We start from the raw sequence: 72,089 nt of genomic DNA, 5'->3' as shown, positions 1-72,089 counted from the left end.
CTTTTACCAAAATGGAACTCTTTTTCCTTATTTCCAACTTATACATTTTTTTCCAATAATTATTATTCCAATAATAATAATAATAATAATCCAATAATTCCAATTACTTAATTAAATTAATAAATATAATATTAACTTAAATTAAATAATTATCTTATTATTATCGGGGTGTTACAACTCTCCCCCACTAAAAGAGTTTTCGTCCTCGAAAACATACCTCAAGCGAATAACTCGGGATAAGACTCCTTCATCTGACTCTCAAGTTCCCAAGTCACATTGCCACCTGCTGGTCCTCCCCAAGCTACCTTTACCAAAGCAATCTCTTTACCCCGCAACTGCTTCAACTCTCGATCCTCGATCCTCATAGGTGATGTTTCAACAGTCAGGTTATCTCTCACCTGTACATCATCTACTTGGACTACATGCGACGGATCATGAATGTACCTCCTCAACTGAGACACATGAAAAACCTCATGCAAATTCGCAAGCGACGGCGGTAAAGCGATACGATAGGCTACCTCCCCTATCCTCTCCAAAATCTGATAAGGACCAATAAATCGAGGTGTCAACTTCTTCGACTTCAAAGCTCGACCAACCCCAGTTATCGGAGTAACACGAAGAAACACATGATCTCCCTCTTGAAACTCAAGTGACTTCCTCCTCTTGTTGTGATAACTCTTCTGACGACTCTGAGCAATTCTCATCTTCTCCTGAATCATCTTAATCTTTTCCGTAGTTTGTTGAACAATCTCCGGTCCAACCACAACACTCTCACCGGACTCATACCAACATAAAGGCGTCCGACATCTCCTACCATACAAAGCTTCAAACGGTGCCATACCAATGCTCGAATGAAAACTATTGTTGTAGGTAAACTCAATCAAAGGTAAATAACAATCCCAAGCACCTCCCTTTTCCAAAACACAAGCTCTCAAAAGATCCTCTAATGACTGAATCGTCCTCTCAGTCTGACCATCAGTCTGCGGATGATATGCAGAACTCAATCTCAGCTTAGTTCCCAAAGCCCTCTGCAAACCTTCCCAAAACTTCGATGTAAATCTAGGATCTCTGTCCGAAACAATACTCGACGGAATACCATGCAAACTTACAATCTTCTCAATATACAATTCAGCTAATCTCTCTAACGGATAATCCATTCTGATCGGAATGAAATGAGCTGATTTTGTCAATCTGTCAACAATCACCCAAATAGCTTCAAAATTCTTAATTGTCCTCGGTAAACCAGAGACAAAATCCATACTGATACTATCCCACTTCCACTCTGGAATAGCCAACGGTCGCATTAGCCCAGACGGCTTCTGATGCTCAATCTTTGACTTCTGACAAGTCAAACAAGAATAAACAAAACTCGCAATTTCTCTTTTCATGCCCGGCCACCAAAATAACTTTTTCAAATCATGATACATCTTCGTAGCTCCAGGATGAATACTCAGGCCGCTACGATGTCCTTCTTCAAGAATACTCTTCTTAAGTTCGATAACATCCGGAATACACACCCGACTACCAACTTTCAAAACACCATTCTCATCAACTCTGAATTCACCACCTTGACCTTGATTCACTAGAGTCAACTTATCAACCAAAAGCACATCGGATTTCTGACTCTCTCTAATCTCATCCAGAATACCACTTGTTAACTTCAACATTCCCAATTTAACACTATTGTGAGTACTCTCACACACCAAACTCAAGTCTCTAAATTGCTCAATTAAATCCAATTCTTTAACCATTAACATAGACATATGCAATGATTTCCGACTCAACGCATCAGCCACTACGTTTGCTTTACCCGGATGGTAATTCAAACCAAAGTCATAATCCTTCAGAAACTCTAACCATCTCCTTTGTCTCATATTCAGCTCTTTCTGATCAAACAAATACTTTAAACTTTTATGGTCACTGAAAACCTCAAATCTTGACCCGTACAAGTAATGCCTCCATAACTTTAGAACAAATACCACAGCTGCCAACTCTAAATCGTGTGTCGGATAGTTCCTCTCATGAATCCTCAGCTGTCTCGAAGCATAAGCTATAACCTGCTTATTCTGCATCAACACACCACCCAAACCCAACAATGACGCATCACAGTAAACCTCAAATGATTCCGACGAACTCGGTAATATCAGAATAGGAGCAATAGTCAACCTTCTCTTCAACTCTTGGAAACCTTCTTCACATTTTGAGTCCCAAACAAACGCTTGCCCCTTTCTAGTCAACATCGTCAACGGTAACGCCAACTTAGAAAATCCCTCAATGAATTTCCTATAATAACCAGCCAAACCAAGAAAACTCCTTATCTCAGACACTGACTTCGGAGCTTCCCACCTAGATACCGCTTCTATCTTAGAAGGATCAACAGCAACGCCACCTCTTGAAATCACATGACCAAGGAAACTAACCTCTTCTAACCAAAATTCACACTTGGATAGTTTAGCAAATAACTTCTTTTCTCGTAGAACTTCTAAAACCACTCTCAAATGTTCAGCATGCTCTTCTTCAGATTTCGAATATACCAAAATATCGTCAATAAACACCACAACAAACTTATCTAGGTACGGATGGAAAATCCTATTCATATACTCCATAAATACCCCAGGCGCATTAGTCACACCAAAAGGCATTACAGAATACTCATAATGTCCATACCTTGTTCTGAAAGCAGTCTTCTGAATATCCTCAGTTTTCACACGTATCTGATGATACCCCGATCTCAAATCTATTTTGCTGAACACACTCGCACCAACCAACTGATCCATCAAATCATCAATCCTCGGCAAAGGATACCGATTCTTGATCGTCACTTTATTCAGTTGCCTGTAGTCCACACACAACCTCATCGTACCTTCTTTCTTCTTAACCAATAACACTGGTGCACCCCACGGTGACACACTCGGACGAATAAATTTCTTATCCAACAGATCTTCCAGCTGACTCTTCAATTCAGCTAACTCAACAGCCGACATACGGTACGGAGCCATCGACACCGGCCTAGTACCAGGTACCAAATCAATCGAGAACTCAACTTCACGTTCTGGCGGTAATTCATTCACTTCTTCCGGAAATACATCAGGAAAATCACACACCACAGCTAGATCGCAAATCACCAGTTTATCTTTAGCCTCCAAAGTCGCTAACAGCATAAACAACTCTGCCCCATCTGCTACTTCCTCATTCACCTGCCTTGCTGATAGAAGCAAACTCTTTCCTTCCTCAATCTCAGGAAAGATCACAGTCTTATCAAAACAGTTGATATAAACTCGGTTACACACCAACCAGTTCATACCCAGAATAACATCAATCTGTACTAGTGGAAGACACACAAGGTCCATTCCAAAGTCTCTACCAAAAATACTCAAAGGACAATTTAAACAAACTGAAGTAGTAGTCACTGAACCCTTCGCAGGAGTATCAATCACCATACTACCATGCATCTCAGATATCTCTAACTTAAGTTTCACAGCGCAATCCAAAGATATAAAGGAATGAGTCGCACCTGTGTCAATAATAGCTACAAGAGAAAAGCCATTAATATAACACGTACCTCGGATCAAACGATCGTCTGCAAAAGTCTCAGAACCTGATAAAGCAAAAACCTTGCCTCCCGACTGGTTCTCTTTCTTCGGCTTAGGACACTGTGGACTGATATGACCCACCTCTCCACAGTTGAAACAAGTCACAGTCTTCAACCGGCAATCTGCATCCAAATGACCACCTTTTCCACACTTGAAACACTTCTTCTCATTACTGGTACACTCATGGATACGATGTCCAGCCTTACCACATCTGAAACATTTAGCAGGGGCACTAGAGTCTCCCCCACTAGGCCTCTTCATCCCACTCTGTCTCTGGAAACCTTTGCCAACTGCATACGGCTTTCCACGATCATTCTGATTCTTGCCTTTCCTATCAACCCTCTGCTGATAGCTCTCCGCTCTGGCCTTGGTATCCTGTTCGAAAATCCTGCAACAGTCAACCAAATCAGAAAACACTCTAATCCGTTGATACCCAATAGCCTGCTTGATCTCGGGACGTAACCCGTTCTCAAACTTCACACATTTCGAAAATTCCCCAGTAGCCTCATCATAGGGAGTATAATACTTCGACAACTCTGTGAACTTAGCAGCATATTCCGTAACAGACCGATTGCCCTGCTTCAATTCTAAGAACTCTATCTCTTTCTTTCCTCTGACATCCTCTGGAAAATACTTCCTCAGGAATCTCTCTCTGAACACAGCCCAAGTGATCTCAGCATTCCCAGCAGATTCCAACTCAGTGCGGGCAGCAACCCACCAATCATCTGCTTCTTCTGATAGCATATGCGTACCGAACCTGACCTTCTGGTTATCGGCACACTCAGTTACTCGGAAGATTCTCTCGATCTCCTTCAACCACTTCTGAGCACCATCTGGATCGTATGCTCCCTTGAACACTGGAGGATTGTTCTTCGGGAACTCACTCAGTTGACGAGCAGCTCCCATTCCCACAACATTCGGATTCCCTCCAAGTACTCCAGCTAGCATACCCAGAGCCTCAGCAATCGCAGCATCGTCTCTACCTCTTCCAGCCATCTCTATTCTGAAAACCCAACAAGCTAAAACAATAAGTACTGATAGGGTCACACAACACCTATCCCGTACAGGGAAACAGAATAATTACGACTCGACTCGACTATGCTCTGATACCACTAATGTAACACCCTTCTAAAATACCCCAAATATTTAATTAAAATAACAATATATCAATCAGAGTAATTATGCAATTAAGGGTGTCACACAATCATTCCACACCATTCATCATAATAACTGTCATGCTCTTTTATTAAATTAAAACATAAGCATTTGCATAAAACGCAGCGGATAGAAATCTCATCAATCATGTAAAACATGTAACATATTACATGTAAAATTATTCAACAAGGTAAAACATCCCGTCCCGATGTTACATCTATCAGAGCATGACCCACTAAGGAGACTACACTAGACTCCAAGCACTAGCTTCTACTCAATCACTGCTCGTTACCTGAAAACATAGTTGTAAGGGTGAGTTCCTCAATCGATATAATAAGCATTATAAAATATCATGTCATGTTAAGTAATTTAACACATTAATCACCCTAATCACATCACACATTCAGTAACGGCACATCAATTCAAATATCAAACTCAACACCAATACAACTCATACTCATACTCAATATCAGCACAACACACGTATAATATTGGAATACATCCATTCATATTATACGCCATACACATATTATGCAATGAGACTCCATGCATGCGGTACCGACTATTTGTGAACATATAGTTCACCTCACCGTCCAAATCCAGGCACGGCTACCAAGCTCACTAGTCCCATTCATTTGAGACCTAGTGACTCACTCACTAATTCCTCACCATGGGAATTAGCTACCACCCCAAGGGCTATGCTATGCACGCTAATCACCTAACATGCAAACATCAACGACAATCAAAATGATTTACTCACTAATTCCTCACCATGGGAATTAGCTACCACCATAAAGGCCACAATATGCATGCTAAATCACCTAGAAATGCAATTCATCAACAACAATCCACAATGGACATATGCTCACACTCTAAGCCATACAACGGTCCATTCACAAATGCATACATAACTGATACATTCACAGCATCATGCATACCATCACACATCATCAACACATTTATCAAAACATCATATCATGTTAAATAATTAATCACAGTATTAGCACACTCTACTAATACCTATACTGCTCAAAATAACGGGAAATAATCCCTACTACATCATACGCCAACATAGGCCAAACATCAAATAGGTACACAATATTTGAATAACAATTTTCTCACTTTTCAACAGTGTTAACCGGTTAACGCCCTGGGTTAACCGGTTAACGCAGCATAAAACACGCTTTCTGGCAAAACACAACAGTGTTAACCGGTTAACGCCCTGGGTTAACCGGTTAATGCAAGCAAAACAGCAATATTTCCTTAATTCGCAACAGTGTTAACCGGTTAACACCCTGGGTTAACCGGTTAACGCAAGACAGAAAGCTGTTCCTGCGCTAACACAAAGCAGAATGCAGAATTCTCCGCATTTTCCGCCGTTGGAGGACTTCCGGACCTCCGATTCCAATTCCGTAAAAAGCTACACGTCCAGCAAATTACGACTCACACTACTATCGATTCAATTTCAGTTTTTATCATAACTCATCCATCACAATTTTCAGCATTCATAATCCGAATTAGGGTCAATTCAACGGCTTATCACTACCCATTACATGTTACCCCATAATACCCATTAATCGACGATAAACCCCCCTTACCTGAGTTAATCCGGCGAATCTTTAAGCTCCAAGCTTTTCTCTTCTCCAACCTTTTCCTCTTGCTCTGTCTCTTTGCCCTTTTCCTATTTCACAATCGCTTCTCTGCTTCACGTGAAAAACTCTTTTTACCAAAATGGAACTCTTTTTCCTCATTTCCAACTTATACATTTTTTTCCAATAATTATTATTCCAATAATAATAATAATAATAATCCAATAATTCCAATTACTTAATTAAATTAATAAATATAATATTAACTTAAATTAAATAATTATCTTATTATTATCGGGGTGTTACAGTTAACACCCTGGGTTAACCGGTTAACACAAGACAGAAAGTTGTTCCTGCGCTAACACGAAGCAGAATGCAGAATTCTCCGCATTTCCCGCTGTTGGAGGACTTCCGGACCTCCGATTCCAATTCCGTAAAAAGCTACACGTTCGGAAAATCACAACTCACCCAAATATAGATTCAATTACAGCTTTAACATAACTTATTCATCACAATTTTTCAGCACTCATCATCCCAATTAGGGTCAATTCAACGGCTTATTACTACCCATTACATGTTAACCCATAATACCCATTAAACGACGATAAACCCCCCTTACCTGAGTTAATCCGGCAATCCTTTAGCTTCAAGCTCTTCCTTCTTCAACCTTCTTCTCCTGCTCTTCCTTTTTGCCCTTTCTCCACTTTTCTGTCGCTTTTCCCTTTTCACGTGAAAAACCTTTCTTTACCAAATGGAACTCTCTATATATATATTCCAACTTTATTATTCCAATTTATATTCCAATTATTTAATTAAATTAATAAATATATTATTAAACTTAATTTAAATAATTATCATATTTTATCGGGGTGTTACACGTGACTTCTGAAGTTTGATTGATTTGAATTCCTAGGAAGAACTTTAGTTCTTACATTAAGCTCATTTCAATTTTTGTCTGCATTAGCTCAGAGAATTCTTGACATACAGAGGCGTTAGCTGAACCAAAAATGATATCATCAACATATATTTGGCATATCATGAGATCATTATTAATGTTTTTACAGAAGAGTGTGGAGTCAACTTTCCCTCTGATAAAATCATGTTCCAGAAGAAAATTACTTAATCTTTCATACCAAGCTCTGGGAGCTTGTTTAAGTCCATATAAAGATTTCTTAAGTTTAAAAACATGTTTTGGATAATTTGAGTTTTCAAAACCTGGAGGTTGGTTGACATACACTTCTTTTGATATATAACCATTAAGGAATGCGCTCTTGACATCCATTTGATACAATTTGATAGAATGATTTATAGCGAATGATACAAGTAAGCGAATAGATTCTGACCTGGCAACTGGAGCAAAGGTTTCATTGTAGCCAATACCTTCTTGTTGACTGTAACCTTGAGCCACCAGTCGGGCTTTGTTTCTGACAACTTCTCCTTTCTCATTCAGCTTGTTTCTGAACACCCATCTGGTTCCGATAATGTGAGTGCCTCTGGGCTTAGGAACAAGATCCCAGACATCGTTCTTTGTGAATTGATCTAGCTCTTCTTGCATGGCTAGAACCCAGTCGCTATCTTGAAGTGCCTCATCATAAGAAGTAGGCTCGATCAGAGATACTAGTCCCAGAGGAGTTTCTTCAGGAGTCTTGAAGGTAGACCTAGTTCGGATAGGTTCGTCCTTATTTCCCAGAATCAACTCTTCAGATATGTTGAGGCGACTTTTAGCTTTCTTTGGGATTGCTAGGGAGTTAGTTCCTTCTGAAGTTTGAATGGCAGTTGCTTCTGGAGCTTTAATCTTCTCGTCAGAACCTGCAAGAGTGATCTCCAGATCTGCAAGTTTCTCAACTAGCTTTGACTTTTCAGGGTCAAGCTTATCATCAAATCTGACATGAATTGATTCTTCCACAATTTTGGTTTCTGTATTGTATACTCTTTAGCCTTTAGAGCATTCTGAGTATCCTAACATAATACCTTTTTGTGCTTTGGAATCAAACTTGTTCAGATGTTCTTTAGTATTTAAAATAAAACAGGAACATCTAAAAGGATGAAAATAGGAAATGTTTGGTTTTCTTCCTTTACACAGTTCATAGGGAGTCTTCTCCCGAATAGGTCTTATGGAGATTCTATTCTGAATGTAACGCGTTGTATTTACAGCTTCGGCCCAAAAGTGCTTAGCCACATTTGTTTCATTGATCATGGTTCTGGCCATCTCTTGGAGTGTCCTATTCTTCCTCTCTACAACTCCATTTTATTATGGAGTTCTAGGGCAGGAGAAATCATGGGATATTCCATTAGAGTCAAATAATTCCTCAAAAAATTTATTTTCAAATTCCCCACCATGATCACTTCTGACTCTGATGATTTTAGAGTCAAATTCGTTTTGCACTTTGGAACAGAAGCTAGTGAATACAGAGTGAGACTCACTCTTGTGCTTTAAGAATTTTACCCATGTCCAGCGACTGAAATCATCAACAATGACTAGTCCATACTTCTTTCCATTGACTGATGCTGTTTTCACAGGACCAAATAAATCAATGTGAAGAAGTTCCAGAGGCTTAGAGGTAGAAACAATATTTTTCTTTTGAAAGATGATTTTGAAAATTTTCCTTTATGACATGCTTCACATAGAGCATCTGAAGAAAACTTCAGCTTAGGTAGACCTTTGACTAACTCGAGTTTATTTAGCTGAGATAATTTTCTCATGCTAATGTGGCCCAAGCGTCTATGCCATACCCATTGCTCTTCGTGAACAGACATCAGACATTTCATATTTTGTTCTTTTAAATCAGAAAGATTTATTTTATAAATATTATTTTTCCTCTTGCCAATGAATAGGACATAACCATTGTTTTGATTTATGGCTTTACATGTTTTTTTATTAAAGATTACATCATATCCGTTATCACTTAATTGGCTTATTGATAACAGATTATGCATTAATCCTTCTACATATAAAAGATCAGATATAGAGGGAAGAGTACCATTACCAATAGTTCAGGAGCCTCTGATCCTTCCTTTCTGATCTCCTCCGAAGCCTACGAATCCAGCATCTTTAAATTCCAGGCTTTGGAACATAGACTTTCTTCCCGTCATGTGTCGCGAGCATCCAGAGTCCAGGTACCATGACTGGTGTTTTAACTCTGCTGCATAGATATCTGCAACATAAACAATCTTATCCTTTGGTACCCAGAGTCTTTTGGGTCCTTTGTGATTAGTTTTCCCAGAGTTTCTTAACACTTTGGGTTTTCTAGCATTATTATATTGTTGCTCTTGTGTATGTGTATAGTGATATGAAAATGGAGATTTAGGTTGGTCATTAGTATAAGTTTTATCTTCACTAGGATCATACCCAATTCCTCTTCTATTGTTCTGACTGACTCCAGAAATCATGGATGCCATTATACTCCTCCCTATCCCATTTTTCAGAAACTTTTGAAAAGATTTTTCATATTTATAAATTATTGTGTTTGAAGTTTGTGGAGCTTGAGATAACGCTTCTTCAAGTTTTGAGCAATTTTTCTTTGTTGCATCTCTTTCTAATGTCAAAGTTCTGTTTTCATCTTTTAGTTCTAAAATTGTTATCTCAAGTTTGCCACATTCTTCTAATGTTTCTTCAAGAACGCCTTTTATAGCTTTAAATTTTTGTTTTAGTTTCTGAGATGAGATGAGTTTCAGACAGACATGATTCTAGGTCAGATCGAGAGAGTTCAGAAAATACCTCTTCTGATTCAAATTCTTCATCTGAAGTGTTCTTGGATGTGGTAGCCATGAGTGCCACATTAGCCTGTTCATCAGAGTCTGATTTTGATGAGTCAGATTCGCTGTCATCCCAGGTAGCCATCAGTCCCTTTTTGGTTCTGGGGGAATTTTTCTTGAAGTTCTCTTTTCTGGAAATGTCTTTCTTTAACTTGGGACATTCGTTTCTGTAGTGACCTATTTCTTTACATTCATAACAAGTAACATCTTTGTTAGTTTTACCTTTTGAGGTTGATTCTGATCAGTCCCCTCTAGGTCTTGGTCTCCTGAAGTTATTATTCCTCTTTCTCCAGAGTTGTTTTACTCTTCTGGTCAGGAGGGATAATTCTTCCTCATCATCAGAATCTTCCTGTTCAGAGTCATCAGCATCTTCTGTTTCGGCCTGGAAGGCTTTGTTTCTGTCAGACTTGCGCCTTTCAGATCTGGACTTTAATGCTACAGACTTGATCTTCTTCTGAGGCTCATCTTCCTCCAGTTCTATCTCATGACTTCTGAGTGAACTGACAAGCTCTTCAAGGTTGATGTTGTTCAGATCCTTTGATAGCTTTAAGGCTGTGACCATGGGTCTCCACTTCTTTGGCAAGCTTCTGACTATCTTTTTGACATGTTCTGCAGTTGTGTATCCTTTGTCTAGCACTTTGAGACCTGCAATAAGAGTTTGGAATCTAGAAAACATTACCTCTACAGCTTCATCATTCTCCATTTTGAAGGCTTCATATTTATGGATTAGAGCCAGAGCCTTTGTTTCTTTGACCTGAGAGTTTCCTTCATGAGTCATCCTTAGGGAGTCGAGTATGTCTTTAGATGTTTCTCTGTTGGTGATTTTTTCATACTCATTGTAGGATATGGCATTGAGAAGTATCGTTCTGGCTTTGTGATGATTTTTGAATTCGCGCTTCTGATCATCTGTCATTTTACTTTTGGGAACGGCAACTCCAGCATTTGTTACAGAAGGTTTGTATCCAACTGTGACAATGTCCCAGAGATCAGCATCATAGCCCAGAAAGAAACTTTCAATTCTATCTTTCCAGTAATCGAATTTCTCTCCACCAAAGACTGGAGGTTTAGCGTTGTAGCTGTCTCTTTCATTGGTGATGGCCATAGTTTTTCTCGTTCTGGATCTCCCTACACTGTTAAGTGTTTGATTAGAAAATCAATAACAGAGCCGAAGCTCTGATACCAACTGAAGGTGAGAAAAACAAGAAAGGGGGGGTTGAATTGTTTTAGAAAATAAAAGCTTTTTCAAAAGTAAGAACACACAGAATTTTATACTGGTTCGCTTATAACACAAAGCTACTCCAGTCCACCCGGCCAAGGTGATTTCGCCTTCAACAAGGACTTAATCCACTAATCTTGAAAGATTAATACAACCAAACGTCTAAGAGAGTGATCTCTTAGTCCTCCCAAGTATACAGACTACGCATAGTCACTTGAGGAACAAAAGCAATTTAGCAAAAATAGATTTGTAATCGAGGGTGCTTCTAAGAGTAAGCAAATATTACAGCAGAATAAGCAAGCAAGTGTTTTCACGTATGAGAGAAGCTCGTGAAAAACTAAGAGAGAATGTAAAGAATTTTCTATGCATTGTTGTGTGTCTCTCACTGAAGTATGTTGTCCTTTATATAGTGGTGAAGAGGACCGTTGGAGTGATGACAGAATATTGGCCTTTGATGAGCATTCAATGTCATTACTTCTGTGTTTCTTGTCATAACCAATTTGTCTCCCTGAATAACTTCTTTCTAAATATACTTTCTTTCCTTTTGAAGAAGTTCTTTCCGTTACTCTTTCTGGATTTGGAGAATCTTCATCAGAGTCTTTGTTGTCTTGGAGTTTCTGTGTCAACCGGAGATTGCGTTGAGGTTACATCAGAGCTTCTAAGAGTACTGGTCTTTTAGATCATCAGAACTGAGTCCAGCGGAAGTTTAGAGCTTCTGGTCTTTTTGCGTCTTGTTTTTCTCAGATGCTTCTGATCTTCTAGTACTTTGTATCTGATCAGAGTTTGTATCTGATAAAACGATCAGATTCCTTTGTTTCTGCTCAGAGTCCTGCACACTTAGAGAATTTTCGTTAGGTGTCATTTTTGGTTTCATCCTTTGTTATCATCAAAATCCTGGAATTATATTGTAGACTAATTTTGTTCTTACAATAACAATTCTTATTTTTCTGATAACGAAAGCGTTAAAAACATTGCACAATAAAATTGTGCAAAAACCTTAACAATTGAAGGTCGCCCATGTACCACAAGAAACATTTGTTTGTCAATTCGAAGGTGTAGTCAATCACATTGTTGCCAATACAAGTTTAGGAGTTAATGATGAAGAGCTTCCATTCGAGGAAGGAACCACAATAGACCAAAATTAGGTTAGAATTATGTGTGTCTTGTGAGGAAATTATGTGAGAGTTTTTTAAGAATTAGAGGAAAAACAAATTGAGTGGTGAGATGAGCTTGTGTGATTTAATGCACAAACTGTGTGAGATTGGTGTGTAGTGGTGATGAGTGAAAAGTTGTAAAAATATTATTTGTGAGATATTTTGTAACTATGATGATGGTGATGTATCATGTGGTTTGCAAAAGATTGTAAGACTTAATGTAATTTTTCTTGTACATGGAAATTCTTTTATGGCCATGTATGGTGTAATATTATGGTGGTGATGTAATGAAAAATCTATTGTAATTCTCTTTGTCTCTTGTTCTATTTTAGTGACTTTGTAAAGCAATAGAAAATGGATGTATATAGTGATGTTTGGTATGAGAATGTACATGAATGATGTAATTGAGTGAGGAAATATTTTTGGACTTTTTGTAGCTTTTGTTTTATGTGTAAAAGGAATAACTTTGTAACTTAATGAAAAAAGAAATATAAAATGGAATAATACATAATGCAATATGAATAAAATAAAAATCAAATACTTTTTTTGGAAATTTTCCTTTGACTTATGTTGACTTAGTAAAAAAATGGATAAAGAGATAACGTGATGATGCATATGGCTTAAAAATGGAATATTCTTTTTGTAGCTCTTTTTACTTGAAATTTTTTATAAAATAAAATGCCCAAAAAGATAAAAATAATAAATTTGATGTTCTAAATAATAAATTTGATGTTCTAAATAAAAAATGAAAAATGAAATGGTTCCGCAAAGTATTATGGACACAAAATTGTAAGTGTGGTTGATGATAAGATGAAATGGAAATATCCATACAAATTAGGGTACAACAGCGGGTCGTTTGTATGTTCTAACAATTTTCACATAGTATTATTCTTTGGTTAGCATTTGATAGCGGTCGTGGGTTTTTTTCGATTTTGGAGTTTCCATGTTAATCTCTTGTGTTGTTATTGTGTTCCTCTGTTTTTCTATGCATTTATTTTTTCTAACAATTGGTATCAAGAGTCTTGGTTTGATTGAGTATGATTTTTTTAATATGCTCTATGGTTGTAGTTTTGTATGATCTTCTACATCAAAAAAGAAATTTTATACTCGATATTGGTTTGCAAAATTTAATTTTTCTACAGCAAAGGTTTTGGTTGTAATGTAAAGTTTTTCAAATGTAATGAAGATTAACTTAGAGAAATTTGATGGAATAATCAATTTTGGTTTGTGGAAAATTCAAGTCAAAGATATTTTGATACAATTAAGATTACACAATGTGTTGAAAGAAAATATTTTCAACATGGACAATGAGAAGTGGAAGGAACTATATTTGGGAGCTTCGAGTACAATTTGTATGTCTTTAACTAAGAATATTCTTGCGAATGTTCTTGATACAAGGTCAACCAAAGAACTTTGGGAGAAACTTGAAGGGGTTTATCAAGGAAAGGATATATCAAATTGATTTTTGTTGAAGGAGCAGTTTCATAGCTTGTGGGTAGATAAAATGAAAGTATTTGATCATCTAAGTATTCTCAATGGTATTGTTTCTTAATTAGAAACTATTGGAGTCAAGATTGAGGATGAAGATAAAGCTTTGAGACTCATATGGTGTCTTATATCTTCCTGTGAGCATATTAAACATGTTTTGATATATGGGAAGGAAACTTTGAGTTTTGAAGAAGTTGCTAGTAAAATTATTTTTGAAGAAAAAAGATTAAAGGGTGGGATAATACTTGATCAAACTCAGTGTTGGTTGTTGGAGGAATGTCTTATGTGAAGAAAAACAATGAAACGGGTGTGAGGTGTTAAAAATGTAGAAAGATTGGGCATGTAAAGTACAAGTGTCTTGACGGGGATAGCGTCAAAGAAGGGGCTTTAAGTCAAATGCTAGCAATGTCTCCTCGTTGTGGAAGATGGTGATTTTTTTTTTAAATTGAGTGTGTCCTCGTGACAATTTTGCCATCATGAAAAAAGACGAGTTATTGCTAGCGGATTAACATATGAGCATCAATGGAAGGTGTGTTGTGAAATTATGTTGATGGTTGAAGAGCTTTCTACCAAGATTATAGTCACTCCATAAATTTTCAACCTGGTTTTTGACATGTGAAAATTCTTGAAGTGGTTTAACTTCAAGTGGAGTATACTCTTCTTTAGGTGGATTATGATAGTTTTTAAACTATGATTGTCGATGAAGATTGTGAAAATTTATGAGTGGTATAGCTTCAAGTGACTATATTCTTTATGGTAGAGTATGATTGTTAGTGAAGACAATGAAATTTGATGTATTATTTTTAATCAATGTGGAGATTGTTGTAGTTGGTTGAAAATATACATATCGAAAAAGTTTCACATCGCTTAGTTTTATAAAGAAAGGGGAAGTCCAAGGTTATACAAATGATTCAAGTTCTTCGTTATAAATTGCACCAATCAAAAGTACTTTAAGGTTGTATTTGATTTTTTATGTTTTTTTATACTCTTGTGTTAGAGTGTTGAAAAGGGTAATTAAATTTTTTTTTTGGAGAATGTATGTGTATTGAAGTCTTAGAGTGATTGAGGTTAATCTATGTGTTATAACAATTTTTAAAGTGTTATTCTCTAATTGTCATTTGATAACGATTGTGACTTTTCTCTAGTTTTAGAATTTTCTCAGTTAAATTTTTGTGTTTATTAGTGTGTTCTTCTTTTTCTCTTATGCATTTAATTTTCCATGTTATATTAAAGGTGTGTCGGAATTACACCATTTTGATGACATGACCCTCGTTTGAACCTATGATGTGTTTTTGTGGACATTTGATGTTATATTAAGGGTTTGCTTGGATAGTATTAATCGGAAGAGACAAAAGGGATTATTTTAAAAATTCATAGAATTTAAGAGAAACATATAAGCCACAGATGTAATGAAGAATTTCATATTTTATTACTTCAATTCCAAACTCATTGGCATGTATAATCACTTCACCAATTAGAAAAAGAAGGAAAAAAAACTCTCCTAAGCTTAAAGATAAAATTGCAAAACAATTGTTTTACATGTGAAAAGGCCTTGGCTTAAGAAAGAATACTCAACCTAATCGTGTAAATGTTACAACAGTTCCCAGATAAATGCTAGGATAACATGTTACACAGGCAATGCGAAAAGGCCTTGGCTGAAGAAAAAAATACTCTAAACCTAATCGTGTAAATGTTACAACAGTTCCCAGACAAATGCTGGGATAACACAGGCAAACAATCTCCGTAGTACAAGAAATATCAAACAAACAGCAACAACCTAGATGCACCATCATCACCAAAAACAATTACACATAATTACACGTGCGATCCTATTATCTAGTTCTACAAAAAGAGGTTTCTGAAAATTTTAGTGTCTGTGAGAATGTTTTCGGCTGCCATAAGTAACCTCTTTTGTTTCCCCGCTCCTTCTATGAATCATCCTTAGAGCAAACGAAATGCACCCAACAGCGGCCATAGCATAAAATGCTCTGTCCGGGGACAAAGCAAGACCAGAAAAATAAGACCAGTATCCAGCTATGAGATAGACAACGTATAGTCTAACATTACTGAAGGGTACCCCAGGGATAGACAATAAAAATGAATTGAACTCAGGCTTCGAATTGCAGATACCATGAAGTATGACACCAATGCAAAGGACTGAATCTAAGAGCCACGGGAGGCTCTCACCCATTGCCAGCCTCTGCAAAATTGATAATTAAAAAATATAAAAACAAGAGAATGCACTGCATGAAGGATAATCTAGATCAGAGATTTAGAGTATTAGAGTATTCGCATAGGTTTAGGAATGATAAGGTGAAAAGAATTGACATATCTTATACCTGCAACCAAGCTACAACAGAAGGGGCAAACATCAATGTTGCAAGAAGATGCAATACCAACAAACCATGGCGATGATGAAACACATCTAATTGTGCTTCACCAAAACTTTTTGATGAACCTGGACTGTTGGAGTTGTCTTCTGAAAGAAAAGTCTTGTTAAAACTACCATCAAAATTGTACTTCTGTCTTTCAGATACCTTGTATTCATCACTATTACAATCGACAGTTTCACTATTTTGTTCATGGCTGCGACATGATGCTGTCAGGAAACTGCTACAGAAACAAAAGGAAATTCAGTCACAGTAGTCATACACAAGTTCATGACATACTAAACGGAATTTCCACTAAACTCTGAACCCTAAACACTACTACAGTTAGCTTAGCAATTTCCTACAACATGCAAACTTAATTAAAAAAATTATATGTAAACTGATTAATCCATTCTTCATTCCTCAGATTAAAAATGGTATTAAAGCATTTTGAACTAATATTGCATTACAACAGAAGACGGTGGCATAGGAAACAGAAGGAAAAAAAAAAACACGCAGTAAGATACGTATTCTCTATGCCACCACCAACACAGAAAAAAAATTACAAGTATTCGCATACATGCATATTTAAGAACTATCAAAAGTGAGTACATCTGCACACTTTGCAGCAACAACTATAAATAAACGCGATAAATGTGGATTTACCTGCATAATGCATTGTGACAGCAGAAAAAATGAGCAACGAGAAGTATAAGGAGACCAAAGGATGGATGAACCAAACATGCCAGGGTCACTGCAGTAATCGCTGTAACAAGTACTGGATTTGTTCTTAGAACCCGAATCACCTGTTTAATGTAAGCATCCCATGTACAATGGTTAATGTGATGAACTTGAAGCACAAAATAAAACAAAGGGTGGACAGTGAGTCTTCTCTCATCTACTTTCAGCTTCCATTTAATTACCCCTTCTCTCAAAAAGATTGTGGAATGCTTATAGAAGTTAGTACTTTACCTTAAGAGAAAACAAGCTAGACGAACGATTAAAAAACCTTCGGAGAAATATATATCGAACATTTTGTTCCCACATTTGCCACCTACAAAATAAATATCCATGATATGTATCATTCAAAATGCAACAGCGTGACCCCGTATTTCTATGATTGATTGGCAAACTTATAAAACTCTCTAGAGTTAAGAGAAAAAATATGCACAGGAAATGTGATTTGCTAAACCAGATTGCTATTAAGATATAAACCCTGCTTGACTTTAGAAGATATGCATCAATAGCACAATTTAAAGAAGTAACCATCAGTCTGCTAACCTTGCCTTGATGAAAATATGTGTAACCGCGGCCACAAAGAGTACCAAGTGAGATATCAAAATTATAATGGCTATAAGCCCATTTGCTATGATATAACAAATTAGAGAGATGCTGGTGAAGCTAGCAAGTGAAGGAAATGGTTGAGACATCATGAAGGAAAGGAACAAGGCAAACAAAATAGGTAGAATGGCTAGGGGAAAGAAATGTGACATCAGTGTCAAATTGGATTCCACAGCAGTCAGCATTGACGGTATCCGTAGATTAAGATCCCAAGAATATGCTTGCTGCATTAGAGCAAAGAAAACAACAGCAATAGAGAAACCAACAATCTGCACAAACAACATTAAATTAACAAAATTAGTCAGCATGAATTGGCACAAATGTATAAGCATGGATATGGTATGGAGATATGAAGAAACAAGCAATTATTAAGAACATTTGGATCATATGTAAGAAAAATAGCTTACCTTCACAAATTACTCAAAAACACATTGCACAAAAATAAAAAAGAATAAAGAATTTTCAATGGAAATATAACAGTATATATTCTAGAACTGCATCAGAATATCAGAAGTAAAAATCATTGAATAAATTGCAAGATAAGCAATTGTGAAAATAAAGGTTATGGAAATACATTACCTTTGAACTATACAATAGCAGAAGCCTACTTGCAGCAGCACTGACAGAAATTGAAATGCTACTTTTATAAGAACAATGTGGGTCAACCTGTAGAATAGTAGTGAATAAATTCAACAAAAGTGAGTCTGGATGCTAATAATTTAAATTTGCTATGTTGTCCCTCTCCACTAAATGTGATGCTGTCCCTCCACTAACTGTGATGCATGACATGTCGCTTAGCTTTTTTTTGTTCAAGAATTAAAGGGGGAAAACTGTTCAGTTTAGTTCATTGGGTGATTCCTACCAGAAGAAGAACAATGGTTTTATCAGATTGCTGAGTGGAACTCCACTGTGCTGGTGAGGAATCAACAAATATTGTTTCACTGTTCAAATTTGGGTATATATGAAGTCCAGATATGTCATCCCAAGCAAGTGCAACAGGTGGAAAACAGCGCAATTTACAGAGCCCTGAAATACCAAGCTGTTAATAAATACTATGCAGAAAAACAATAATCACAAATAAATAATGCATTCAACTATAAGCAAAATTGTTATCGTAAAAAAAACTATAAGCGGGATTGTTGATCATGTTCAGCATAATAGCCAAATAATCCTAAGTATAGATGAAACCATTCAATACCATTATTTAAACTGTTGGAGATCATTGTAAAGTAGGAAGCAAACCCCTCATTCTTGATAACTTTGAACAACTTCCAAATTCTCCATAAAAGTCTAACAGAGCCTAGAAAGAGCTCTGGTAATAATTGATAGAAACCGGTAGGTATCGTAATACTGGAAAATGGGGAGGCATTCCTCTTGATTAAAGAACAATGACAGAGCTTTGAGGGTCAGCTCACTTCCCAATAGGTCCTAAATCACTTGAATGACTAGATGACCACTCTCTAATCCTACCTAACATTTACTAGAAACGGGGGAAGAATTCCTCTTGGCTACAGCACAATGATATACCCGCCTCCGAATGCTAAAAGGCCCTAAGTCACTCAAATGACAAGATGCCCACTCTCTATTCCATCCTACCTATTTATAGGCGACAAGCCTTCTTTGAAGAGGTTGCTAGCTATGAAGCACTGACTCTGTTAGGGCCTCTGCTGAAGTGATTGGACCGAGTGATTAGTTAGGGGGTTGCCTAATGCACCTTAAGTATTGTTTCCCCACCTTAGTGAAAAACCAAAACTACCTTTAGAATCCGGAAATGCATCTCCAGACACGCCCCAAATACATCAAATTCATACTAAATGAGTCACACCCTCCTTTTTGCCAAAAGAAATAGTTCGGAAATATACTTCCGGAATAAGTCCGGAAATCCGGAATAAATCCGGAAGTATACCTCCGGAAACATACTGATAGTCTTTCTAGCTGATTTAAGGGGCATTTAATGCCACATCTCTGTCACTTATTTAAACTCTCATTTTTTGGATTAACTTATTGGATTAACACTTATACAATAAGCACTTATCTCAAAAAATAGCCGCTTATGTTATCAGTGTCTAATTAATCTGTTTAGCCAAACAAGTAATCTATAATTTTCTAATTAAGTGTCTAGAAACTGAATGTTTGATGTGTTTGCAGAACACTTCTTCAATGGACAATCAGATTAGGCATCTTGTGTATCTTTTGGAAAATGCTATGCTTAATCTTCCACCGGGTCAAAAACAACTGGCTTGGTTGACAGACTTCACTGGGTGGTCAATAACCAACAATGTGCCCCTTAAATCAGCTAGAGAGACAATCAGTATGTTAAGTATACTTACAGATTTATTCCAGAAGAATACTTCCGGATTTATTCCAGAAGTACATTTCTGGACTATTTTTTTTTACAAAACGAGGGTGTGACTCATTTACGTATAGATTTAGTGAAAATGGGTATAAGGTGAATCCGGAAATGTATCTCTGGACTAAATTTTTAGAAAAAAAATGAGGTGAGTCTTACTTAGGACGTGTTTTGGTGTGAAAAGGATGCGTCCGGAAATGCACTTCCGGATTCTGAAGGGCATATTTGGATTCCTTGGAAAAGGATTCCTTCCCGTGTAGATTTCACTGGAGGAGGTGCAGTGTTAATCTCCACCCTTCAAACTAACACTTTTTGTTATTTATATTTTTTATATTTTATTGCATAGTCATGATTTCACTGCAGGGTAAATTGAATGGAGAGAATCCATTCCCGAATTTCTTAGAGTGTTTTTCCACCACTTATGGTGGGATAAGCAATTTCCTTAGTTAGTACATAATGAGCTGGCAGTTTCTAGAAGGAAGAGGATAATCATTTCTCTTGTGTTAGTTTGTAATAAAAGGAGTAGTGGGTCCGGGTAGTCCAGATATCTTGGTATATTCCAAAGTTTGTTAGAATGGAGAGCATACACACTCTGAAGGGGCTGAGCCCTGTGGCAGTAGAAAGACCTCCTTTCTCTGTAAATCCCTCATTTCCCTCTTATAATTGTGTTAGAGTTTCTAGTTCCTAAGAGACCCGACATGAACATCGAATAGGTTCCATGGATAGTTCAGTGATCCACTTCATTTGTACATTTTGAACAGGTTCATTGGATTTATTGCTTTACTAATTGTATTTGTATTTCTTTTTCCATCTTTGGTAGGTTGCAACCAATAGAATACACCAAAGCTCCAATTTAAGTAAATAATTAGGTCTAGTACTAGTGTGGTGTGCAACTAGCACGATGACAACCCTCGAATATAATAAGATTGGTGACCTTATGAATCTAATACCTTATCCCTAACAGTATAGTGTTAGACCCTTCAGTTTTGTAAGTGATATTAAATTATTAGGAGAGTTTGTGGGTAATCATTAGAATTATTATATTATTAATTAAGAGTGTTTAGGTTTAGAATAAATAAGGGAAGACATTGAGGGAGTGGATCATCTTGGAATTGGATAGGAAAAGGGACCATTTTGGCATTGGGAGGTGCAAGTCCTCGAAGTTCTGAGGTACTTTTGTGTAATTCAAAGGGATTTTTTCTATATTCTTTTATATATCAGTTGGTTTCGATCAACTGGTATCAGAGCAGTTCTGATCCAAGAAGTTTCTACCATTGTGCTGGAAATTTTGGCATGAATATGGCTGCAGATTTGATGGAAGGGAGGCCTATTGGTGGCAGCTGAGCAATATTTTGGGTCAAGAAGAATGAGTGAAGAGAAGAAGCTTGAGTGGGCTGTTGCATTTGCATTGAGAGGAGATGCTCTTGATTGGTAGATTTCTTAGAAGGAGAGTCATCCAAATATTTGTTGGTGGAATTTTGTAAAGACCATTCTTAAGAAATTTCAACCAGAAGTTTGGGATTGTCTACTGGAGTCTGAAAACGAAACACAGAAAATCCAAGGCAGCGATGAAATTCAAGAACCAGTAGCATCTCAACTGAAGAAAAGATTGGTGGTAAAGTTGAAGACTCACAAATCCAACAATACAGTGAAAAAGAAGTTTGTAAAGTGGATATCAAATCTAATTGTGTGGGCGACGAAGTAAAAAATACAGATTCATTGATGGCTGCCAGTGAAGCAGAGGTCCAGAGAAGTGACGGAGAGTCGGCTATTTCATCACAGGCAAAAGACTCGCTGTTGTCTGTGTTTGCTACTATTCCTAAGATAAAGTCTAGGAACAAGAAATATTCACCACCAGTGCCACTGTGGCCACAACAACTAGTCACGAAAGGATTGTCATTAGCAAGAAAATTTCCTATTTCATGTACAACTCAACCTTTATTTTACAAGTTATGGGATCCGGGAGGATACATTTTTCCTAATATTGTATTTCTTTCACCTTGAGGACAAGGTGAATCTTTAGGGGGGAGTATTGTTAGATCTTGAGTTTTGTAACTGATATTACATTATTAGGAGTTAGTGGGTAATTATTAGAATTATTATATTATTAATTAAGAGTGTTTAGGTTTAGAATAAATAGGGGAAGACATTGAGGGAGTGGATCATCTTGGAATTGGATAGTGGAATTGGATAGGAAAAGGGACCATTTTGACATTGGGAGGTGCAGGTACTCGAAGTTTTGTGGTACTTTTGTGTAATTCAAAGGGATTTTTCCTATATTCTTTTATATATCAGTTGATTTCTATCATATAGACGCATTATTGTATGATGAGCATTCAGACTTGTTAATTTGAAGAAAATAATATCAGTCTATTAAACTGGTTCATAAATAGATTGACTTGGCCTCATCAAAATGTTTTATACTAGCTAGAATTGGATTGAATAAAAATAATCCCTTCACACAACATGCATTTTCATGACCGGCAAAATGATTTTCTGCTGACTTTAGCATGCATATTGGAATGCTGTCCATATAGTAAAAAGAAATGAATGTCATAACTCTTGAGAACATGTACGCCAAAGATAATATCATCACAAAAAAAAATCTAAGAAATTGACCAACTGGAAGTGGATTAGAATTCTTACTACTACTTTCAAGGTCCCCAGCCTCTTCTTCTGGAAGTCCAGAGTTTCTAATTCCACAACTGACGGTATTCATAAACAAAGTAACAGGAAGAAGGCCCAAGCTAATGGAAAATGATAATTTAACAGCTAGAGGATGAGATTCCTCCAACAGCAATTCCTGCATAATATTCCAAATTTAAGCATTAGACAGTGAAAAAACATCACTAATTGTCACATCCAAACTTAAGCTTTAGACAGTGAAAAAACATAAGTAATTGAGATTTAGGAACGAATGTTAACATCATGACAACATTTCACTACTGTTGTAAATAAACATTTCATACTTATTTCTTTAATTTAACTGCTATAACTTAGTACGGCAAATGTAAGGAATATTTGGTTTGCCCAAATACCAGTACATTGTTGTAATTCTGCAATACTACTTGTAAGCATCAAAGTAAAGGACTTACACTAAATAAGGTCTGTATTTTATGAACTACTTAGAAATTAGAACAATTGCTTACATAAAAGAATTGAGCATTGGTCTTTCAAGGAAAAGTACTCAATAAATAAATAGAAGAGATAAAACTGCAATGAAGTTTACAGATTAGTCAATACTACATGAAAATAAAAACCTTTTGCGAATAGGTAGATTGGAACATAAACCATGGAGATAAATCTTTATTTCCTTCCTCTGGGTTAAAGAACTGTCCAACTGCCATGGATGCCGCTGGTGGTGGTCTTCCTGAAACAGTCTGAGCACTAAGTTGTCACGATAGATGTACAAATAAGGATCCTACATTCAACTAGAAACAAACACAACATATGAAATTCATCATTTTTCATTAAAGGACGTGTTAATATATCCTATTATTACCTTATTTCCTACATATGATTTAATTTTCTTAGATAGAGTAGATTCATAGCTGTGATTTTTCTTAATTTCAAGTTTTGGGGATTCTTTTCTAGGGCCATGACTAGAAATTTTAGGCCTTTGACAAAAATTATTGGAGATACATTATTAATCCTCGTATTATTGTTTTGGACTATTGAACTGCAAAAACCATGTTATCACGCTTGAGAACTCACTTTTAAAGGATGTCAAATGGTAAGCAATAATGCATTTCTTGATACTTAAAGGAAATCATTCAGTTTTGATATTGTACCGGACGAGGTGCAACTGAGATTGTTAAAAATCTGAAGCTATGCATATCTTCAGGTCCTAGCCAAAATACAGCAGATGGAGGAGGTTGCTCGGTTTGACTGCCAGGTTCAGGCTGTAACAGTATTTGCATATTCAAACTTATGAGTAAGAATACCAAATTAATTAAACTTCTTCCAAATATCATTTGAGATGAGACAAAGATTATCACCTCAGTAATTATAATTGTAAATTGTAATGTACTTAAACACTAATTCAAACAAGAAATAAATCAAAAGAGGCACAATGTACCTGCCGTGGTGCTGGACCTGAGGGAATATGCATCATCTTAGATGTTACCTCCACAACCCTATCATTGAGAGGCAAATTTGAGGTTGATTTTCCCTTTTCAGGCCACAAGTGAAGTCTGATTCCAGAACATGGCTCAAGATTGGTCACTAACACAAAATGACTTTTTCCATTTGAACCCTACATATCCAGATTAAAAAACTGAAATAAAGCACCATGGCATGATTTTATTTAAGATTTTGACAAGTGCACTATGGCATGATTATCTATGATGTAAAACAGAAATTTGAAAAATCAGGAATTCTTGAAGCTAGGAAAATAATAACAACATGAATTTTATCCCAGTCAGTCATGTTTAATTAACATAAACATTTAGACCTTCTACTTGAAATTTAGCAATGCTCAACAGATCAAAATTAACATCAGTTTATTTGATGTTGAACAACTGATTTCAAGATATTCTATGCAGGAAGTTGAGTGTCTAAAGAGATTTAGTTTATTGGAAGTTGAACAACTAATTTAAAGATATATTCTATGCAGTCTAATGAGATGTTATTTTGATTAAATATCTCAACTGACAATTAGAACTTACGAAATAGAACTGTTACAGTAATAATATCATTTTTATCATATTTTTTACCAAAATACACATTTTTTAAACACAAAAACCAACATTTTTTTACAACTACTTAGTACTAATTATGAATATTATTGTAATTTGACATATTTATTCAAAAAAAATGTACTTCATAACTCCTTCAACAAAACTCTATATCATAAAAAATAAAATTATGTATTACATCAATTTATATTTTGTTTTTATTATTAACATTTTTTTGACATTCTTTTTTTGTTATATTTCGAATATGTTCAGCATCCCTTTTTACTGTTTAATAAAAACAATTAAATATTATTTGATTTTTATAATTAATATTTTTATTTCCAAAAACAAAAAGAGTATATATTAAATTAAAACTCTTTCAATTGAACAGTTTAACTTAAATTGATATCATTGGTAATAATATATTTTAATTTTATCATTCAAAGTTAAATTCTGATTTTTTATACATATTTTTATTAATATTTAGTTTAATAAACTTCCTGTATATAATTCATGATAATGTTCTAAAATATAAACGAGATATATATACCAATAGTAAGAGAGAAGCAATAACTAATTACAATAAATTAGAAATAAATGTAAATTACACCAACACTAACGAATTTAAATTACTATCAAACTAAGATATTAGTTTTTTTAAGATATTAATTATTTTATTTTGTTGAAAGCGGTATCGACTAGTGTGCGGACACAAGGTGGAAAGACGGAAAATTTCTCCATTACAATAGCTTTGCATCAAGACTCAACCCTAAGCCCCTACCTTTTTACTATAATTTTGGATGTACTCACAGAGCACATCCAAGAGCTAGCACCAAGATGCATGCTTTTTTGCAGATGATATAGTCCTACTAAGAGAAGATGATATAGTCCTACTAAGAGAAGATGATATAGTCCTACTGAGAGAGTCGAATGAGGATTTAAACGAAAGGTTGGTTGGAGTCTTGGAGGCGAGTTTTGGAAACGCATGATTTTCGCCTAACCAGAAGTAAGACGGAATATATGGAATGTAAGTTCAACAAAAGGAGAAGTGTTTCTAATCTAGAGGTGAAAGTTGGAGACAATATCATCCCACAAGTCACGCGATTTAAATATCTTAGGTGTGTAATACAAAACGATGGAGAAATAGACGAGGATGTAAACCATCGAATTGAAGTTGGGTGAAGAGGGCTTCAAGGATTTTACGTGATAGGAATGCACCGTTCAAGTTAAAGGGAAAGTTTTATCGGACTGCGGTAAGACCTGCAATGTTGTATGGGACAGAATGTTGGACTCTTAAAAATCAACACGAGAATAAAGTAAGCTAGCAGAGATGAGGATGTTGTGTTCGATGTGTGGGAAGACTAGATATGATAAAATTATAAATGAATATTAGAGAGTGTTGGAGTATCACCTATAGTAGAAAAATGATGGAGAATAGACTTCGATGGTATGGACATGTTAAGAGAAGACCTTTAGATTCTGTAGTAAGGAGAATAGATTAGATGGAGATGGGTCAAATAGTTAGAGGTAGAGGAAGACCTAGAAAAACTATAAGAGAAATAGAACATTATATAGGAAGTTGATTCATGTAGCCGATCCCAATTAGTGGGATAAGACTTGATTGTTATATATATACATATATATATATATATATATATATATATATATATATAAAGTTGATTCATGTAGCCGATCCCAATTAGTGGGATAAGACTTGATTGTTATATATATATATATATATATATATATATATATATATATATATATATATATATATATATATATATATATATATTTGATTCATATAGCCGACCCTAATTAGTGGAATAAGGCTTGGTTGTTATATATATATATATATATATATATATATATATATATATATATTAAGAGAAAAGGGATGATGCACCAACAGTGTAAATTATTTTTAAACGGTCAATCAATGACAACCATGTATTCCGACAACCATATATATATATATATATATATATATATATATATATATATATAATATATATATATATATATAACAACCATGTATCCCGCCAAATCAGACTGTAAATTTTAAATTACTAATATGATTTGACACTTTAAAATATTTTGATTGCATGTATGTAATATTTTTTTTACATTGCAGTGCAGTACCATTAAACTCATATATTAAATGAATAGTAAAATTGAAATATAAAAGTTACACCAAAACTTTGTATCATTTTATATTACTTGCGTCTTTTCTCTTTTATCAATAAAAATAAGAATTTAATAATAGTGCATTGTCAGTGTAAAAAAATATTACATACATTCAATCAAAATACTATAAAGTGTCAAATCATATAAGTAATTTAAAATTTACAGACTGATTTGACGGGATACATATTTTCATTGGTTGACAGTATTAAAATAATTTACACCGCCAGAGTACCATCTTTTTCTCTAAAAATAATAGAAGTTGTAAAATTGTATCAGAAAAATTAAGAAAGTAAGTTATTTGATCAGTAAGGAAGAATAAAATGAAGAAAAAAAAGTAAGTAAAGAATAAAACTGAAAGAGAAAATGTTACACTATAACTTAATAGTATAACTTTTTATATAAAAGTAGAGATCTTTTTATTTTTAACTTATTTAATTAAATAAAGAAGGATTAAATAGTAAATAAATGAGATTAATTACTATATACTGTCAGTGTAAAAAGTTTTACACCGTCGATTCATCACCATCATTGTTTGTATTACTTTATAGATTTTTAAAATAAAAGTCAAACTTCTTTTAATATCCGACGTCTATGATTAACTGACGGTGTAAAATCCTTTTACACTGTCAGTGTATTTCAATTAAACTCTAAATAAAATCATTTATATCAGGGTAAAATTGATAAAGAAAAAAACCACACCAAAAATTGTATTGCTTTTATTATTATTATTATTATTATTATTATTATTATTGCAATATTTACTCATTATTAACCTAAATACTTTGTTTCTTATGTTTACTGTGTTTTATTTTATTTTCTAAAATAACTCCTTAATTTGTTGAGTGCATATTCTCTCACATAAAAGGAGCACTATTTTATTGGAATGGATAAAGATACTCCGAAATTATGGAGTACTTTCAACAATTATACTACACAATTCAAAACGGGTTCTCCTTTGTATATATTATTTGTATTTGTAACAAATCATTTCACACACTTCATTCAATTACTACATTCGATTATTGAAAGAGACTGTTAGCTCTTTTTCTCCTTCTCTGCCTAAATTCCTATCATTTTGATAGTGGTTTTCCTCTTTATATGTTTAATACTTTAGGCATTGCATTGTGAAAAAACAAATAGACTAAACAAATACCAATTTTTGTATGTCCAACCACCGCCTTCTACCATCCATTGCTAATACAGTCACCTCATTTATCTGAATGTATAGGTCTCTGTCAAGGCCCCCATCATTCCAATGAATATTGTGAGGACATGTAACTGACCTTGGCATTTGAGATCCTGCAGCAATTACATGATCAAAATGTATAAAGTGTTCACAATGTGGTAGGATGTAATCAAAATTACTGACATATGTCAAATATTAAAATCTATAAATTTAAAGAAACGTGTAATTGTAATAATCGAGTAATGAAAGTGATCATTTTTGTATGGAATAAAATATTTCAAAAAGTTGTTCCCTGCATCTGTAGTTATGACAAAATCACCAACAGTAAACATTCAAAAGAGACTAAAAGCTATTTCAATATAAATCCAGCTGATTTGTTCCAGAAGTACATAGAAATAACATAATGATGTCTTCTTTATCCAGTACCCACAGATCAAGCATAATTTAAGTTATATTATGAGCATATGCTTCAACAACAATAAGCAATATAATAGTACCAAAATACCTATGAGATGATTACAAAAAGGAAGTCAGTAAAATTTTAAGCCAAGTTAGATAAGAATCCAAGACTAAATTAGAAGCAATCATAAGATACATGATAATAAAATTAGAAATAGCAGCAAATAATACCAGAGGCGTCTTTTGTATTCTGGACTGAAATGTTTATAGACTGTTTAGAAGAGGGTAATTGCATCATCTGGTTGAAATTATGTGATATTCCACTATGCAGCATTCTTGTCAAAACTTCCAGCCTCTTCCGAGAATCAGAAAGAGATTGTCCAGTTCTGGCATCTATCAAGCTGAGAAGGGTGTGTGATACCTAGATAAGAATGTAAATGATAAATCGAACACGAGAGAGAACCAAACTTTAATCCTTGACACATGAAAAAACCACTTACTTGAACAACCAGTTGATTACACCACATTATAGCCTGATGTTCCATTGACAACCACACATTTTTCATGGCTGTACTGCTGATCATGAAGCCATGTGTTGGTGGCACAATATTATCAAGAGATGCTAACTTTGAACGTACCTAAAGGAAAGAAATAACCAAAAATAAACCGCCACACCAAGGTTCATATTTAGAAGTCATGTAAACTTTAAAATTATGTTAAGACGTAAAGAGATTAGGAGAGAAAAGTGGGAATATGATTTGGTGAAACTGCATAGTAACTTGAACATAGAGTGATGTCAGAGTACTTTAAAATAGTATTTTGAAATACACAGGGATAAAATAGTACTTTACCCAATCAACCAATCAACCAAGCTTTATCCCATAATCTCACTAAGTGGGGTCGGCTACATAGATCAAATTATGCCATAATGTTCTATCAAAAACCATGTTTCTATCCAACTCGTTAATCTTAAGATCTTTCCTAATAGTTTCTCTTATGATTTTTCTAGATCTTCCTCTACCTCTAATTGTTTGGCTACCCTCCATCTGATCTCCTCTCCCTACTACACAATCCACGGCCTCTAAATTGGAAAAGAAAAAAAAATGGCGGTGAATAGTGGAATGGATATTATTAGATGCCATTATATTCCAAACTTACAAAATAAATGAATGCTTAGTTTTGGTGTAATTATTTAACCTAACTCTTGAGATACTTTTTTTTTGTATAATTGGTCATTTTTATTTTACAAATTTTGTTTTATTATTTATTAATAGTAGTTTATGATAAATGCATTACATATAGAGTGGAAGATTGCAAAACATTAATATTAATACCTGATAATCATTGTATGCTCCAGAAATAGATACAACAACAACGTCAGAGAGGATTGGACTAGACACAAAATGTCCCGTGTTAGTGGTTTGCACCTCGTATCCTGCTCTCCATTCTGAATTTACACGTGCAAAGTAATGACCCAAAGAAGGCTGCAATGCCACAGGAGGTGATCTGAATAAAATACATGTAATCTCGTTAAACATTTAAGCAGACCATAATTAGACAATAAGAGTAATGGAAACCAAAAGAGGGGAAACACTATACTGATGTGGGGCTGATAGTGTAAGAACAGTTTGAACTACTGATTTCCTAAGATGGGGATGGATAACAGCAGCTCTAGCAACAAAACCACCCATAGAGTGACCAACCAATATGACACTTGTGGGCAAACTTCCAGAATTCGCAGCACCCTCTTTTGTTCGAGCATCATAAGACACTTTATATTGGTCCAAAATCTGCAAACGATGTTGCATCATAATGATGTTGAACAAAGTGATCAATTCAGGAATCACTGCCTCAAGCAAGTATAGTAAGATAGTCAGATAAGTACAAATTCAGCACTACATGAGGAAAGAAAGTACTAATAAGGTATACGTTAAACTACTTAAAAAAGAAAATAATGTTGTTCAAAGTAACAACATAGCCATCCAGTTATTCTCTACACAAGATGATCAAGAACTGGAATCAATAAATAAAGTTTGCTTGCCCTAAGACAGAAAGAAGAGGCAGGAGGAAAAAAAATTCAGAGTTGACCGTGTAACCAAAATCAGTCTAACATGGCACATAATTCAATGGATTTTAGTCCACAGGTACTCAACAACAAGAAAAACAGTTTCAGTTTTTGGAGTCTCTGCATTCCATTACAGGAAACAGCCTGACTGCACATTGATGACAGACACAATTCAAAACAAATCATCCATCTACAAACTACCAAAAAAATTCCGTCCTCAATATTACAAGCAAGTCATATTTATCCAATATTCCTTTATAAAGGATAAAAGTAAGATACCTTGTGTATAGCATATACAACATATTCAGTGTGTTCTTCAAGAATTGCACCATCCATGGCAGAATGTTCGCCTTCAAGATCAACAGCAAACCAGTCTAGCCTGCTAGTGTACTGGTTAGGTAATTGGAAATTGGAGAAACTTATATCTGCATCTCCTTCTTCGGGTATTTGGGAAGCTTCTCGATAAAATGAATGCTCAAGGGGGCCATTTTGATATGCCCTGTCAGATTCTGCTGCCAAAGACCGCACCTATTATGTGGATAAAGCAGATGAGAATGTTCATAGAAATATAAAATTTTGGGCAAAAATAGTACCATGAGTGTTAATAAAAAAACAATTATAAAAACAAATGAAATCAAAAATCATTATCCATGTTAGCTTCATAACTTGTATGAGACCTATATCACATTTCTCCACTTTTAGCCAAATTTTTAACGTTTTCGTCTTTTTCTGGTTTTCCAACTTTGCTAACAGGAAAGGGCTGGGAATTTTACTTCCATAAGGAAATTAAAAAAAAAAAATCCAGATAAAAAACTATTCAATAATGAATATAACCCTAGATTCAATCAAATACCTTGTCCAGCAAGCAAGCAACCCAAGGCTTTGAAAATAGCTAGCTAGAGATGCATATTTTGTCTACATGTTATCATACAACCTAACAAATTAACCACACATGAATCAATCTCTTACAACTAAACAACTAAACCAAATTCTTCCATAGGAATTAGATTGATGAATAAATACCAAACATTCCTAAGTAATCTTTAGATCATTAATTAAATGAAATGGTGTAAAACTGTGGTCTCCAACCGCAACACCAATTCTTTTGGGATCTCAGCACGAATTGCATCGAATCACACCAGCCATGTTTGTTGCGATTTCCAGCAATTTAAAGAATCGCAACATAATCGCATCCAGAATGTAAAACCTTACCAAAATGACACATGCAGTAATAAGTTCCCAGTTTTCAGTTTTTGCTACTACCATTTATACCAAATTAAGAAATATCTCCTTAACATGTTGAAATAGTTTCACCATAAACCATAAAACCAAACCAATAAACAACAACTAAATTCATTAAAGAAGAAAAAAAGACCTTGCCTGTTTGTAGCTTCCCCCGTTGCCTGGAATGAAAAGAACAGGTACACCACTAAGCTTTTTAAGATGCTCCCTATAATCAATCTTTTTCCAACCTTCGTGATACAAATACAATCCATACTTCACCGGCGTAACACTTTCCGAAGACGTAATAGGAATGTAGGTCGGATACATATAGGTCATAACACATCCATTCGAAATAGGCTTCAATAAACCATACAAAGCAGCAAGACAAATCCCTACCACCACAACAATCAATACTCCAACCCTAACTTTTCCTCTAAACGTCGGCATTGTGGATCAAAACCTCTACTCCAAAATCTCTAAATCACTACAAACTTCAATTTCACCTCAAACTAACTAACTCAAAATCGATAACAGAAATTCAAATTCAACTAACACAAAAAACAGCTTAGTTTGACTAATTAAGCAACAAACTCTTCCAACTCCACATCCAGATCACGAACTTACAGTTGAATTTCAACTCTCAAATCAAGATTCATATAATCATGGATCGAACCGATTCTGCAGCATAAAAACAAATCAACGGTTAAAAGTGAGATCTAAAATTTCCGTGCCAAAACCACAAACAAACAAACAAAAATTCAAAAATAAACGAAAAAGGAAAGGAAGAAAAATCCACAAACATTGAAAATGAAAACTACTAAATCAAGAACTCGAAGTTCAAAACAGTAAAAGAAAGAAAAAGCAACTTCAATCGTAATAGATAGATCTGAAAGAACTCGAAGAGAAAGAGAGGGAAAGAGAAATCGAGAGATTACCGAATCGTGAGGATGAAAATGAAGATAACAAAAGAAATGGCGTTTTGGTAGAGGGGACGGAGGGTGCAACAGAAATTGTTATTTATATGAATGGAAGTTGAAATAGGAGAAGAAGCAATGAGCATTAGTCATGTTGAGAGTGACAGAGTCAATAATAAAAGAGGTGATGAAGCTATGAGTATTATCAGAACACTAGAAAACACTGATTGGGATCTAACTGGGGTTTATTTAATTCATGTAGATAGAGTATGTAACTCACTCCCGTATGGTAGGGCCATTAAAATTAGTTGTATTTCCTTTTTTACAAGCATTGACATAAAAAGAAATTACTATATTTATAAATAATCAAAATTAATTTATGGCATATACCATAAAATTTTGTGTTGTCATTGCCAAGTTAAAAAAGAAATATTGTCTTAAAATAAGTACTATCATATTCAATTTCAATAAATATAAAATATTGATTGTATTCTTCAATTATAATTTCAAAGCATTGTCTTAATTTTTATATTAAATCAAATAATTTTGATAAATAAATGAGCAAGAATATTTTGACTCTAAAAGCAACTTTGAGATGAGTTATTTCATCAAATGTTGATTATTATCATAAAGATCACGTACACAAAGTTTTATATACATTTAAAATTTTAGGTATCTAATCTAATTATAAAAATTTACTTTGTTTTGTTGTTCTCATATTATTATCAAATAAAATTTTAATATATTCAAGAGGATAATGAAAATTATTACAACGAGAATAAGAGGTAAACGCTCTTACCAAAAGATGAGCATTATCATTAGCTTATCGTCTAATAAAAACAACATTAAAGTTATTGTGTCTCTTTAAAATATATTTATAATCATCAATAATAGAGTTATATTCTAATATATTATAAGTTGCAAAGTGAATGTCATCTACCACTTTTTTACAATCTAGGTTGAAAATGACATTGTAAGACTTGTTGCCAAAATCCACTATAGTGTATTATACAAATCTCAAGCTTCACACTCTATTGTTTGAACATTCATCTAACACCAATATGTTTTAGCCACAACAAAATGACCATTATCGTCTCGAACACACATTCTAATACCTGAGCAAGCTTGTTGTTAAAATATGGCATCATCTACATTACACTTGAAAGAATCAGATGGGGGAGATTCCCAATGAATATTTGATGAAAGATTTAATCTGGTTTGAGTCATTTGATTCTTTTGAGCATGTCTCTATGAGCTAAGCATATTTGTGGCTAGAATAATCACACTTTCAACATAATGATATATGTCATCACAAAGTTTTAGATTCGTCTTTTGTCGAACACTCCATATTATCATAGAGAACATGGATATCGGAGCATCATTAAAATGACTTAAAACCTGCAAAAAAAACATCATGAAAACCTTCGGCTGAGAGCAACAGGTTATGTAAGGGAAAATGTAGAGAAACTTCTGCCAACATCGTACACTTTTTGGGCAAACAAGGAAAAGATTCCAAGAATTTCCATTATCTCGGCCACATCAAACACAAGATGGAGGATAATCTACGTATTTTTTTGAAGATTCTCCCTATGTGGAAGGCGGGTAATTCCTAGTCTCCACAAAAAGGTTTTGACTTTTGGTGGGATAGATAGATTTCACAATTGTTTCCAATTACCCAGGACTTTTAAATCATCTATATTGACCAAATGCTTTGCGCACACACTGATGTATGAAGGTTGGTTGCGCGTATTGAAGAAAAAGTCGCACATCAGAAAGGTTTAGCAAAATTTGTGCAGGTTTGGCGTTCGATATCAGAATGACTATTATTATACATTTCCTGATAGAGGATCGGCTCATGAGCCCAACGTAAAGCTTTGTAGTGACATATGGGTCTTTTAAGCCATCTGAGTTTGTTTCAAGCCCAAATACAACATTTTAATAGTTCCTGCAATTTTCTATTTTATTTATGGTTTAGATTAAAAGCCCATTAGGATTTATTTTGTGTTTTATTTTTCGTTTTAGATTAAAAATTTATTAGGGATTCTTTTTATGAATTTAAACACCTTTGGGTGTGACCGTTAAAGTTATCTTTGATTATACTCTCTCTGTCTCATGATAAGTGTCTTATTTGAGCTCTATGTAGTTCTTAAGAAAATGGTTAGATGTGTTTGTTGGAACAAGATTTATTCATACCCTTAAAAGGGTTTTGATGATAACAATATATTTAAATAACAATAGGGTTTTCTAATAGTTGTTCAAGTGTGCAGGTTCTGAAGTCAAACTATATCAAGGTTTCAAACCTATCAAAAGACTCAATTCAACAAAGAACTTATGCAGATTTTGATTGATCATAATTTGTTGTTGTTCATCACCTCTGAAGGCATCAGACTCTGGTCTCATGAACCAACATTTGATGACAGCTCAATTTTTGAAAGACTGAAGAGCGTTTGATATGTGCATTGTACCAAAGCAGTTTTGTCTTATCAAAGCCCCATAATTCTAGATAAAGGCTACTAGAGTTTCATTTTTCAAAGTTCAAGAAATAAAGATATGACATATTCGGTATGCTCTACGTATTGGTAGATATCTAGTACCTTGAAAGGTAGTGAGAGCATTGTTATTATTCAATGGATAAAGCTTCATACCAGATGTTAATCTCCAACGACTCTCTTGACATACTTCTTCAACAAGCCTGCTCGTTATGTTCAAATCATCCAACGACTATTTTCCTAGTCCTATAAAAGGAAGTTCAAGGATATGAAGAAGGTGTTGAAGATGATTGGTAAAGTTTATCCATATGGGTTCGTTTACTTTGGTTGAAAACTCTTAATATGCTAAAGATTTAAATACTGTAGAAGTCTTTGAATAAGCTGTGAACAAGAACCCCACAACACAAAGAGGATTTGATACTAGCAAGAACACTTTTATATATTTGTTAGCTTCTACAATAGGGTCTTAAGATTTCTTATAATTGGTACTTATAAATCTTAAAGACATCAGAATCTGTGTTGCAACTATGCACCACTAATAAGAGTATCAAGTGCATTTGTAATTATTATCCTAAATTGTTGTTTAGAATATGTAAGAAGTCTCTTGTTAAGTGCTTAAGCAAAGAAGTATCTTTTTGTTACACTAAGTAAAGAAGTCTTAAACCAAGGGTTTAAGCATTGAAGTCTCATGCTTGAGGACAAAGCAAGAAGTGTCTTTCTTGATAGATTGAGCAGTGAAGTCTCATGCTTGAGGGTAAAGCAGGAAGTCTCTTTCAGGATTTGATTGAGCATGAACTCTCATTCTATGGGATTGAGCAGGAAGTCTTGAACAGGTTGTTCAGACAATGAAGTCTCTTGCTTGAGGGCTTGAGCAGAAGTATCTTTCTAGCTTGTTTGAGCAAATTATAATATGGTTGATTATAGTGAAAATCTCTTGTGATGCAAGGGGACTGGACTACTTTCGGTTTGAGAGGAACCAGAATATATTATGTGTCTTTTCATACACTTCCGCATTTATATTCCATTATGAAAGAAACTTTGAAGTTAGACTCTGATCTAATTCAGACTCTTGCTTGGATCAGAATCTGAGCTTGACATCTTAGATTCTGAACAGGTTTAAGAAAAAGAAGTAAATTTCCCTATACATAATTCACCCCATCCCCTTCTTGTGTATATGTTTCTCACATTCAGTGTTGATTTTAATGATAAAATTAATATCATTTAATAAAATATTCTTATTTATTATAGTTAATAGAGTAGTTAAAGAGAGTGAAAGTTCAAATTGACACAAACATACTATTTGTAGAGGAAAAGAGACAGGCAAATCAACAAAAACATTGAGCTTCTGGGAGAACTCATTTCCCTAACTTCTGTAGCACCTCAAATTTGCACCCCTCATTCATGCATTCATTTTTAGGTCATTTAACATTTCATATTGCATTTCATCATGTCAATCAGAATTAGCTCCAAGAAGCTTGAATATCATCCAAGACACTTTGTGGGTTCTATCTGGGTGACCAGTCAACACAGGGGAATGACTTGAGTTACTTCCAACATGTTCAAATGGGGCCTATTCATCATGTCATGCTCGCTAGGCGAGCAGCGTGGTTCGCTTAGCGAATCTGAACTGTCATGCTCGCTAGGCGAGCAAATTCTTCGCTAGGCGAAGACCACATGTTTTAAAAATATAACAGAAAAATCTTGGACTTGGACCTCTCTCATTTGAGCCCACAAAGCCACGAAAATCAGGTTATAAATTCTAGACTTCCATCTCCCAAAAGGGGCAGAAGGGAAATAGCTGGAGAAGAAGCTAACAGAATTCAGACTCTGGACACTGAAGGGAACTCATCTGCAAACCCAACCGTGCAATTCAATTTCAATCGATCTATCCAATCAGCTTGAGAGATCTCTGGGTTTCTCGGTTCTTTAGTTGTTGTTACTTCGGATCTTTATCCGTGTGGTAGATCTCTTGATCCCTTTTACACCTTTCCCGCATTTTACCGCTTTCTTAGCTAAAAAGACCTCGATAGGAGGCAATGTTTTTTTGGTGTGTTTACTTTTGTGCTAAAAGACCTCCATGAAGAGGCAATTGACGGATAAAAAGGATTAGTAGTCAATCCCCCGTTATTCAGTGTGTCGTTCTTTATGCTCACACTACGTGTCGATGCTTCAGAACAAAAGCCCAAGATCTTTTGTCCGGTCGGTCAGTGGAGAGGGTTCCACCTTTCTGAATCCCCATTTTTTTGCCATAAGCTCACCCTGTCCAGGGTTAAGAACTATGAGGTCTTATCCTCGTTACCCTTTTGATCTGCTCACCCTGACGTTCAGTGTCAGTGGTTAAGAGCCTGTTTGATTACCCTTCCATGGCTTGTTTGTCGAGGTTGATATGACCCCTCTTGACTAAAGCCATACCGACGTATGTTTGAGCCCCATGTTGGCATGTTTACTTTATGCATGTTTGTTTTGTATGGTGTGATCGTCTCCCCATAGGATTGCTAGGCTTCGTATAGTCTCTCGTTTGCATGTTGATTAAGGTAGCACGGTTCCTTCGTCTAGGACTTCCTTTTTGCATGAGCATCCCTAAAACACAAACAAACTCATTAATTTTTCTTCTCCTAAGAACACGTTAACTCCTTCTACTACAGGCAAGTAAGTCTCCAAAGGTCGAGCATCTGGTAGATTGCGTAGTAACGTCGTTCGTCCAAAACAAACCCCTAGTTAGCCGAACTACGGTTTGCTCTGATTCTCATTCCAGATGAGATACGTAGGCATAAGACGCGATGTCTTAGTGAGCACACTCCTCTTTAACCCATAGGTAGCCGAGCTACGAAGACTCTGATTCTCATATTCAGATGAGATACGTATGCAGTGGATGCGACATCCGTGCGAGTCATTTTCTTTTGACCCCTCTTTTAGTAAATAGTACATTAGATAAACCCACACCCTTTAGACAAGAACAACAAGAGTGGATCCCGTAGAGTACTACGGATGCGTATGGGTGCTAATACCTTCCCTTCGCATAATCGACTCCCGAACCCAAGATTTGGTTGCGAGACCTTGTCTTTTCCTTTCCTTTTTCCAGGTTTACTTCGAGAATTTCCTTTCCCTCCTTTGGGATAAATAACGCACAGTGGCGACTCTTCTGTCATTTCTTTCTTTTTTCGCCGGTTGTTTCCCTTCGCATTTAGGTTGCGACAGCTGACGACTCTGTTGGGGACCGAACCCAGAATCTCTGGTTTTCCATAAGCGAGTCCCTCCTAACTTTTGTAGGTTTCTTGTTGGTTGGGTGTTTATTTCTTTTGTACAGTTATTCATTTACCTGCTTTACCTTATTGCATTTTTGTGTACATATCATTGCTTGTATCTGTTGGCTCTGCTGTTGGGTTGTTTGTTTGTTGGGGTGGGATGTTCTATGAGAGATAAGCCCACTACCCAGGCTTGAGCGTACACACAGGTTTTAGAGTGGATAGTCATGAGGCATGCGTGGCATGTTGCTACGTTAAGTCGTTCATGAAGACCCACATTCCAGACGAGGTTTCTTTTGGATATACTCTATCCTATCGGTGTTCCATAACGACAGTATGTTCCTTTAGAAATCGTCGACTCTGGTGACCATTTCCCGAGAACTCAGTCGAGACCTCTCCTCCGAGACGCGTTTATGTTAGCTCTAGTGGGCGCATTCTCGCTGCTCAATCCGAGGACCCCGAGGCTGGGAACTTGCTATTAGGATGTCCTGTTGAGGGGAGTCAGTGGAGGTCTTTTATCCCGTAATAATGCCAAACCTTCAGTGGTAAACGTATTATTCTCGACTGAAGGGCTGAAGCTGACAAACTTCTGTTCTTAGAACCTACCAGTGAGGGGCGGGCTAAATTCAGGAAACCTTAACCTTCAACCAACCCGGTTTTCTGGAGCAGAGTTTCGATCTCCTATATTATTCCTCAGTGGTTTTCTCTTCAGACAGTGCAACCCGACAGATGTTCAAGCAGATACAGCAACCTTGATTTGCATGTCACTGCATTGCATCACATCATTTTGCATTCATTTTGCATTGCATCACATCATTTTGCATTCATTTTGCATTGCATCACATCATTCTGAGGTAGTTCAGATTAAGGACGCAGCTCCGGTGGAAGAAGTTAAAGCGGGTGCCTCTATCTCGTCCTTCAAACAGGCATAGGCCTTGGTGGATTCAGGTGGTGCTCCTGGTTGGGGACGTCTGTTGGAGTTACCAATGAAAGAAGACAAGTTCGGGATTGGGTATCAGCCAGCTCTGACTTCTACAACTTCAACACTTCAGACTCGTCAGGGGCCGATTACTTTCTCTAGGGTTGGCGTCATTCGATATGGCCAGGTCTCTACGGACAACGATGAAGATGGGGATAGTGATTGCGACATCGACAACTGGGTGCGTCCGAGGATCCCGGGTGAAGTCATCAACAATTGGTCTTCTGAGGAGATTATCCAAGTCACTTTTCTCGAAGAGTAATTTTTCTTGTTTGTTCATGCATGTCCAAGTCTTACGTTCCGCCCATGGCGTAATGACTAATTGTAGGGCTCATATATGTGAATACCTGCATTGTTTATCATAAATAAAGAACGTCTTTTTGCATTCAAAACTTTGTTCACTGTCTTTCTATTTTTGTAGTTTTCAGAAAACCAAAAATCAAAAAAATATTTGGCAATGTTTTGTTTAGTTTTCACTTTTTTTCACACTCATAAGCACATACCATCACTCATGCAGATGCACATCACCGGATCCTATTGATAACGGTTCTGCTATGGCTCGCTTCGACTTTGAAAATCCAATCTTTCAAGCTGAAGAAGAGGGTGATGAAGACTGTGAACTCCCTGAAGAACTTGCCAGGCTATTAAAGCAAGAGGAAAGGGTCATTCAACCGCATCAAGAGTCTACTGAAGTGATTAATCTTGGCATCGAGGACGTCAAGAGAGAGATCAAGATAGGGGCTGCCTTGGAAGATAATATGAAGAAAGGGCTGATTGAATTGCTGCAAGAGTATGTTGACATCTTCGCCTGGTCTTATCAGGATATGCCAGGGCTTGACACAGACATCGTGGTACACCGTTTGCCTCTCAAAGAAGGTTGTCCTCTGGTCAAGCAGAAGCTCAGAAGAACAAGACTAGAGATGGCTGTCAAGATAAAAGAAGAAGTGCAAAAACAGTTGGATGCAGGGTTTCTAGCAGTCACCAATTATCCGCCATGGGTTGCAAACATCGTTCCAGTACCTAAGAAGGATGGAAAGGTACGGATGTGTGTTGACTACTAGGATCTGAACAGAGCTAGCCCTAAGGACGATTTCCCATTACCTCACATTGACGTTTTGGTGGATAACACAGCCCAGTTCTCGATATTCTCCTTCATGGATGGCTTTTCTGGCTATAATCAAATCAAGATGGCACCAGAAGACATGGAGAAGACAACTTTCATAACCCCATGGGGCACCTTCTGCTATAAGGTGATGTCGTTTGGTCTGAAAAATGCTGGGGCAACATATCAACGAGCTATGATGACTCTTTTCCATGATATGATTCATCATGAAATCGAGGTTTATGTTGACGATATGATTGCCAAATCTCAGACAGAAGAAGAACATTTGGTGAATCTGCAGAAATTATTTGAGCGTTTGAGAAAATTCAAGCTGAGGCTTAATCCGAATAAGTGTACTTTCGGGGTGAGATCTGGAAAACTGTTGGGTTTTATTGTTAGTGAAAAAGGGATTGAGGTGGATCCGGCCAAAGTGAAAGCAATACAGGAAATGCCTGAGCCAAGAACAGAGAAACAAGTCTGTGGTTTCTTAGGGAGGTTGAACTACATTGCAAGGTTCATCTCTCACCTAACAACCACGTGTGAGCCAATTTTCAAGTTGCTAAGAAAAGATCAGGCTATCAGGTGGAATGACGATTGCCAAAGGGCTTTTGAAAAGATAAAAGAGTATTTGCAGAATCCCCCTATCCTCATGCCTCCAGTCCCAAGGAGGCCGCTGATTATGTACTTGACAGTACTAGACAATGCCATGGGTTGTATTCTCGGTCAACACGACGAGACAGGTAGAAAAGAGCATGCCATCTACTACTTGAGTAAGAAATTCACAGATTGCGAGTCGAGATACTCAATGTTTGAAAAGACATGTTGTGCACTTGCATGGGCTGCTAAGCGATTGAGACAATACATGCTGACTCAAACAACCTTATTGATCTCCAAGATGGATCTAGTCAAGTATATATTCGAGAAGCCAGCTCTCACCGGAAGGGTTGCTCGTTGGCAAATGGTACTGACAGAGTACGACATCCAGTATACATCCCAGAAAGCCATCAAGGGGAGTATTCTGTCAGACTATCTTGCTCAACAGCCGGTTGAAGATTATGAGCCGATGAAGTTTGATTTTCTGGATGAAGACATCATGTTCCTCAAGATGAAAGACTGCGAAGAGCTAGTTGTTGAGGAGGGACCTGATCCAGACGAAAAGTGGACTTTGTTGTTTGATGGGGCTGTCAATGCCAAAGGAAGTGGAATTGGTGCTGTCATTACCACTCCGAAAGGTGCCCACATGCCTTTCACCGCTCGTCTGACTTTTGAGTGCACCAATAATGAAGCTGAGTATGAAGCCTGTATCTTGGGTATTGAGCAAGCCATTGATTTGAGAATCAAGACTTTGGACATCTTCGGAGATTCAGCTCTAGTGATCAATCAAGTGAATGGTGATTGGAATACTCTCCAGCCTAATCTGGTCCCCTACAGAGATTACACGAGAAGATTGTTGACTTTCTTCATAATAGTAAGGCTGTATCATATACCTCGTGATGAGAACCAGATGGCAGATTCTCTTGCCACTCTATCCTCCATGATCAAAGTGACTTGGTGGAACTATGCTCCCAGGATCGATGTTATGCGCCTTGATAGGGCCGCGTATGTGTTTACTGCTGAACTGGTAGTTGATGACAAGCCCTTGTATCACGACATCAAATGCTTTCTGAAGAATCAAGAGTACCCTGCAGGGGCATCCAACAATGATAGAAAGACTTTGAGAAGATTGACAGGCAGTTTCTTCTTGAACAAGGACGACGTGCTGTATAAGAGGAACTTCGATATGGTTTTGCTCAAATGCGTGGATAGACACGAAGCAGACATGTTAATGCAGGAAGTTCATGAAGGCTCCTTCGGTACTCATGCCGGCGGACATGCAATGGCTAAGAAATTGTTAAGAGCAGGTTATTACTGGATGACCATGGAATCTGATTGTTTCAAATATGCTCGGAAGTGTCATAAATGCCAGATTTATGCTGATAAGGTACATGTGCCGCTAAATCCTTTGAATTTGATGTCTTCGCCGTGGCCTTTTGCTATGTGGGGCATTGATATGATTGGAAAGATTGAGCCGACTACTTCCAATGGGCATTGCTTCATCCTTGTTTCCATCGACTATTTCACCAAGTGGGTCGAAGCAGCGTCGTTCGCGAATGTCACCAGACATGTGGTTGCCCGATTCATTAAGAAAGAAATCATTTGTCGTTATGGGATTCCCGAAAGGATCATCACTGATAATGGTTCTAATCTCAATAACAAAATGATGAAAGAGTTGTGCCAGAACTTCAACATTCAGCATCACAACTCTTCCCCTTATCGTCCTAAGATGAACGACGCTGTTGAGGCAGCAAATAAGAATATAAAGAAGATTGTGCAGAAGATGGTCGTCACGTACAGAGATTGGTGTGAGATGCTACCCTTCGCCTTGCATGGGTACCGTACTTCAGTATGTACATCGACCGGGACAACCCCTTACTCCCTTGTGTACGGTATGGAAGAAGTCCTACCTGTTGAAGTGGAGATTCCTTCTCTAAGAGTCCTGTTGGATGTCAAGTTAGACGAAGTTGAATGCGTTCGGACAAGGTTCAATGAGTTGAGTCTTATCAAAGAGAAGCGAATGACAACCATTTGTCATGGGCAGTTGTACCAGAGTCGGATGAAGAGAGCCTTTGATCGGGAGAGTGCGTCCTCGATGTTTCCAAGTTGGGGATTTAGTGTTGAAAAGGATCCTTCCTCCTCAGACAGATCACAGGGGCAAGTGGACTCCTAACTATGATGGACCGTATATTGTCACCAAGGTTTTTGATGGTGGAGCCTTAATGCTTGCAACTATGGATGGTGAAAACTTCACTTCCCCTGTGAACTCAGACGCAGTTAAAAAATACTTCGCATAAAATAGACCCGCTGGACAATAAAAAGAATAGTCCAGGCAAAAATGGGCATCCCGACGAACCAAGAAAATGAAAAGGTTCGGGCAAAAATTAGGGAAAAGACTGTACACCCGGTAAGTTGAAAACCTGAAAGGGCAACTTAGGAAAAAATGGGTATCCCGGTGGATTGAAAACCCGAAAAGGGCGATCTAGGAAAAAGTTAGGGATTAAGTGAATGAATGCATTCTGAGTAGTTCTGAATCTCATCCCATGTCGATAACTGGAAACTTTCGAAAGGTAGGAAACATTCCAATCACTCTTTTCAGAAAGCTGATCATCTGGAGGACCTTGAAGACGAGCGAGTCATAGAAGAATTGGAACCCGATAGAAATCCATTTCACATTGCCATTAGATTAATTTCTGTTTTTATCTTTTGTGCGATTACCTCTTTCCAGGGATTGCTTCCTGATGTAAATGCCTATTCAGAGGCCATTCAATCAATAAAATCATGTTATTCAGTATATCCCCGTTTTTATTTTTATTTTTACTGTTTTGTTTGCAAAAATGACGTCCGAATTTTTGATAAACATTGCATCATGAAACATAAGAGCTTTACAGGTACATGCTTAATAAACATTTAAAATTGCTTTAAATTTTAAGTGCTTTGGATCTTCTATTCAGAACCGGTACACTCGGGGCATTTCCTTAAGGTCCCCATCAAATGATCGCGGATGTTTTTCCTCAACAGTTGGAATCTGGTGTCTTATCCCTGCAGAGCGGGTCCGAGCGTTGGATTCTTCAATCCCCAGCAGGCTCTCACTGTTGTACTTCCCCAAGCATTTGTTTCAGACTATACACTCCCCAGTAGAGTTGACAGTGCCAGACTGTATATCCCCAACGGAGTTGACAGTGCCAGACTGTATCTTCCCAGCAGAAGTGGCTGCTCCTCAGAGTTCGATGCTAGATCGATGATCTCGACGCTAAATCCATGGTCTCTTTCCTTGAAGCAGAATCTCGGTACGGTATCGGCGTCTGCTTCCCCTGCTGAGTCGTCTCTCTCGCAGATTAGGGTTGCCAGAACCACTGTCGCTTTCCTCAACAACAAGTTTTCAATGCCATTCTCTCCCTAGTCAGAGCCTCGGTATTCTGTTATTTGCCAGAACACCGTGTGGCGGGTCATTTCCCCACAGAGTTCATTGTCCTGTGCATCTCCAACAACCTTGCTAGGGTCCAGAAGATTGTGATCATTTCCCCAGCAGAATTCCTTGCCTCGGCTTGGCGTTCTCTCGAACCTAGCATTTCGCATCCCTGCATGTAGAATCTTATTGCATTGCATCTTCCCAAATTGCGTAGCATTTCCATTTTCATGGAGCATTACGCCATTGAAAAATTCAAACATACGCATGTAAAGCATAAGGTATTCTCGGTATCCCAAGTGACAAGCCAGAAGTTGTTTCCAGTACTCAGACTAAAGAGTGTTCATGACTTATCTTTATTATTCTCAGCAGGGGTCGTTGGCCCACGCGCCGCCTTAAGTATCATCTTCCTTATTTCTGCCGATGCTGACAGGCATGAAGGTTTCTGGTATTCAGACCGAAGTAGCATTCAGGCCAATTTTCCGATGTTCAGATCGAAGAAGTTTCCGACGTTCAGGTCGACGCAACTTGTGGCATTCAGGCCAATCTTCCGGTATTCAGACCGGAGCGACATTCAGGCCAAGTTTCTGGTATTTAGACCGAAGTGGCATTCAGGCCAATTTTCCGATGTTCAGATCGAAGAAGTTTCCGACGTTCAGGTCAACGCAACTTGTGGCATTCAGACCAGTTTTTCAGGTATTCAGACCGAAGTGGCATTCAGGTGAGTCTCTCGGTGTTCAGACCGATATTAATGATCTCATATTTTCCGATGCTCAAATCAAAGTCATTTCCAGTATTCAGGCTGATGAGCGGCATTCAGGCTATGGTTATTTCTGTGTTACCATATATTTTGGTATCCAGGTTAACATTCTTTTTCGATATTCAGACCGACTCCCACCGTACCAGACGGATTCTTCTTTCAAGACCACCTCTCTGCCGATTCTGACAGGCATTGTTACTTCACATCACTTCAGTGCAAATTTTCAGGCTTTTATTGTATTCAATCCCTTGATACCTCAAAAGTGCGAAAGTCGCTGCTATCTTCTTTTCGGGTCTCCAGTTGATTAAATAGGAGCAGCTGTAACACCTCAAATTTGCACCCCTCATTCATGCATTCAGTTTTAGGTCATTTAACATTTCATATTGCATTTCATTATGTCAATCAGAATTAGCTCCAAGAAGCTTGAATATCATCCAAGACACTTTGTGGGTTCTATCTGGGTTATCAGTCAACACAGGGGAATGACTTGAGTTCTTCCAACATGTTCAAATGGGGCCTATTCATCATTCAAAATGCTAATTTGGAAGGAGCAAAAGTCTGTTCTTGAGCTGTCATGCTCGCTAGGCGAGCAGCGTGGTTCGCTTAACGAATCTGAACTGTCATGCTCGCTAGGCGAGTAAATTCTTCGCTAGGCGAAGACCACGCGTTTTAAAAATATAACAGAAAAATCTTGGACTTGGACCTCTCTCATTTGAGCCCACAAAGCCACGAAAATCAGGTTATAAATTCTAGACTTCCATCTCCCAAAAGGGGCAGAAGGGAAATAGCTGGAGAAGAAGCTAACAGAATTCAGACTCCGGACACTGAAGGGAACTCATCTGCAAAGAACCAATTCTATCTCAAATAAACCCTAAGATTGCTCTGCAAACCCAACCGTGCAATTCAATTTCAATCGATCTCTCCAATCAGCTTAAGAGATCTCTGGGTTTCTCGGTTCTTTAGTTGCTATTACTTCGGATCTTTATCCGTGTGGTAGATCTCTTGATCCCTTTTACACCTTTCCCGCATTTTACTGCTTTCTTAGCTAAAAAGACCTCGATAGGAGGCAATGTTTTTTTGGTGTGTTTACTTTTGTGCTAAAAGACCTCCATGAAGAGGCAATTGACGGATAAAAGGGATTAGTAGTCAATCCCCCGTTATTCAGTGTGTCGTTCTTTATGCTCACACTATGTGTCGATGCTTCAGAACAAAAGCCCAAGATCTTTTGTCCGGTCGGTCAGTGGTGTAGCGGTGTATTCGTCACCATTGGAAATATTAACTAGATCCAAGGTAAATCATACAAAGTCGAGTCGCCACCGCACTTCTATTTACCCAAAGGAATGGTTAGAAAGCGAACAAAAACCTATAAAGTTTTACAAGCAAAACTAGTAAAAGAGGGTCAGAGATCTGGGTAAGGGGGTTGGTTATGTAAAGGGAAGGTGTTAGGCACCCAATGCATCCTAGGTACTCCTAGGGAGCCCTTTTCACAACTTGCTGTATTGGTTATTGTTTATGAAAATATTTTGTGCAAAACATGATTGAAGAGATGAGAGAAGAATATACAAGTTTATTTACATTTTGTGTTTGGATGGATGAACCCATTGCCTGCGTACCTTTTCATGAAAGATAAGGATCAAAACCCCGTAGTTCGGGTAAAAAAATTCAAAACAGTGAGTGGATTGATTTTAAACAAAAGCCTTAAGGTCTTTCGTTATCAAAGGGAGAAAACTCGACCTGAACAACCACAAGTCCACCATGTGAGAACAACTTCGACATGCTAGTGAGGGATTATACCCTATAATAAGCATGTAAGTCTTACAATTCAATCACTAAGGACACAGTGAGATTTACATCAACCACTAAGATAAATCAGATCTATGGCTAATGCATGAAAACTTGATTAAGAAGTGGACATAGGCCACAAAAGCAATTGAGTGGGTTGAATTAACCAATTAGAAGTATTCACAAAGATGGTCAAAGTTGACTTAAAGTTCATTCACAATGAGTATTAGTGAAAGAGAGTTTGAAAATCAAAGGCATAAGGCCTAGGTTTCTAATGTTGAAAACAAGTCAAATGTTTGCACAAAAGTTTTTCTGGTTCAAGGTTAGGGATGAGAAAGGTTAACAAAAGGGTGAGGGGTAAGGGATGCAACCACAGATAGGAATTCCTTTCTCAAGATCATAGAGATGATCCAAGTAAGTTCCTTTAGAATTAAGCAGCACAAGGTAAAAGCAATAAGCAAGGCTCATGGGAGAACCACAGAAAGAGGAAACGGAATGCCAATCAATGGACTTACATCCAACTCCTGAACAAGCAAAACGGAAACAGAATGCCAATATATGGACTTACATCTAACTCCCGAACAATAAAATGGAAACGGAATGCCAATATATGGACTTATATCCAACTCCTGAACAAATAAAATAAACGGATGCAGAATGCCAATATATGGTCTTATATCTAACTCCACAAAACAGATAGGAAACAGAAAGCCAATCAATGGTCTTACATCTAACTCCTCAAACAAACAAGCAAACAAATGCAAACACACAAAATGCAATCATCACACTCTATACACAAACTAGAGGCTCAGACAAATGGTTAGGCTTTAGTCAAGGGGTCATATCAACCTCGACAAACAAGCCAAAACTGTAGGGGTGTTCTGAAGCTCTTAACCACTAACATCGAGAGTTAGGGTGAAGCTGATGAAAGGAAATGAGGATGAGACCTCATGCTCTTAACCCTGGCCTGGGTGAGATTAAATCAAAGAATGTGTGGGGATCCAGAATGAGGGACCCTATTCCACTTGACTGACTCTATACAAGATCTTGAGTTATGTTCAAGAGCATCAGCACGTAGTGCGAGCATAATGAACGACTCAACGATTAACAGGGGATTGCTTGCTAATCCCTTCTATCTGTCAATTGCCTCTTCACTTAGGAGGACTTAACAAGTAACATGCCTCATTAAGGATGTCTTTGGCACAAATATAAACATGCACAGTCATGGCCTCTTAAGGAGGACTTCAGCCAAATGCCTGCCAAAAAGGTGACAGGACTTCCAGACTACATGGAGTAAGAAGGCTAAGCTACCTCAGTGGTGTATCAACCACACTCCAAAGCAAAGGCTAAGCAAAAGCTAGCTAGCAACTAATGTACCTGTACAAAAGCCAAACAGTTAATAGTGTATTCAGAGAACCAAACAGACAACAGTGGAATCATCCAACAATTATACACAATGGAAGTCTCAAATGCAAGCACTCAAGTGAGTTCATCACACCAATGGACCTACAACACAACAAGAGTTAGTGATCAAAGCAAATGGCATCTCAAATAATGAGGCCACACCAATCATCAAAGCTAAATGCTCAAACCTAAAACATGAAGCACAATTGGTGAGTACAAACCACTAGTACAAAGACTAGGGTCAAAGGCAAGTCAAATGACCAAAACAGAAGTCAATATTTCACATGAAGTACATTCAATCAAACAAGATGAAGGCCTCAAAAGGACCAAAGCCAATTCAAAAAGCAAAGCCATCAATTAATCAAGATAAAGCAAAGGCAAACAATGTGATCAAAATTGGACATCAAGAATAGAAATTCCACATTAAAACAGAAATGTATCTAATGATCATGAAAAATTTTATATGCACTTAACATGTTATGGACAAGCATCATACCAAAAATTAAGTCCAGAGGCAAACAAATGGCATATGAATGAAAATGCACAAGTACAAGGTACAAAATGTTACACCAAATGTCACACCATATGTCCATGTGTCCAAAACAGTGGTATTAAATGGTAAAAATGCCAAACAAAAGCCAAAAGATCATGTTACATGTTATGAATAAGCATATCAAATTTCAAGGCAATTGGATAAACCATGAGCATTTCACAAATTAATTAGCACAACATGTCATTTTGGTATCATGTTCAAACAATCAAGCACATTTAAAAATCCAGCAATACAAAAAATCATGAAATAAATGCTAAAAAAAACTAGACATTAAAATGAACATGTAAAAAAAAATTGGATTAAATTGGACATGTTTTCTATTTTTTATGATTTTTGCAAGTTGATGAAATAATAGGAAATAATATGGAAACAACATGAAATAATGGAAAATGATATTGGAAATGGAAAATCAGCAGCATGCATTCAGGAATTGAACACAGGACAAGCAGGTCAAAAGCGCTTAAAATGAAATAAAAGAAAATGCCAAGTGCAGGAGTCGAACCAAGGCATGGACAATTGTAAGCGCGTTCAAGAATTAAATCAATTGGAAATCAAAAAATGCCAGCGCTGAGAATCGAACCAAGGACTTGAAGGTCACAGGCGCGTTTCAACAAGTGAAACGCAGAGTTTCAAATGGAAAATAAATGGAGAAACAAGCGCGAGGCAAGGTTCGAACCGAGGACTTAATGGTTGCAAGCGCGCGCACAGTGAAACCCTACGCACTGAACCAGACGGCCGGAATAGTGATTCCAGTGGTACGCCGACGACATCCATAATTTTTTTTCCAGATTTTAGCACATTATATATGGATCGAACCGTCTTGCCATGAGGAACTCGAATATCACATTTATTTGCTCTAATTCTCACTGATACGCGTGGATCGAAGGAAAACAATATGAACAACCAAACTTTAAATCCACGTATCTCACTCAATTCTCATCCATTTCAAGATCTATTTATATCAGGATCATCAGCATCAAAAACTCTACAAGATCATGCACATGGAAAGGCAAATAATGAGATTCGAATTTCACCTGGTTTGAAGAGCAGTGTGTTGATCTCGCACGTTCAAGGCTTCACCACTTCCAGATCTTCTCCCTCAACCTTGTTATGAAGTTTGATGCAAGAATTGGCACTTGAAACACCTTGAATCCAGCTTAATTTGAAGCTTCCATGTTCATGTTCATGATCTTGATGTGCACGAATCTGGATGGAATTCTTCAAACCAGAGATCAATTCCTACTCAATGATGCATGGTAAACAAGATTATGCAAGAATTTTGATAGCCTGTGTGAAGAAATTTGAAGTTTGAGATGAAATAAAAAATGGAGGGAAAATGGAATTCTAGATCTAGAATGTGATGTTATGGCAAATGCAGTTAGGATTAGGCTTATATACTCTCCATTAAGCATGCTGCAATTAAGATTAAGCTTTTGCTAATTGAAATTAGGAAGATATGAGGTGCATGGCAAAATTGGTAAATACACCTATGCATGGCAAAAGTGCATATGAACAGTGCTCATGCAAGGTTCAAAATCATTTAAAATCAGCTCATGAACATGATAGGATTGGTATTTGGCTCATGTGATTCACCAAATTCAAATTATGCATTTTCCCTCCAAAAAGCACTTGAATGGACACTTGATCATGTGAGCTTTTTTCATGCAATGCAATGATGGATTTGGAATCTCTTTTGCAAAAAGAGTGGTTCAATTTGGAGTTTTGAATCAAAAGTTATGGCACTTTGAAGTTCCAAGCATACTTTGCAATCATTTGTTTATAACTCCTCAACCATTTATCAGATGATCATTATATAGGACTTTTTGAAAAGGGGAGAGAAATATCTTCAACTTTCATGTTGACCAAAAATACATTTGAAGCTTCTTTGATGTTGGAAAGTTAAGTTGAATGTGGACCAAAAACTTGCCATTTTTGGAAACTTGAAATTACAGGTCACTTTCCATTTTGGGAAACTTTTGCAATGGCTTCAAAATCTTCAAGATAGATGTTTGACATGATGAATAGGCCTTGTTTAAACATGAATGGGATGTCTCAGATCATTTCCCACACCTCAAAGCCTTCAATTAACTGCACAGTTGATCATATGGTCCTCAGATGACCTTGACAATGCCTGATGAATTTGAGCCTCAAACACTTGGGGGATTTGCTTCAAAATGAACCTCTAGCTCATATAAGCTCAAAATAATATCATGTGGTCCTTATACCAAGAAAATACCATCCTTTCTTGTACAAAGGAAAACCTTGAATTGCATGACTTGATGACTGCTTAAACTGCAAAACAAATGTTAGATGACATATTTTTGGTACTTTTGGTTAGTGATTAAAACAAGAAAAGCAATGATATATAATGCAAAAATGCCTGGTGATCTCAAACCACTCACAGGATATCCCACCCAAAGGGAAAGGAAGGCAAGATGCTCAGAGATCCTTGAGGCTATGTAATGTTATGATATGATGCCATGAGGGATCTTAGGGACAAAATTGGGGTCTTACAGGTGGAGAGGGTTCCACCTTTCTGAATCCCCACTTTTTTGTCATGAGCTCACCCTGTCCAGGGTTAAGAGCTATGAGGTCTTATCCTCATTACCCTTTTGATCTGCTCACCCTGACGTTGAGTGTCAGTGGTTAAGAGCCCGTTTGATTACCCTTCCATGGCTTGTTTGTAGAGGTTAATATGACCCCTCTTGACTAAAGCCATACCCACGTATGTTTGAGCCCCATATTGGCATGTTTACTTTATGCATGTTTGTTTTGTATGGTGTGATCGTCTCCCCATAGGATTGCTAGGCTTCGTATAGTCTCTCGTTTGCATGTCGATTAAAGTAGCACGGTTCCTTCGTCTAGGACTTCCTTTTTGCATGAGCATCCCTAAAACACAAACAAACTCATTGATTTTTCTTCTCCTAAGAACACGTTAACTCCTTCTACTACAGCCGAGTAAGTCTCCAAAGGTCGAGCATCCGGTAGATTACGTAGTAACGTCGTTCGTCCAAAACAAACCCCTAGTTAGCCGAACTACAGTTTGCTCTGATTCTCATTCCAGATGAGATACGTAGGCATAAGACGCGATGTCTTAGCGAGCACACTCCTCTTTAACCCATAGGTAGACGAGCTACGAAGACTCTGATTCTCATATTCAGATGAGATACCTATGCAGTGGATGCGACATCCGTGCGAGTCATTTTCTTTTGACCCCTCTTTTAGTAAATAGTACATTAGATAAACCCCCACCCTTTAGACAAGAACAACAAGAGTGGATCCCGTAGAGTACTACGGATGTGTAGGGGTACTAATACCTTCCCTTCGCATAATCGACTCCCGAACCCAAGATTTGGTTGCGAGACCTTGTCTTTTCCTTTCCTTTTTCCAGGTTTACTTCGAGCGTTTCCTTTCCCTCCTTTGGGATAAATAACGGACGATGGCGACTCTTCTGTCATTTCTTTATTTTTTCGCCGGTTGTTTCCCTTCGCATTTAGGTTGCGACAACTTCCATTTATAAAAAAAATTGTTTCCTTCTCTTCCTTCCATCCACTTTCATCACATCATATCTCCCTTTCTCCACTGTCAATGATTTCAACTTCTACCATCAAGTTTTGTCTGGCTTTAGTTTTCAAGCTTCAAGAACAACTATCTTCTTTTCCACTTGTCCGTAAGTGCATCCCTTAACCTCTTATTTTACTTCACCTTTATGTTTTTTTCCATATTGTATAAATTGATTTTGCTCAAATAACATCAAACGTTTTTGCTTCAAACATCTTTGAACATTGGTTTTGGTTTAAGCTTCAAACTTATTTTATTATGTATTTACTGCATAAAACTGATTTTCTCAAAATACATCACGAAGAAGAAGATGAAGATCTGATTATGGATTTTGGTTTAAATTTTAAGCGAAAAAGATGGAGATTTGATTGTGGGTTGTGGTTTTGATTTTAACCGGAGAAGAAGATGTATATGAACAAAAACATTGAGATAAGCAAATGAACAAAAACATTGAGCTTCTAGGAGAACTCATTTCCCTAATTTCCATTTATAGAAAAAATTGTTTCCTTCTCTTCCCTCCCTCCACTTTCATCACATCATATCTCCCTTTCTCCACTGTCAATGATTTCTACTTCTACCATCAACTTTAGTCTGGCTTTAGTTTTCAAGCTTCAAGAACAACTATCTTCTTTTCCACTTGTCCGTAAGTGCATCCCTTAACCTCTTATTTTACTTCACCTTTATGTTTTTTTCCATATTGTATAAATTGATTTTGCTCAAATAACATCAAACGTTTTTGCTTCAAACATCTTCAAACATTGGTTTTGGTTTAAGCTTCAAACTTATTTTATTATGTATTTACTGTATAAAACTGATTTTCTCAAAATACATCAAACAAAGAAGAAGATGAAGATCTGCTTATGGATTTTGGTTTAAATTTTAAGCGAAAAAGATGGAGATTTAATTGTGGGTTGTGGTTTTGATTTCAACCGGAGAAGAAGATGCATATGAACAAAAACATTGAGACATGCAAATGAACAAAAACATTGAGCTTCTGGGAGAACTCGTTTCCCTAATTTCCATTTATAAAAAAAATTGTTTCCTTCTCTTCCCTCCCTCCACTTTCATCACATCATATATCCATTTCTCCACTGTCAATGATTTCTACTTCTACCATCAACATTTGTCTGGCTTTAGTTTTCAAGCTTCAAGAACAACTATCTTCTTTTCCACTTGTCTGTAAGTGCATCCCTTAACCTCTTATTTTACTTCACTTTTATGTTTTTTCATATTGTATAAATTGATTTTGCTCAAGTAACATCAAACGTTTTTGCTTCAAACATCTTCGAACATTGGTTTTGGTTTAAGCTTCAAACTTATTTTATTATGTCTTTACTGCATAAAACTGATTTTCTCAAAATACATCAAACGAAGAAGAAGATGAAGATCTGATTATGGATTTTGGTTTAAATTTTAAGCGAAAAAGATGGAGATTTGATTGTGGGTTGTGGTTTTGATTTTAACCGGAGAAGAAGATGTATATGAACAAAAACATTGAGCTTCTAGGAGAACTCATTTCCCTAATTTCCATTTATAGAAAAAATTGTGTCCTTCTCTTCCCTCCCTCCACTTTCATCACATCATATCTCCCTTTCTCCACTGTCAATGATTTCTACTTCTACCATCAACATTTATCTGGCTTTAGTTTTCAAGTTTCAAGAACAACTATCTTCTTTTACACTTGGATGTAAGTGCATCCCTTAACCTCTTATTTTACTTCACTTTTATGTTTTTTTTCCATATTGTATAAATTGATTTTGCTCAAGTAACATCAAACGTTTTTGCTTCAAACATCTTCGAACATTGGTTTTGGTTTAAGCTTCAAACTTATTTTATTATGTCTTTACTGCATAAAATTGATTTTCTCAAAATACATCAAACGAAGAAGAAGATGAAGATCTGCTTATGGATTTTGGTTTAAATTTTAAGCGAAAAAGATGGGGATTTGATTGTGGGTTGTGGTTTTGATTTCAACTGGAGAAGAAGATGCATATTTGTATGTGGGTTATGGTTTCATCTCATCTAAAATGTTTTTCATCTCATTTGTTTTTCGATTACCTTTCAATTGTTTTCCTCTCCAATGTTTTGTCAGAGAACTGGAGGAAAAAAGTTATTTGAGCTGCCTTATGAGCATCCCACTTGTCTCTTGTGTGTAAGTACTTTTCCTTCTTCTGAATGAATGAGTTTTAGGTCTGAAATTATAAAGATAGATATTTTGATGAAGCTAAAATGAGTAAGGTGATAAAATGCATTCTATGTGTTTGATAAAATGTGTGTGTACTTAATAGTTAATAATTTTGTGTTAGTCAGTTGATGGTTCTTATGTGATTTTGAATATCCTTTTTAATGACCTTTCAAAGTGTTATTGTGTTAGTCAATTTATCTCATGCTTGAAACTTATCACGTGTTTTCTAATTTATCTAACCAACCTTAAGAGAGATGGTTATCTTTTTTTTTCTTCGAAAGTTTTCATGAATTTATGATAGTTTTATATGTACTGGCATAATTATGAGAATGAACTACATTTCACTTCATGATCCTACTACATTTATTTAAACCAACCAAACAAATTGTTCTTGGATTTCACGACCAATGTCATTATTAATCATGTTTATCCAAATTGTTTATTAACATCAATTTCTAAAACACCATAAATTGTTGCATATAAGACAATCTCACTGGCTCTTTTATGACCATGTATCTATAACAGAATTAGTATGGTATATATTACCTATTGGTGTAGAGTCATGTCATGGAAATTCTTAAATTACAACTGCATTTACCTTGATGGATTTCTGTTTGTCATGTAGGTTTCTTTCTTAATTAACATATCATGGATGAGGACAAGTCCAAAGATGCAAGAAACAGGTAAATTCCAATATTTTTATATGGACTTCTTAAGTGTTTTGAAATGAGATGTAGCATCAAGTACATCTAATATACTATGTAATTTTATTTTTTCTGTCAAATTTAATTAAAATTATTTTCAATATAAAAACCAAAAAAGTTCTGCTTACATTTGATGTTTGTTGTCTTCTATTAAATACAAACAACCAAAAAAGTTCTACTTACAGTTGATATTTCATGTGTCTTTTGTTTTATTACTATTAGGAATTTCACTTTATGTGTCAAACTATTGCAGGGCACACGTGAATTTCCCTATACATACTCCCATATTGATTTTCAGGACTCTTTTGATGAAAATGATGATGACCGACGTCCTAAAGAAATTTCATTAGACTGTGTATGGACTCTATAAATCACAATGTCAGATTGTCGCAGGAAAAGAAATAGTCATGCTTACCTTTTTTTATTTTATTTTTCATACTTCAACCTCAGTTGAAAAGGGTATACTAGGATGCCAAAAAAATCCCCCTATTGAATGCCAAATTTGCTAGAGTACACTAATCTCATTTCTGTCTTCATGTAGATTTTATGCATGTCTGGATGTCATTACATATGAGTGTGACGGGAGATATGCATGTCGATAAGTTGTTATGTTGATATGGAGATCACTTACATGTTAAACATCTATTTCTTTTCTTTTTCGCAAATCTTACATCCAAACCATGAATTTTGCAGGACCTGAAGAAGAAGTCAAACTATTTACTTACATTCACCGTTGGTTATGTTCAGAGGCATAATATTGTTGTTGCATTGTAAAAGGTTAAGAAATAAACTATATTAATATATTTCAATTTATTTGTATGTTTACTATTAAAAATTTATTTTCGCTTAATTTGTAAAGCTATTAAAAATGATATGAAAAAGCGTAAACATGTTTATTTATAAGCTATTACAAACTCAAATTAATCTTGTGAAAAGTAAACCTCAATTTATTCTACATGATAAGTAAACCTAAAATCATTTAGTTATTTATGGAAAAAAAATTAAGTAACTATATCCTCAAAGACTTTGGAGTCATCCATAAAACCCAATGATCTGCTAACTAAATGGTTTTTTCATATACTACCAATGATCATGTTTCATCTTATGTGTGTTTTGATGGATGTAACAGCTGATAAGTGATGATGACTTTTTAGCTGCACTATTTTCAAGAATCCAGGTTATGAGCAACTACAGTAGCATGAACCAATGGATTTTCTACACATTTTGGATGCAAGCAGCAAGACTGTGTAGTCTCTCTTGCAGAATCGTTGTCTGACTTGGGAAAAAGTACATCTCCAATACCAATTGCACATATATTACTATATGCTTAGGTTTTTCATAGCACCTCAATGTTACTTAACATATGTAATTAGAGTTTAAAACAAACCAGTTTTATAGGACTTGCTTTAATTGTTTAGAAATTTCACAAATTATTAGTAGTTGATTCTTAATCTACTAAAATCAAATTTGATTTTATTAAATTAATTATTATTTTCCTAAAAATACATAAAGTTGCAGTTTGACTTTCTTCATGTGTGACACCATTAGTTCATTCATGTATTTGCTCATTAATCCGACTGAGAAATCTACATCAGGTCGACTGTTGCACATATATCTTAGAGATCCGACAAAAAGTTCCATAAACTTTATCTTCCTCTCCATGTTTCTCCAACTTTAAATTTGGTTCGATAGGTGAAGATACAGGAGTCGAATCATCCATCATGAATATCTTGAGTATCTCTTTGACATACTTTCTTTGATGTACCACCATACCTTGCTTTTATAGTTGAAATTCCATGCCTAGGAAATACGCCAACTTTCCCAGATTTGACATTTAAAATTCCTTCTTCATCATCTCTTTGAACTTCAACAAGTTCTCCAAGCTATTTCCAGTTACTAACAATCATCGACGTATAAGTAGATGATTGTTATATCTTGTTCCATAACCTGAACATAGATATCATACTCATATTTGCATTTGATGAATATCAATTCGACCAAATATGAGTCGATCTTCTTGTTCCGTGCCCTAGATGCCCGCTTGAGACCATAGATCGTATTGTGCAACTTGTATACTTTCCTTGCTTCCTCATGAATCACAAACCTAAGAGGTTATGTGACATACACCTCTTCCTCCTGATTTCACATCTAAGTGAAATATCGATCAACCTTGCTTGCATGTCAAGGCGACTACTAGTCGAACAATCTCTAATCTTGCTACTGGTGCGTATACTTTAAAGTAGTCGACTTATGCTCTTTAAAGAAAACCTCGAGCTACCAATCTCACCTTATATTTTTCTATCAACCCATCATCATTATGCTTCAAATTGAACATCCCCTTCACTTTGATAACTTTTGTATATGCTGGAAATTCGACTAACTCCCATGTGTTGGCTATTTTGGTTGCTTGTAACTCTTCAAATATAGTTGACTTCCATTATTTATCATTTAAGGCGTCGCTATAGTTGATTGGTTCAACACCTGCAAGCAAGGCGAAATTAACTAATTATCCATCTGGTGTGACTTCATCATCACCATTCACTTCATAGTCTTGAAGTCTTGTTGGACGAACTCTAGTTCTTTGAGGTCTTTGACCAACACTAGTTACACCATATTTGACTTTGACTTTGTCGGGCACGTCATAAACTTGTTCATCTTCGACTAGAATATCGATAATATCTTTGAATTCGGCATTGTTACTTACTTCGTCTAAATCATAGCTCATCAATGGCTTGTCAATTGCATCACTAGAATTCCAATCCCAGACATAATTTACATCAATCATAATATCTCGAATCATCACGATCTTCTTATTAATTGTATTGAACAACCTGTATGCACCAGTTTTATGATATCCTTCCAGAATCATAAGTTCACTCTTGTCATCAAGCTTCCTTCTTTTAGCATCAGGAACATGGTTGTAATAAATAGAGTCACACACCTTCAGATGACTCACTGATGATCGTTTTCCACTCCATACTTCTTTAGGAACCTTATTATTCAACTTCTTGGTAAGGCACATGTTAAGAACATAAACAACAGTAGAAACAACTTCACCCTATAAGGATTTTGGCAAATTCTCCTACTTCAGCATGCATCTTGCCATGTCCAATATGGTCATGTTTCTTCTTTCTGTTATTCCATTATGTTGAGACGTGTAAGGAGAAGTTACCTCATGATCAATACCAAATTCTACACAGAACTCTTCAAATATCTTGGATGTGTATTTGCCACCTCCATCTGTTCGTAGAACCTTAATCTTCTTTTCACTATGGTTTTCAACAAGTATTTTTAATCTCTTAAAGATTGCAAATACTTCATCATTTTGCTTGATCACATAGGTCAAAAGCTTTCGACTATACTTATCGACAAATGAGACAAAGTAAATGTTTCCACCAATGGTATAATCCTTAAACGGGCCACATACATCTGAATGTACAACTTCGAGAATTAAGGAGATCTCATTGCCCTAGTCAAAATGAAACACTTTCTGGATTGCTTTCCGACTAAGCAACCTTCATAGAGTTTGTTGGGCATCTTAAGACTTGGTATACCAATTACCATATCTTAAGTAATTAATTGATTGAGTGATCGAAAGTTCAAATGTCCAAACCTCAAATGTCACAACCAACTATGCTTGTGGCCGACAATAATTTTTAGACATTGTACTTCAGTCGAACTGATCATGGTCTTGAATGTCCTATTCTACAACAAAGGAGATTTCAAGACCAAATTATTTTGAGTTTCAAACAGTTCCAAGGCTTCAACTTTCATAATCAGTGAGAAACCTTTTTCAACCAGTTGTCTTAGCAGATTGCACTTCATTCCAGGTACATATAGTACATATTTGATCATAGCTTTTCCTTCGTTGCTCCTTTAAATAACTATGTCATCAGTATCTTCTGCTTGCAACAACTATTATTAGCAAGTTTGACCTTGCTCTTCTTTGACGAGTCGAAATCTATTAACCACACTTTTTGATCAATCATGTGATTTGAGCAGCCCGAGTCGAGGAACTAGATCTTGGCGACGACATGGTCATCTACAACTGCAACCATAACCATCATATCTTCAGAATCATCTGAATCTTGGTGTGCAACATTCACTTCTTCCTCATTTCCTTTTGTGCTCTCTTATCTTTATTGTACCAACAAAATATTGGCTAATTAACCCCATTTTTCACAGTTATAACATTGCACACCTTTTTTCTCTTTATCTATCTGGTATAAGTTTCCTTCTCCTCTTTTTGAGGATTTATAAGCCCTATTATCGACCTTATGCTTTTGAGGGTTCAACCAAGACTTCTTGCTTTGAGTCTTATCTCCTTTTACACCGAACTTATCGGAACCACCATGCTTCTTCCAAGCCTAAGCATGTAATGCTTGTATCAAATCTCGAACCCTTTTCCTTTCGACAATCTTAATCTCATGCGCCTCCAACTAACGAACCAAATCTTCCAATTTCATAGTTTCAAGATTGTTGGATTTTTGAATAGCTACGATAATTTGATCAAAGGGAGAGGTCAACATATGCACCACCTTCTCAACTATCATCTTATCAATTAGGGTTTCACCACAATCCTTCATGAGATGGACGATATTCTTCACCTTCGACACATAGCCTGCAATCTTTTCATCTTCTCCCATATGCAGCAAAACATAATACTGTTGCAAAGTCTGCAATTTGATGACTTTGACTTTCCTTCATAGTACTTGACAAGAATATCCCATGCATCTTTTGTCGATTCAACATGACATATCTTATCGAAATTCACCAAATCTACCGCCAATTGAATGTAATACACGGCCTTGCAGTCTTTCTTCTTCGCCTTCTTGTTCGTGATTCTCTGAGTATCGATTGCATTCTCAACAAGCTCAGGGACACCATTAGTAACTACTTATAGGGTTTCATGAAATCCTAACAAGGACTTCATTTGCTTGCTTCATCAATTCCAATTTTTATTGTCAAGAATTAGAAGAGAATTCAAAATGTCATTAGTACCATTCATCTTTGTAGCGATTGATTAGCCCACGATCCCGAAAACATGATAACCAACATGTGATTCTTGAAAACATGATCAAGAGTCTAACCGAAGCTCTAAATACCAATTTGTTAGTGCGTGAGACATTTTTTGTGAGGAGAGAAAGAGAGAAAATGAGGAAATAATGATTGTATTATTTAATATGATTGTGTTACAAATCTGATATAAAATATCTATTTATATATAACTAAATAACTTGATTACTAAATAATAAATATAACAAACTCTAATCCCTAATTAAATTTAGATTTGAGCCATACACAATTTGAATTATATCTCAACAAATATTATTTGTTTACTTAAATGTCATTTTTTAAATATAAATAATTTATAATGAAAGGGTAATTTAAGGATTTCATGCAAATAATTTTGAAAATGATTTTTAAGGTTGATAGTTGATAGTATCAATTACAAGACAAATTATTCATGTGCAAATTCAAGGTAAAACTATAACATATGACCACTTTGTTTTCATAGTGTAAGACCTCAATTTTGACCCTAAGATCTCTCATGCTATCTCATCATATGCATTGGCTTTGGGATCACACCTTGACATTCTCCTTACCCCTCATTCATTGGGTTTGCATTGGGAGAGATCACCAAGCACATTTTGATTATATCATACTTTGTATTTATTATCTACTAACCAAAATACCAAAAATATGTCTATGTAAAGCTTTGTTTCTTTTGTAGGTAGTATGTGCATCCACCAAGACCTCATCAAGCTCATATCTAGGGTTTGAGACCCTCAATGCAAGGAGACTAATCAAGAGATGGTTCACATTGGCTCTAGACATCATATATGGATCCCCATTGTTGGTTCTATGTGTTGGCAACAATTTTTGTAAAACCTAGAGTGTTCACAAGTTGTCACAAGTGTTGTCTTGACATAAGATAACATGTTCCATCTGGGTGTTTAAAATGTGAATGAGTAGGATTTTACTTAGAATGTTATGTATTGTGTGATTGCATTTTTTATGCTAATCTATGTATGATTGTAGAGATGATTGAACGCGCCATTCAATCAGTAATTACAACCAGATTGACTTATTTTCCAACGAGATATAATCAGCTGTCATGAGAAGATATGAATGGAAAATAGTTTTAGGGTTTTATGATGTCCAAGCCCAGCCAAAGACTTCTATATAAAGGACATGGAAACCCAGTTTTATACACAAGAAATAACGAATAAAATATTGAGAGAGAGTAAGGGTTTCAGTCTTGTGTCGTGTGTATTGTGAGCCATTCATTCATCCATAGATGATTGAATTGGACTGACTTTTGAGTTGTAATTTGTCCATTCTAAGCTTTAAAGCATGAGTGTGTGTTTACTTAATTAAAGCTTTTAAGCAAGATCAAGTATGTGTTCTTGAAGAGTGTCTTCTTTTCATTATAATTCTTGTTTTATATCACTGCTGTGATTGAGGGGGAGTGAGTAGGATCTCATATCTAAGAGTTCTTAGGTAGAAGTCACACGGGTAGAGATTAGGTGAAAAGAATGTAACTTGAAGTTGTTTACTGAGAGTCTTTGAACTAATTATGTTTAGTGGATTTCCTTCCTGGCTTGGTAGCCCCCAGACGTAGGTGAGTTTGCACCGAACTGGGTTAACAATTGCTTGTGTCACTTGCATTATTGCTCTTTATCTTTTATCCTGTTTATATTGTTCAGATATTAGTGTCATGACATTACCTTCGATATCTCATATCTGATACCAGAATTTCAGTTGGTATCAGAGCAGACATCTTGCTCTGGTTCTGGGTGAGATCTAGGGACGGTACTTTTTGGTACTATGGATTGAGACAGAGGATCTGTTCACAAACCACCTATTCTAGATGGATCCAACTATGACTACTGGAAACCTCGAATGGTAGCCTTCCTGAAATCTTTGGATAATAAGGCTTAGAAGGTTGTTTTAACAAGCTGGGAATATCCAGTTATTACTAAGGAAGGAGAAGCTACAACTAAGAAGAAGGCTGGGGAACAATGGACCAAGGAGGAGGATGATCTAGCCCTTGGAAACTCTAAAGCATTGAATGCTATATTTAATGGGGTTGACAAGAACATCTTTAGATTGGTGAACAACTGTGAGGTGGCTAAAGATGCTTGGAATATTCTCAAAACCACTCATGAAGGCACCTCTAGAGTGAAGATGTCTAGATTGCACCTGCTCACTACCAAGTTTGAAAATTTAAGGATGAAAGAAGATGAAAACATTCATGACTTTCACATGAATATCCTTGAAATTGCTAATGCCTCAGGAGCCTTGGGTGAGAAGATGTCAGATGAAAAACTAGTGAGGAAAATACTCAGGTCACTTCCTAAGAGATTTGCCATGAAAGTGACAGCCATAGAAGAGTCTCAAGACATTTGAAATATGAGAGTGTATGAGCTAATTGGATCCCTCCAAACATTTGAGTTGGGAATGTATGGTGGATCTGAAAAGAAAGTCAAAAGCATAGCCTTCATGTCAAACACTAAAGAGAAAGAGGAAGAAAGTGGTCAAGATACTGATGAAGATCTGGCAAATGATGTAGCATTGCTGGGAAGACAGTTTAACAAACTTCTGAAAAAGATGGATGTAAGGTCTAAGTCTAATGTCAAGAACATCTCATTTGACATCAAAAGGTCCAATAATGTTGGGAGAAGAGCAAGATCTGATGAAAAGTCCAAAGAAGGAAAAGGAGTTCAGTGCCATGAATATGATGGGCATGGACATATTAGAGCTGAATGTGGGACCTACCTCAAGAAACAGAAGAAGAGTCGTATTGCTACTTGGTCTGATGAAAGTAAAACAGAAGGAGAGTCTACAAATCTTATGACTGCCTTGACTGGAAGATGGGGTTCTGATGAAGACTCAAGTGATGATGAAGTAACCTTTGATGAGTTAGCCACTACCTACAGAAAGTTGTGTCATAGAAATGAAGAAGTGTGTCAACAAGTGGAAAGTAAGAAGAAAGTGATAACACAACTGGAGAATGAGAAGGCAGAACACTTGGAAACCATCTCTAAGTTGAAGACTGAAGCAATGTTCTTGAACTCCAAACTGGATGAGATGACAAAGTATGTCAGAATGCTGAACAATGGATCTGACACCTTAGACAAAATTCTCTAGACTGGAAAAATGGCAGGAGACAAGTCTGGCCTTGGGTTCAATGAATCCAAATCTAAGTGTAGTCACACTGGTAGCAAACCAAAGATGTCACATCATGTGTCACAACATCATATGGAAATACAACATAAAGGAAAACACCAAAGATGGATATGTCATTACTGAGGAAATTTTGGCCACATAAAACCATTATGCTATAAGTTGTATGGTTATGCTAGCCTTTTTCATCATCAACCTAGACCCAAACATCACATCCCTGTCAACAGAAAACAATGGGTTCCTAGGACTGGTGTTACTAACCTGATAGGTCACACTTCCTTCAGAGTTTCAGCCAAAGAAGACTGGTATTTTGACAGTGGATGCTCCAGACACATGACTGGAAACAAAAACCTGCTAACTGACCTTCATCCTCATGCTACCAGCTATGTAACCTTTGGTGATGGAGCAAAGGGTGAAATCAAGGGGATTGGAAAGCTAAACTGCCCTGGAGTCCCTAACCTTGACAATGTCCTACTTGTTAAAGGACTGACTGCAAACGTAATAAGCATCAGTCAACTATGTGACCAAGGTCTAACTGTAAACTTCACAAAAACTGAATGTCTGATTACTAATAAAGAAAATGAAGTGATCATGGAAGGAGTCAGGTCTAAGGACAACTGCTATCTGTGGAGTTCTCAAGAAACTAGTTATTCATCAATGTGTACTCTAGCCAAAGAAGAAGAAGTGAAGATATGGCATAAAAAATTGGGCCATCTGCATCTTAAAGGAATGAAGAGGATTATATCTGCTGAAGCTATGAACACAGCCTGCTATGTTCACAACAGAGTAACCTTGAAGAAAGGGACTCATACTACCTTATATGAAGTATGGAAAGGGAGAAGACCTACAGTCAAATACTTCCATGTGTTTGGTAGTAAATGTTATATCTTGACTGATCGTGAACAAAGAAGGAAGATGGATCCCAAGAGTGATGAAGGAATATTTCTGGGCTACTCAACAAAAAACAGAGCATTTAGAGTCTTTAATTCCAGAACAAAAGTAATGATGGAATCTATCAATGTTATAGTTGATGATCAACAGACTGATGTCACAGACGATGTTGAGACATCCCTAAATGATCCCCTAGCTGATTTCCTAGACAAAAGTAATGAGAGTGAACTCACTCAACCTGAACCTGAAGCTGACAAAATTAATAAGGGACCCTTTATCAGAATTCAGAAGGATCATCCTAAAGATCTCATTATAGGAGACCCAAATAAAGGGGTCACAACTAGATCAAGGGAAGTGATCTCACATGGCTGTTTTGTGTCCAAGATTGAGCCTAGGAATGTCAAGGAAGCCTTGACTGATGAATTCTGGATCAATGTCATGTAGGAAGGGTTAGGCCAATTCAAGAGGAATGAAGTATGGGAACTGGTTCCAAGACCTGAAGGAATAAATGTTATTGGAACAAAGTGGGTTTACAAGAGTAAATTTGATGAACAAGGGGTAGTTACTAAAAATAAGGTAAGATTAGTAGCACAAGGATACACTCAAGTTGAAGGAGTTGACTTTGATGAAACATTTGCTCCTGTAGCTCGCCTTGAGTCCATTAGACTATTGCTTGGAGTGGCATGTATTCTGAAGTTTAAACTGTTCCAAATGGATGTAAAAAGTGCCTTCTTAAATGGTTACTTAAATGAGGAAGTGTATGTTGAATAACCAAAAGGATTTTCAAATCCAAATCTTCTAAAACATGTGTATAAGCTGATGAAAGCCCTTTGTGGTTTGAAACAAGCTCCTAGGGCTTGGTATGATAGACTCACAGTATTTCTCATTAACAATGGATACAGGAATTGAGGCATTGACAAGACCCTGTTTGTTAAGAATGAAGGAGGAAAACTCATGGTGGCTCATATATATGTGGATAATATTGTGTTTGGTGGGATGTCAGATCAGATGGTCGAACATTTTGTTAAACAAATGCAATCTGAATTTGAAATGAGCCTTGTTGGAGAGCTGACCTATTTTCTTGGGCTACAAGTCAAGCAGATGGAAGATTCTATCTTTCTATCTCAAAGCAAATATGCCAAAAACATTGTTAAGAAGTTTGGCATGGAGAATGCAAGTCATAAAAGGAAATCTGCTCCTACACATCTGAAAGTCTCCAAAGATGAAAATGGTGTTAGTGTAGATCAAAGTCTCTACAGAAGCATGATAGGAAGTCTGTTATATCTCACAGCAAGCAGACTTGACATTGCTTTTGTTGTAGGTGTTTGTGCTAGATATCAAGCTAAACCAAAAGTCAGTCACATAAACTAAGTGAAAAGGATACTAAAATATGTCAATGGCACCAGTGACTATGGGATGTTGTATACTCATGGATCTGGATCTATGTTGACTGGATACTATGATGTTGACTGGGCTGGAAGTGCTGATGATAGGAAGAGCACATCAGGAGGATGTTTCTTCTTGGGGAACAACTTAATATCATGGTTTATTAAGAAACAAAATTGTGTGTCTCTGTCCACTGCTGAAGCTGAATACATAGCAGCTGGAAGTAGTTGTTCTCAACTGGTTTGGATGAAACAGATGCTGACTGAATACAATGTCACGTAAGATGTCATGACATTGTACTATGATAACCTGAGTGCTATAAATATTTCTAAGAATCCTATTTAGCACAGCAGGACAAAACATATTGGTATTCGTCATCATTTTATTAGAGAACTAGTGGAAGACAAAATCATAGCCCTAGAGCATGTTACTACTGAAATGCAATTAGCTGATATATTTACAAAGGCTTTGGATGCTAATCAATTTGAATGTCTAAGAGGGAAATTAGGGATTTGTACCTATGAGAATTTATAGCAATTAATTTGGAGTGGAAAAGGTAATAAAAATATTGCCTGCCCACTTAAAAGAAAGTGCCCCATTTATGGTAAATCATCACCTAGTATCGGAACTTCCATCTATAGCATTTTCACACGCAACCTCTACTCAAACATTTCCACCTTCCTTCAACTTCATCAACCTTCTCTGCTAGGGCAACATAAACCTTTCCACAAGAACAACAAGATGTCACAACATCCTTCACCATTTGGTTCTAAAAACCCTAAACTTGCGCACAAAGCTAGAACGCCCTCTATGGACTTTCTTAATGAAGACATTTTGGAAGTGATTCCCCTGTCTGTCATTCCAGGAGACACTCCTGGTTCATCCTCCACTGCATGCCATACTCAAGGTAACAATTATATACCCCTAGCTCTAAGGACGACATGCATCATACTGATAGTGTCATTAGAAATCTTGTCACGAGGATCCTTAATGAAGGACACTCTATAAAGGGAGTTTCTACTCCTCTATCAAGAAGAGACCCCTCTCCTGAGGTTGGACCTCACAATGAGAAAGATGATGATTCATATAGGTCTGAAAAAGATATAGCTGCTGAAGGATTATGCTCTTTAGGGCAAACTTTGCCTAGTAAGAAATCTGTAGCATCAGCTACTGCCAATGCTTCTCAGTCTAAGAAGCATGACTCTGCTAAGAAAGTGATTGACCTGGAAGATGAGAGCTCGGATGATGAAGATGATAGCTTGCTTCATCACTTGAAGCCTAGTGTAGCTAAGAGGATGAAAACCAGAAAGGGTAGGTCTGTGGCTGAGATGATGACAGCCAAAACTGCTAAGAAGGCTACTGCTGTAGGCCCCTCAAAGTCTTGGAGTAAAGTGGAGGTGAAGAAGAGAAAAGTAAGAGAAAGATCTGACTCAGATGAAGATGTTGAAGAATATGTCCTTGACATCTCTCCTGTCAAGAGGACAATTGTTAGAAAATCCCCTACAAAAGTTGTTGCTGTACTCTTGGATAATATTTCCTTCCATCTTGAAGATGGAGCGGCAAAATAGAAGTTTGTAATCCAAAGGAGAGTGGATGTGGAAAGAGAACTGGGCAAGGATGTTGTGGAGGTTAAAGAGGTCATGAACCTGATTAAATCTGCTGGACTAATGAAAACTATTAGTGGGTTATCTCAGTGTTTTGAAGGTTTGGTTAAAGAATTTGTGGTGAACATCCCTGGGGACATTGCTGATAAAAACAACAAAGAGTTTTGTAAGGTGTTTGTTAGAGGGAAGTGTATCAAGTTTTCTCCAACTGTGATTAGTAAGTTCCTAGGAAGAGGAACAGAAGGTGCTTGTGAACTAGAAGCCACAGACAATGAGGTCTGTAGGGAAATAGCTGCTAGACAGGTCAAGGAGTGGCCTAGTAAGAAGCATCTCCCTGCTGGAAAGCTAACTGTGAAATATGCTATCTTGCACAAGATAAGGTCAGCAAATTGGGTACCAAACAATCATATCTCTACAATCTCAAATGCTTTTGGAAGGTTCATATTTGCTGTTGGAACCAAGCTGAATTTTGATTATGGTAGATTCATGTTTGAACAAATTGTCAAACATGCTTCTACAAATGCAGTGAAGCTGCCCATAGCTTTTCCCTCAATGATTTGTGGGATAATCCTGAGCCAGCAACCTGGAATTCTGAGCACAAATGATATTCCTAGTAGAAGAGAACCTCCCATGTCAGTTCATTACAAATTATTTGAAGGCAGTCATGTCAATGACATTGTCATGACATCTGCTGTGAAGAAGCCAACCTCTCAAGGTGGTCTGATTGCTGAATTGAAAGAAACTTGTAAGGAATTGGAGACTGGGATAAGGGTAGATAAATCCAGGAAAGAAGCTTTGGAGGTTCTGATTAATAGCTTGAAGCAAGGTGATAGAGATAATGTTGGACAAGCCAAGGAAACAGAAGCCCAAACCTCCAGTGAGAGGTTTGAATCTCAAGATGAATCAAGTGGCAGTTCTGGTTCTAAAGCTGATGAAGATGCAAGCTCCTCTGACTGAGTTTTCTTGAAGTTGTCCCTTACTTGTATGATGGTGTGCTGTTTTGGATGTTCTGATGGTGTTTTTTTGGCAGTCATGTTTTGATGCCTTGATGTATTTTTTGGGTTCTTTTTGATTTCTCTGGATTTTATCTCAGCTTGTATAGCTGTGTTTGTGTGTGGTTCTGTAACACCTAACAATATATTTTGACATTCTATGTGACATTCTGTTAGACTAATAGACATTTACCTTGTCTCATTGCTCTCTTTTGGCTAAAAAGGGGGAGAGATAGCTAAAAGAGTTGTAGCTAAAGTAACTATGCTATAAACAGATGACAAATGATATTGAAGATGATGCATGTTGGAGATAATCTGTTTAGTACAGATGATATTGAAGATGATGCATGTTGGAGATAATCTGTTTAGTACAGGTGTTGTTGAAAGAGATGTCAGATGAGGAGGTGTATGTTACAGGTGTTGTTGAAGAAGATGTTTGTGTTGAGCAGACTGAGGGGGAGAAGAAGCACATGTGTGTTTAATGTGTTTACTAGTTGCTATTTTAGCTAGTAAATGTGTGTTTTATAACTTCTGTTGCTAAACTGCTGATGTGTTTTTTTACTCTTGTGAACAAATGGTCTGATGTATGTTTTAGCCAAAATTTGCCAAAGGGGGAGTTTGTTGGTTCTATGTGTTGGCAGCAATTTTGGTAAAACCTAGAGTGTTCACAAGCTGTCACAAGTGTTATCTTGACATAAGATAACATGTTATTGATGGGTGTTTAAAATGTAAATGTGCAGGATTTTACTGAGATGTCAGACCCGATGTCATGACATCTGTATACAGAACATTCAGTTTGAATGTTATATATTATGTGATTGCGTTTTTTATGCTAATCTATGTATGATTGAAGAGATGATTGAACGCGCCATTCAATAAGTAATTACAACCAAATTGACTTATTTTCCAACGAGATATAATTAGCTGTCATGAGAAGATATGAATGGAAAATAGTTTTAGGGTTTTATGATGTCCAAGCCCAGCTAAACACTTCTATATAAAGGACATGGAAAACCTGGTTTTATACACAAGAAATAACGAACGAAATATTGAGAGAGAGTAAGGGTTTCAGTCTTGTGTCGTGTGTATTGTGAGCCATTCATTCATCCATAAATGATTGAATTGGACTGATTTTTAAGTTGTAATTTGTCCACTATAAGCTTTGAAGCATGAGTGTGTGTTTACTTGATTAAAGCTTTTAAGCAAGATCAAGTATGTGTTCTTGAAGAGTGTCTTCTTTTCATTGTAATTCTTGTTTTATATCACTGCTGTGATTGAGGGGGAGTGAGTAGGATCTCATATCTAAGAGTTCTTAGGTAGAAGTCACACGGGTAGAGATTAGGTGAAAAGAATGTAACTTGAAGTTGTTTACTGAGAGTCTTTGAACTAATTATGTTTAGTGGATTTCCTTCCTGGCTTGGTAGCCCCCAGACGTAGGTGAGTTTGCACCGAACCGGGTTAATAATTGCTTGTGTCACTTGCATTATTGTTCTTTATCTTTTATCCTGTTTATATTGTTCAGATATTAGTGTCATGACATTACCTTCGACATCTCATATCTGATACCAGAATTTCACCCATGATCTTAATTTATCATTTTGATCAAGAATTCATCAAAAGTTTGAAGCTTGTTTGCCTTGGAAGCCCTAGTTCAAGGTATACTTCATATTACATCATCTTATGCATATATGATTCTCCATGAGTCCAAGAGATCAATAGAACTTCAAGTTTGCAAGTTGATTCATGGTGGTTGACCAGAGAAAGTCAATTGGTCAAAACTGTTGGTGTAAGCCCTAGAGGCCAATACATTTTGGTACTTGTATCGAATAATAAAAGGCATTCTCTTTATTATGGTTGATTAATAAAGTCCCTGGAATAGATAGTCCGTTTAATGTATTAAGTGTGACTTAATCATGAGAACATATTAAACATAAGGACACTATTCCTAAAGTATCCGTAGTCGAGCTTTAGTGTGAAGTGGGATAACATTAAAAGCATTAAGACTATTATGTTTGTAGACTGATGATCACATCTCATGGATCATGGATAAAGAGTTATCAAGTCTTAAACATAGGTATGAATATTAGGAATAATATTTATACCGGATTGACCCGCTATGAGAATACTATATAGAAAGTTATGCAAGGTGTCATAAGTTATTCTCATGGTGATAATAGTGTATTCCACTCTTCGACCTGAAACCACTATGGATCCTAGATGTAGAGTCGAGTGCTTTATTGCTGATCCAACGTTGTCCGTAACTAGATAACCATAAAGACAGTTGATGGGTACTCCACAAAGCATGCTGAGGGACATGAGTGACCTAGATGGAATTTGCCCATCCTGCATAACAGGATAAATGTCTATGGGCCCAATATTGAACTGGACAAGGATGACACGATCTATGCCTTGTGTTCAATATAGACATAAGGGCAAAAGGGTAATTTTACACATAAGTATTATCACAGAAGGAATTGTCAGATCACATGACATTTTTGTGTCTTGGGTAGCAGTGATGTGTTGCTAGATACCGCTCACTGTTTATTATGTTAAATGCGTGATTTAATATAATTGCCAACGTCACGAAAACCTACAGGGTCACACACAAAGGACGGATTGATGAGAGATAGAGTAACTAAGGAATACTGTAAGGTACGCTGCCCTTAAGTGAGTTATAGAGCATCGTAAGGTACGATGTACTTGAGTAGAATACGAAATATGGTAAGGTACCATGAGCTTAAGTGATTTTGGGCATATTATAAGATATGGGCCAAAATACACTTAAGTGGGCTTTTAGCTTGAAGCCCACACAAGTGGTTCTATAAATAGAACCCTTGTGCAGAAGCAAAAATTTGCGGTTGCATTCTTTTCGTTTTCACTCTCTCTCTCTCTCTCACTCAAAGCCTTCATTCGTACCAGCTAGCACTGAGATTGAAGGAACCCGTTCGTGTGGACTGAGTAGAGACGTTGTCATCGTTCAACGTTCGTGATCGCTCCGTGGATCTGCATCAAAGGTTTTGATTGTCACAAGAGATCTACACCAAAGGTTTCAGTCGTCACAAGAGGTAAATATTCTATCACTGATCATGACCATTCGTAAGGATCTCTAAAGGAGAAAATTTTAATTTCCGCTGCGTTTTGGACCGCAATTCTCCTTCAAAAACTGGGGTTCCCTAGACCCTATTTCCTACCATTTTTGTCATATGAAAATGATTCCAAGAGAAACGTTACTCCTTATGACATTCCAAACAACTTTAATGTTGAATTCTAGAGCTAGTGTTTCTTGGAAAGTCATTTTTTATGGTGAAGGATTTTAGGTCATTTTGTCTGAGCCCTAGTTAGGAGGTCAACTTCCAAGGACCATAACTTGCTCAATTTTTATGAGATGAAGGCCATTAAACTTTCATGATAAATTTCAAGAGGTCTCTAACTCTGATTCTTTGAGAAAATTCAAATTCAACTTGCAAGGGCATGTGCCAAGAGGAAACATTATAGGTCATTTTGGGCCATTACCATTGAACAAAAGATTTTCCTCAACTTCTGAAATGCATAACACCTTCATGCCTAATCCAAATAAGGTCAAATTTGTGACCAAAA

General features: G+C 36.6%; 1 protein-coding gene across 3 annotated transcripts; it reads right to left on the bottom strand.

Moving 5' to 3' along the window:
* Positions 1-15,508: 15,508 nt before the first annotated feature.
* On the bottom strand, positions 15,509-32,925 carry LOC127128024 (GPI inositol-deacylase). Of its 3 annotated transcripts, none has more exons than XM_051057282.1 (19): positions 32,684-32,925; positions 31,905-32,426; positions 30,804-31,052; positions 30,059-30,249; positions 29,794-29,965; positions 28,960-29,097; positions 28,691-28,880; positions 28,028-28,173; positions 24,090-24,266; positions 23,803-23,913; positions 23,272-23,391; positions 22,658-22,814; positions 18,524-18,687; positions 18,241-18,327; positions 17,602-17,930; positions 17,293-17,374; positions 16,987-17,126; positions 16,291-16,564; positions 15,509-16,151 (listed from the first exon to the last, which is right to left on the bottom strand). In XM_051057282.1, exons 2-19 carry the CDS (start codon positions 32,193-32,195, stop codon positions 15,819-15,821), a joined length of 3,351 nt encoding a protein of 1,116 aa, XP_050913239.1. In that variant the 5' UTR covers positions 32,196-32,426; positions 32,684-32,925; the 3' UTR covers positions 15,509-15,818. The 3 variants fall into 3 exon arrangements, with proteins under 3 accessions (XP_050913239.1, XP_050913240.1, XP_050913241.1); XM_051057283.1 differs by having other exon boundaries at positions 16,291-16,561; XM_051057284.1 differs by lacking the exon at positions 32,684-32,925 and having other exon boundaries at positions 31,900-32,131.
* Positions 32,926-72,089: the final 39,164 nt, after the last annotated feature.

This window comes from Lathyrus oleraceus, chromosome 3 (genome assembly GCF_024323335.1).
Source record: "Lathyrus oleraceus cultivar Zhongwan6 chromosome 3, CAAS_Psat_ZW6_1.0, whole genome shotgun sequence".
NCBI lineage: Eukaryota > Viridiplantae > Streptophyta > Magnoliopsida > Fabales > Fabaceae > Lathyrus > Lathyrus oleraceus.
This window is presented reverse-complemented; position numbering and strand designations above follow the sequence as displayed.

Bases quoted from the DNA above. Each gene is read 5' to 3' on its own strand.
- LOC127128024 (XM_051057282.1), bottom strand. From the start codon at position 32,195: ATGCCGACGTTTAGAGGAAAAGTTAGGGTTGGAGTATTGATTGTTGTG. The intron at 18,688-22,657 runs GTAAGAATTCTA...TTGGTATTTCAG, and splicing joins TGGGGACCTTGAAAGTAGTA to GGCTCTGTAAATTGCGCTGT. The intron at 18,328-18,523 runs GTAGGAATCACC...ACTATTCTACAG, and splicing joins AAACCATTGTTCTTCTTCTG to GTTGACCCACATTGTTCTTA.